This window comes from Lactuca saligna, chromosome 8 (genome assembly GCF_052625555.1).
Source record: "Lactuca saligna cultivar CGN05327 chromosome 8, ASM5262555v1, whole genome shotgun sequence".
In the NCBI taxonomy this organism is placed as follows: Eukaryota; Viridiplantae; Streptophyta; class Magnoliopsida; order Asterales; family Asteraceae; genus Lactuca; species Lactuca saligna.
Window position 1 is genome coordinate 110,934,708 of NC_136424.1, and position 72,089 is coordinate 111,006,796.

Here is a 72,089-nt window from a genome sequence, read left to right on the forward strand (position 1 = left end):
AGGGGCTGTTAAAGGAGTAGAAGTAGCAACCGCTTTACCCTTAAGGCCATTTTCAGTTGTCCTTAAGAGTCCTTGAAGTTTGCTAAGTGTGACTTCCTCCTTGTTCATATGATAAGTCATACGAAACTGATCATAATTTGGAGGTAAGGAATGGAGAATGATGTCAACCGCCAATTCCTCAGGGAAGTCAACATTGAGCTTTAGCAACCGGTCAACGAACCTCTGCATCTTCTGCAAGTGACCGGTGATGGGTTCACCATCCTTCATCCTTGCGGTTATCATGGAGGAAATGATTTCATACCTCTCTTGACGCGCGCTCTGATGGTACCTTTCCATCAGATCTAGGTGTATCTCATAGGGGTAGAAATCTTCATAAGATTTTTGGAGTTCCGGAGTCATTATGGCCATCATGATGCAGGACACCTTGGTGGCATTCTTTTCATGTGCAATGAACTCCGCAAGCTCTTATGGAGTAGCAGTGGCTTCATTAATAACCTTAAGCTCCCTTTGTCCTCATAGCGGGTAATCATCCTGATGTTTCTGTCCACTCATTAAAGTTGGATCCATCAAAGATGACCTTACCACACAAGTTCATTAGGGAAAAGGAGCCTGTCGGGTTTAAGCCAACAGTGTTATTGGAAGAAATCTGGAATAAAAGGAAGATAAGTTTCATTAGATTAAGAGTCCTTAATAAGTCACCCAAATGAAATATTAAGGCTAGGATCCAACAAACTATTTATAGGTGGAAGAGGGATGCCGTAATCCACACTATAAAATATTTGAAGGTAGGTAAATGACGATTTACCAATTTCCACCATAAGAACGAAATATTTTATTATTAGGTTTTATTGGTTTTGAAACTCCTAGATCTTTTGAGATACATTGAACTTTTCAATGGCATGTTTGAATCTCGAATGTGCCCTCTCAAGTTTGTGACTAGGATGCCGAGGATCACAAACAAGGTGTGAATAACCATACAAATTGACTTGGTATCCTTAACAATATTACCTAATCGATGTGTTGGTTAACCACACAAGCTCCACCGATCTATAATAAAGTCAAGTTACCCTTTTCCACTCTTACTAGTCCATGTTAGTGTGTCGGTTAACCACACACGCTCCACTAACGACTTGGTAAGGTACAAAGTGTAATTTTATGGGCTAGCACCAATTTCACATTTTCCTAAAGTAACTAAGATTGGGAATTTATAATGTATAGTTACTTTATAATTCATTATACTTTTAATGACAATTTAAAGTCGTATCCTACCCGTTCGGCTAACGACCCTCCATCGATCAAGGAAGCGGTGGGTGAGAGTGGACACCCATTAAGTCACCATTTTATAGGCAACAACCTTATACCCCCCTTATAGACCGGCTTCGTGAATGAGGCCTACTAATGGTAAGAATGACATATTCTTATACATATCTATATAATAAAATTATAATAATAGTATAAGTGTTGATTTTTTAAACTTTTTAAAAATCTAAGGTTTAATTTGAAATTAAAGTGTAAGACTTTTCAAATTCCAAAACTTGAGGGCACGATTTGAAACTATTCCAAGTCTCTTCAATTTGTAACTTATGAGTTTTAATGGTTCATAAAAATGAAGACTCTTCATTTTGTGAAACCCCTTTAGTTCTTTAATCACAATTTAAAGAAGTGACTTTTGGTTATCCATAACTTGATGACAAGTTATGGATACCATTATTGCCATTAAGATCATGAATTAAACACACATGGAGGTTACACATAATTCCTATGATCTTCTAAAAACTCATAAGAACACAAATTCATGTCAAGCAATTTTCAAGAAATCATATAAACATATATAATACTTGAAAATTAATAAAAGTCATGTAAAACGGGTTAACATAATCATTATCATTTTGAAAAACAGATTTTACAAGTCCAAAACAGATTAGGATAATGATTTTAATCCATTTCCAGCAACAAAAAACAAAAAGACTGCCCAACACGCACCTACTCGTCGAGTACATTATCCTACTCGACGAGTAGGATGAATTTGTTCATGGACTCATCGAGTCCTCCCCATGAACTCGGCGAGTCCAGTCGACAGTGAGCAGAATTTTCGATTTTTCAAGCAGTTTTGCATCAAGTATACAGAAAACAATCCTAGGCTCTGATACCACTGATGGGTTTTGATCATTGTAACACTTCCTAAGTGTACATGCAACCCTAATAACCTTGAATCTATGTTTTCTCTATATACATGCAAATTTCTTTTTCAAGGTTATCTCCTAACTACCATGGCATGGGGAATAAATAAAATATAAAACTAGTAGAAATACATACCTTGATGTTGCTTGGATTCCTTCAAGACTTTGTGAGCCTAGCACCCCAAATGTTGTGCCTCAAATGCTTCACACAACACCACAAAACTTGGAATAACTTGAGAGAATACTTCTAGCACTCAAAATCATTTATGCCCTCTCTAGTAACACTAGGTCGCGATTTTGCTAGCCAAAGGGTTCCTTTTATAGTGGTGTCACAATTAGGGTTTCATTAAGAAGACCCATAATTGTCATGACTCTTCATTTCTCATGACCCATGGATTTGTAACTCCCATGGACTATCCATGGAGCACCAAATGGTTACATTCATAACCCATAAACCATGGATCATTAATCCACCATAAAAGAATTGATGATTGTCATAATCAACCCTATATATTTAATTAGTCTCACTTTGATCACCAAATTAATACTAGATTAATACTTGATCAATACTAATTAAATAACACTATTATTAATATATTAGAACTTATAATATATTAATAATCATAAGTGCCATATTCTCTCATTTAGTCTATCCAAGTATTGCAATGCCATGCAACCCAAATGGACCATGCCGGGTCGGGTCAAGTACGTACCAAATATAGTTATGGACTTAGACACTATATCCAACAGTTTTGGCCCGGGTGGGCCAGATTGCTTAGCGTTTGGATCTTCTAGCAGAGCTCATCTAGATCCACAACACTTTTCATGTATCTCAGTTTCGAAAGTGTTCAGTGGACGAGTCAGTAGTTGTACCATTGGAGGATATTCAGGTTGATAGTAGCCTGAATTACATCGAGAGACCCATTGCGATCTTGGATCGGAAGACGAATGCCATGAGGAACAAGGTAGTTCAGCTAGTAAAGGTGCAGTGGCAGCACCTGAAGGGTTCAGAGTGGACGTGGGAGTCTGAGGAGGAGATACGGAGCATTATCCATAGTTGCTTTCAAATTAGGTAGCAGCAAACTTCGAGGACAAAGTTTGATTCAAGTGGGGGTGAATTGTAATGTCCGTCTCTCGAGGTATTAATTATTTAATTTTTCTTAAATTATAGTTGGGCCTAGTAGGAAGAAAAAGAGTATTGGATTTGGATTTATGTACATGGTCCAAGTCTTGGGCCGCCCATAAGACGTACGCGGGGCGTAGCCTGAGAGTACGCGAGGCATAGCGGACTACGGTTGGAATCGGGGATGCGCACACTTACACGCAACGTAAGTGAGTAGATAAGAAAACCCTAATTTAAGGGTTTGAGACACATATAAACCCATTATAGCCTCCCTCTGGGTTATTACAAGTCTCCTCACCCCCAAGAAAAACCTAGCACATCCTTACACTCTCTTTTGTGTGATTTTTCTCTTTTTGAGAGTTTTTAATGAGGAAGAAGTTGTAAAGAAGGAAAGCAAAGGTTAGAGAAGAAGCTTGAGCTTAGAGATCTGGACTAGACTCACTCTTTGTCACCAAAAGAAGGTATAAAGCACTGAAACTTTCTTCCTTATATGCTAGATCTAGAGTTATGGAAGTTTTGGACATCTTTAGGTCCAAAGGTTGGACCTTGATCATGAAGATTCGTTTTTGAGCTTGGGATTGCCATCATTTAGACTCAAAACACCTTATTAGCAATAAAGTTTTGATCTTTGAGGTTTGTATGAGGCCATGCATGCGATCTAGCCATTTTTATGAAGTTAGGATATTTCTTCTTGAAGTTTGAGCCTCTTTGAGCCATCCAAACCATCAAGTAAGCAACTTTATGGCTTAGGACATAGAATGAGACGTGGATATGGAATTGTAGCTTCTAAATCGATGGATTAAGCACTTAATAGGAAGTTGGCTTAACAAGACTATATGCTTGGCATACAAGGAGGTACGCACGACATACAAGCCAGCAGCTGGTACGCTCAGCGTCCCTAGAGGTACGCCCAGCGTACGCTGCCAGATTGGGCTTTGAGCAATTGGGCCTTGGTGTGGGCTGTGCATTGTACTTAGAGTCTCTAGGCCTTAAGGGCTATTAGGGTCTATGAATATGGGCCAAGTATAGGTGTTAAGCCTATGGTAAGGGCCAATAAAGGGATTTAGGCCCAATATAGAAATTGGGTCATTGATGGACATAGAAGAAATTAAGGGTTTGGGGCTATGTTGCAACCCACACCATAGCAGCGGTAAAATAGTCATTTTACCCTGAGATTAGTTATCAGTATATGATTTAGTGTTTATGGAATTTGTAGTCGGGGAGTTCCAGAGCAGCAGTCAGACAGTTTCAGATTTAGCATCTCAGCAGCCAGCGTGACGAGGTGAGTTTTCCTTCTAGTAGGAACGGGTCTACGGCCTCAATGTCGGCCCGTTTAGTCAGCAGTAGTTCTGGACTTCTGTCTGATGCAGTAGTTCACTATGCTTGATGTATTTATGATTCAAGCATGTCTTTGTGTTATGTGTTCCGGACTTCGGTCCGATGCAGTATGCAATATATGTGTTTATACCAGTAGTTATGATTATGCTATATTATGTTTAGTCAGTTCCCGGACTTCGGTCCGATGCAGAGGGCAAGGCCCTGACTAGTTTCCAAACTTCGGTCCGATGTAGTTTCCGGACTTCGGTCCGATGCTGTTTCCAGACTTTTGTCTGATGCAGTTTTCGAACTTCGGTCCGATGCAGAGGGCAAGGCCCTGGTTAGTTTCCGGACTTCGGTCCGATGCAGTTTCCAGACTTCGATCCGATGCAGTTTCCGGATTTCGGTCTGATGCACTGGACAAGGCCCAGTATGTGCTTTATATGTTATTGTATGGTATGTGATAGATTGGGGGAGCTCACTAAGCTTCGTTCTTACAGTTTTCTGTTTTGGTTTCAGGTACTTCCGCTAGTAAGGGAAAGGGCTCAGGCTGATGGCATGGCCCACACCACAGTTATAGTTTAATCCTAGGAGCTTTTTTTAGATGTTTTGATATGATATTAACTTGAGTTTTGATTTGATACATTTGTTATGGCATTTTGAAACATAAGATGCATGCTTTTGTTATATAACATTCGATGTTATGGGTTTTTAATAATGTTAAAACAAAATTTTTTGGGTTGTATTTTTGGGATGTTTCACCGAAGGTGACTAAGAAATGCCCCAAAATGACAAGATTCAATCCCTAAAGAGGATCTAACAACTGGTAAGTCAAGGTTGAAGCTTTTTACCTTGAATGGGCTAGAAATGAAGCAAAACCTGTGGATCTACTTGCTTCTTCTGGAACCCTCAAGCTTCCATTTCTTTCTTCAAACTTCAAACAACCAAAAACACACAAAAACAGCTCACGTACACTCCAAATCCTTTAGGGTTTCGAGTTAGGGCTTTTCCTGGATTGTGAGAGACGATGGAAGATGAAATGGGACAAGTTAGGGCGTTTAATTTGGGTGTAAACACCAAATATTAGGGTTTCATCCAGGTACTCCTACTTGTTGAGTAGGTTACTTAAAACATGCATCCAGAATCCAGTCTACTCAACGATTTGGGCCTCCAACTCGTCAAGTGTCAGTTTAAAACATGCAATTACTTAAATTTAAAATACGTGCCGAGAACCGGGTGTTACATTTGTGCTGCCCGAGATGCATGAGCTATCCTTGCAGCTCCAAGAGTTATTGGGGAAGGGTTTTATTAGACCAAGTAGCTCACCGTGGGGAGCGTCGATCATTTTTGTCAAGAATAAGGATGGTTCACACCAGATGTGTATCGATTACTTGGAGTTGAACAAGTTGACAGTCAAGAACCGTTATCCACTACCAAGGATCGAAAACTTATTCAATCAGTTTCAGGGGGAATTTTGGTTTTCCAAGATTGATTTGAGATCTAGGTATCATCAGATGAGATTTTGCGAGGAAGACATCCAGAAGATGACCTTTAGGACTCGTTATGGGCACTACGAGTTTGTGGTGATGCCCTTCGGACTCACCAATGCACTGGTAGTGTTCTGGTATACTCGAGGTCCGGAGAGCAACACGAGGAACATCTTCGAGAGACTCTTGGAGTATTGAGGATGGAGAGGCTTTATGCCAAATTCTCCAAGTGTGATTTCTGGTTACGAGAGATCCAATTCCTAGGATACCTCATAAATCGGAATGGGATTTTGGTTGTCTCGACCAAGATTGAGGCCTTTATGCGATGGGAGGTGTCGAGGTCCCCATCCGAGATTAGGAGTTTTCTTGGCCAGGCAGGCTACTACCGGAGATTTATCATAAATTTCTCCAATATTGTGGTTCCTCTTACCAGATTGACCTGGAAGGATGTTACTTTATCCTGCGGGTCCGGGCAACAGGCCTCATTCGAGACTCTTTGCCAGAGATTATGCGAAGCTCTAGTGTTAGCCCTCCCCGAGGGAATGGAGGACTTCGTAGTTTACTGTGATGCATCTATATCAAGGATGGGTGTGGTGTTGATGCAGAGGGGGCACGTGATAGCATATGCATCGAGGCAGTTGAAGCCTCATGAGACGAGGTATCCCACCCACGATTTGGAGTTGGGGGCGGTGGTATTATCCCTCAAGATCTGGTGCCACTATCTTTATGGTGTCTAGTGTATTTAGAAGATAGATGTAATGGAGCTTTATAGATTTCTAATTATGATCGGTTGTAATTCTTAGCCTAACGTTATCATAAAGAGGACATCGGCGGTATCCGACGTGGCCCCCTTTCACCGTCGGTAAACACCATGCCGTGAACGGGATTTCACCACCGGTGGTCCTTTACCGTTAGTGAAAGTTTGATTTTTGTGGGGATTTTAAGTTTGAAACGTTGCCAAACGGTCGACAACGACTAGTTTGGCACATTTCATTTTTTTTCTTTTCTAATCTACTATATATATATATATATATATATATATATATATATATATATATATATATATATATATCAATTTTCCAAAAAATCATCACACTATACACTCTCAACAACAATTATTTATTTGAAAATATCTTCTTCCAACAATCCAAACTCTTCAAAACAAAATGCTCGAAACTAAAATGTTAACAACCCTTTCACACTTTTCGGCTATAATCCGTCATCACTACCACCCTACCGACTACAAAATGGATGGTGTTCCTAGTTATTATTCACAATTCCAAATGCCGCCAACAATTCCATTTCCAATCTCAACCTCAAACCCAACCATCTCAAACCCAATTTCTATCCCAACTGTCATTCACACCTTTAACCAAACACGAAGCACAAGAAGAACAACAACAACAACCTCAACAACAAAAGAAAGAGAAGGTTGATCTGAGAAGATGGATACAAAAAGAAGAAGTTAAGTTAGCAAGGGCATGGGTCGACATATCTGAAGATGGTGGCATGGAAAGGGTCAAAATCGTGATCGGTTTTAGTTACGTATCACAGAGCGATTTTGTAGGGGAATGGGTCAAAATACAGATTATCGGACCTCCAACCAATGTAACTTCAAATGGAATCTTATGAACAAATTCATCACACATTGGAACTGAATTTACACAAACTTTGAAATGCAATGGGCTATCGAAGAAAGTGAAGCGAGTTTGTTGAAAAAAACACACGCTACATTCCAAGATGATATGCAAAAGTCTTTTAAGTTTATTCATGTGTAGGAAGTTGTCAAAAGAAGCATTAGATGGAGGAAACTTGCAACACATGAAGAAATTACAAATCCGCCAAAAAGAAGTCGGGCATCTTCATATTCGAATTCGCAACAAGTCTCATTGGATGGTCATGTAGGCGTTAATCTTAATGATGATAAAGATGACATTGTAGAAATACGCCCGCCTTCTCCTCCAGTGAGAAGGGGCAAAACAAAAGCTTTAGCAAAAGGAAAAGGAAAAAGGAAAGCGACATCTTCAAATTCTTCATTCGGAACCGAGAGGTCAGCCAGATTAGAAGAAATGATGACACAAATTGCACAATTGAATTCAACTTTGGAGAGGCATATGACTGAAACCATTCGACTCACTGAGTACTCCCTGTTAATGCAAGACGTGAGGCACCTCGACCCCGAAGATCAAGAAGCGGCAAGAATTATGAAAGCATCGATTCAGGGAAAATATAATCTAACGAAACGCAATTGAAAATTCGATGCTTTGTTTTTTTTTTCTAGGTTTTCAAATTTGAATGTTATGTTTTATTTTTATTTTTTAGGTTTTCAATGTAATTTTAATTTTCATGTTTTTTTTTAATTTTTGGGATTTTTAAAATGTAATTTTTAAGTTTATGTTATTTTAAATTTTAGTATGATATATATATATATATATATATATATATATATATATATATATATATATATATATATATATATATATATATATATATTATTTTTCGACAATAAAATTAAAAAAAAAAAAAAAAAACTACACAACACTTTGTAGGAAGATATTTGAAATTTATAAAAATCTATATGGTGCCATGGTGACATGCTTTTACCGCAAAAAAAAAACATGACACTTCTTTGCCTTATTTGCATGTCATAGTTTAGTGTGAATTTAATAACACTCATAATGTAAACACTTTAATAATAGCTTTTGTTGAATTACTTTTTGATAAAACAGATAAAACGTGGCTTAATGTCATTAAATGTTCTAAAACCATAGCACTAAAAACTTTGTAAATTGGGGTATTAAAAGGGAGTAGTGGGTATCAATCTTGTTAAAACAATCACTCTAAAAAGCAGTATTTTTATGTAAATTTTCATTAATGGGTTATTGACTATGTAGTTAACTAATTTATTTGTGTTTGCCCTTTAAAATAATGTCACTGTTTGAATATGAGATATTTGATCATCACTGACTGTCTCAACATCTAAAAGGCCTCATTCATTAGATGAGTTACTATATGTATCGTACTTTATCCATAAGATGCTATATATATTTTGATTAAAACAGAAACGTCTTTATATATTATATATACATTTACTATTAAGTGTTGTTTCAATTAAATATATTAAAATATATAAAAGAAAACAGCACCTTAATAAATAATCCGACTTACTAATACATTGTAGCATTTCAATTTGAGAATAATAAGAATTAAGTCTTTGTACAAGTTGTATTTTATAATGGTGGTATTTTATAATGTGGACCATATTATTTTATCAATTAAAACATATATATATATATATATATATATATATATATATATATATATATATATATATATATATATATATATATATATATATATATATATATATATATATATAAAAGTCCTTGCCTTAATTTTATTGTATTGTGACTTTGTCACTATAAAGATTTTTTGTTCGTTTATGTTCTTAAGTTTTTTTAATTTTTTGTTTGTTCTTTTTAGGAATAACTAAAATAAAGTCCTTATATTTTGGTAAAATTTTCAAAAAAGTCCGAAAAAACAAATTGATTTAAAAAACCTAGAAAACCAGGAAATTTATTAAATTTAGTCCCTTTTTATCTATTAAGCAGGGCATTTGCCAATTACATTGAAACCTGTTTATGTTTATTATCCTAAATTGTCACATATAATGCTATTATCGTTCCCTTACTAAATTGTCATATATAATGCTATTATCGTTCCCTTGCATAATCGATATATTTCTATAGATTTAAATGCAATAACAATAATAATAATAATAATAATAATAATAATAATAATAATAATAATAATTATTATTATTATTATTATTATTATTATTATTATTATTATTATTATTATTATTATTATATAAAAAACATGTTTATATGTTTTATACCTTGAAAACGTTTAATTTTTTTAATTGATATGTATTTTTTCATTTTCTTATTATATTTAAAAAAAAAAAGTATTTATACGTTTAAAAAGCCAAAAAAGACATAAAGTAAAAGAAAATTTTAAAATTGTTTTTTAGGTATAAAAATATTAAAAAAAATTTATATGTAATTTTTTAGATAAATATGTTTTTATTTTTATAAATATGTATTTTAAAATCATTTATACATGTGTTCATTTTATAATAATACTAAAATTGAATTTTAAAATTATTTATTTAATTTCGTTTTTAATAGTAACAATATTATCCAAGGTTGTCAAGATCATGATCCTACTTAAGATCGTTTTTGGATTTGCAAAACCGGGATCGTAAGATCGGAATCGGGATTCTAAGATCCCACAAAATAAAATATAATTTTAAATTATAGTTTTTAATCATGAAAAATATTTCAAACATTTAATTTTTGTTCAAAAGTTATAAAAAATTCAAAATATTAGTAATAAGCTACAATACAAAATGATAATTGGTAAATGATAAAAGACATACGGTGGTAAAAAAAAATCATTTTAAAAAAAAATCAAGGGAAGGTAGGGTCGGATCGGATCTCGATCCTACGATCCTACTTATGATCTTACGATCCTACCTGCGATCCTACCCCAAATACGATCTTTTTACGCTTCGGATCGTATTTCATACCTAGGATCGTACAATCTTACGATCAGTATCGCGATTTTGACAACTATAATTTTATCAATAAAAATAATAATAATAATACTAATTATATTTAAATCTACAACATTAAATAGATTAAATATAAGTGTGAAGGAAAAAGAAATCAAATGTCATTTAGATCAAGTGGTAAGTTGCTTTGATAGGGAAGTAGCGAAGGTTCGATCCTCATTTTTTCTTTATTTTTATAAGTAAAATTTAATAGACATTATATATGGCCATTAAGGCTTTATAGCATTGAGTAAAAACTAGTGTAGCCGGCTAAGACCAATGTTTGCACAAAAGTGTCCGAGTTCGAAACATGTTGGCCTCATCATTTAGTCCACAAAACGCAAAACACAATTTTTAAAGGTATAATTAGAGATAGCAAAAAAAAATTTATACATGATGGGTACCCGAAACGCTAACTCGAGTTAGCCGGGGATGGAGATGGAGATGGTTCTATCTGTCGGGTATTATGTTTTTATTTTTAATAATACATAAGCAAATCTTCAGTAGATAAAATAAAGTTTTTCAACAATCAAACGTATAATTTTTGGAAAACTTTTTATGTCTTTTTTTGCAAAAATAAAAATAAAAATAAAAAAATTTATTTATAACCTTGAATGTTATTGTTCGTGTTTGAAAACATTCAGTGATTATAATGTTTTATATTAGTTTTTGTGTTGTTTGTTAATATATAATTATAAGTTATTTTTCATAAAAGTTTAAAATTTTGTAACGGGGAAAAATTTCAGATTACCCATTGGAGATCCCCGACCCCGATACCCATTGGGGATGAGGATGAGGATAGATTTTTAATCTCCTTTTACCTATTGGCATGCCAACTTGGACAATTAATTGGCATGCCACATCAACACATTTTATTATACCGTATAATAAAATATGTTGACGTGGCATGTCAACTTAAGTTGACATATCAATAAGTAAAAAGGGACTTAACTTTTTAAAAAAAAAAAAATTGGTTTTCTAGGCTTTTTTTTTCAAAAAATAAAAATTTAGAACTTTTTTGATATTTTTATCAAAATAAAAGGATTTTACTGTAGTTATCCATTCTTTTTACTTGTAATAATAGGTCTCCAGCTACAATAATTTTTTATTTGCAAAATAGTCCTTAAGTTTATAAATATTTTATACTTTTTACTTTAAGTATGTTTTTTTTTCATATTATACGAATTAAATTTTCTTGAACGACTAAATGTGTTAAAAAAAACGCACTCTAACAATGAGCTAGACCAAAAACAAACCAAATACATCAAGTTTAAAAGAGGATTTTAGAGTCAATCGTTTCATTTAACTTGAAACTTATATTTCTTATGAATTATCCAACTAAAATACGCATCTATTTCTAAAATTCCAAACATCTATGTAATTAGATATTTTATCCTTTCTAAAAGATAGTATTTCATCAAATATTATGTCATTTTTCTTGATGTATTTGATTCGTTTTTGATCTAGCTTCTTGTTAGATTATGTTTTTCTATTGTATTCACCCGTTGATAAAAAGCCTTTTTAATTCATATAATATGAAAAATAAATACATACAATAAAAACATAAAATATTTATAAACTTAATATTTTTTTTCAAAAGATGTATAAACTTCAAAAAAAAAATTCCAATAATAATTCATACTAATCTGAAAACCTAATATTATAGGTAAAAATAACAAACAAAAATACTTAATAATATAAACGAACAAAAAATTTTCATAAATACAAAACCGACAAAACTTGATGACCTTAAAGACTTTTATATCAATAACATATTAAAAAATCCAACTTTACAAAATTTATGTATATTTTACAAAGAATTAAAATTTATATTATTTGATGTATGAAACGTAACTTCTCATTTTAATACTATTATGGTTTTACTTTTTAATCATTTTAACTTGCTTGATGACTAATCCATCTATATTTTGACAAATATTTAATTTTCAAGTAATTAACACTTAAAAAGTAAAACAAAGTAATTATCATAATTGACCAACCCAGATTACCAGCTTCACAAATTCAAGCACCGTTTGATACGGTAGATATGACAGCTCATCAAAATATCTAATAGTAGAATGATAATAATAAAGGTATGCCAAACATTCAAACATATTTTTTTATTTAAGAACAATACAATAAAAACATTAATGGTGACGGTATTTGTTGTTGCCTTCGGATTGGTATGCATTCAATCTAGATAAGTAGGTAGGGGACCATTCTAACAGTTCGCAGAAGTTGGTATATATATAGTAGGATAAAATGAGAACACCTAAAAGGTTGAGAACGCGAGAACAGATCTGGACCATCTAAATATTCAAATCTAAGCCTATTATTAGACGGACCATTTATGTAAATTCTGAAAATTATTGGTATTAAAGTGTAACTTTAAATGGTGAAAAGGGTATTATAGTAATTGAATGTTTATTTAATTTCTATAACTTCTCACACACTGATATCTTTCCTTTTAATTTGCCGTCTCTCTCTCTCTCCCTCTCTCTCTCTCTCTCTCCATATATATATATATATATATATATATATATATATATATATATATATATATATATATATATATATATATATATATATATATACCTAGGGCACACTTCCTTGCCTCCCTCATCTATACACCACCAGAGCATCTAAAAATGTGAAACAGATGATAGAGTACATGTGTAACACCCAAAGTTTTGAAGGCCAAGAAAGGAAAGAAAAGTCTTAATTTTAAGGGTAGACTCGGCGAGTCCAAGGAGGGACTCGGCGAGTCCGAGCGGGATCTGGGTCGAGGAGTAAGCGACCGACTCAGCGAGTCGGCCAAGGTGACTCGGTGAGTCTGGTCTAAACGAGGAAAACCCTAATCCCGGGAGTTGTACCCTATTTAAAGGGTGTTATGTCCCTCCCTCAGCCCCCATATCACCCTAGAGAACCAATACACCCTTGATTTCGTGAGAGCTTCCATCATTTGATAGATATAGCTTGGAGGAAGGAACTTTGGGAAAGGAACTTGAAGATCAAGAAGGTTGCTTCAAAGGAGGAGGTGTAGATTCGAGATCTACTTCAGTGGTGTTCATCTTGGAGGTAACAAGCTGCTATTTTTCCCTTCTTTGCACCTAGATCTATGTGTGTATTTGGGCATTCATGGCATAAGAGTGACCATTCGAGCTAGGGGTTCAGATCTGAGGTTGTTACCTCAGATCCATGCTTATTTTGATCTAAAACCCCGTAAAGTATCATCCCTTGAATTGATTTTAAAGCCCCTTGGCCTTAAACCCTAGTTTATGGCATATTTTGCCTAGATCTCCTTCTCTACACGTAAAGTTTGCAACTTTACGTGAGGAATAGGCTTGGGAAGGGTAGATCTACAGTTTGGAGTCCATGCATGACTCAAAAGTCCTCTGCATGTAAGGAGAACTGAAGGGACTCGGCGAGTCCTTTGAGTGGACTCGGCGAGTAGCATGAAGTTGTGGAGAAACTTGACGAGTGGGATGAACAACTCGTCGAGTCGTATGAAGATTGCCTTGTACTCGGCGAGTCTGTTCTTGGACTTGACGAGTCAGGTTGCGAAACCCCAAACCCTTCAAGTTGAGACTTGAATCAGTGAGTCGGGTGGAGACTCATTGAGTTGGATAGGTCAGGACTCAGAAATCGGTAGACTCGGCAAGTCATGGACTGACTCGGCGAATCGAGTCGCGAATGGAAGGAATCTGATCATTTTGAACTCGGCGAGTCAATAGGGTGACTCGACGAGTAGTGTTGACCTGGAAGGTTGACTTTGACCAGGACTTTGACCTTGACCAGGGTTAACTTGGTTGTCTTTCGGGGGTTAGTTAGACTCAGTATTGCATTGATATTGGTAGTTCGGGGAGCAAGGGGAGCAGGAGTTCCGTGAGTTGTCGGGCAGCAGCTAGTGAGATCATCAGCAAGTTCAGCCAGTGCAGGTGAGTTTCCTTTTGTGTGAATGGGTCTAAGGCCACAATACCGGCCCATGTAGTTATGAGTAGAAGACCCGGGGGTTAGCCCTAGGCACGATATGCTAGTATGATATTCAAGACGAGGTCCAGTAATAGCGGGCGGGTGCCCAAGGATTCGTTTATATGCTAGATTATACTTGTTGTCTGTGTGATACATGTATGTGCTTGGTAGGGAGGTGAGTGTGGGCGAGGTCCTGTATCTCACCAATAGCAGAGTGTGGATGGGGTTCCATATCTCATTAGTAGCAGAACAGGGGCGAGGCCCAAAACTAGAACATGAGTGAGAGTGGGCTAGGCCCGTACCTCACTACCATTGGGAGCGTGGATGGGGTTCCATGACTCATCAGTAGCAGGACATGGGCGAGGCCCAGGATAGGCGAGGCCTTAGGACAGAACCAGTTGCATGTGTTTAGTTATGTGTTGTGAAATGTTTATGTGTTATTATTTGTTGGTGGGCGAGGCCCTGTGACAGGCAAGGCCTAAGTAAAACAGATCTGTATCCGAGCGGGGCTCGAAGCCAGGTGGGGCCTGGAGCGGCGGGGCCGTTGTAGCGGGCGAGGCCCAAGACAGCGGGCGTGGCCCAGTATGTGCAATATGTGGTTATGCATGGTATGTGGTAGGGTGGGGAACTCACTAAGCTTCGTGCTTACGGTTTTCAGTTTTGGTTTCAGGTACTTCCGGTAGCGGAGGGAAGAGCTCGGGGTGATCGCATGGCACACACCATAGATTAGATAGCATGGGAATGTTTACTCTGATAATGAATATGTGTTTTGAAAACTTATACTCATATTATGTTTTGGAATGATGACTTTACTTTAAGTAATGATTTATTAAAAGAAATTTTTGGTCTTAAATTTTGGGTCGTTACAAGTTGGTATCAGAGCCTTGGTTTGAGGGATTTGGACATGCTCTCGGGTGTGTTTGAACTCAAACTGAGGATTTGGTATGGGAGTTTTCAAAACAAAAAGACAGTTTTGTTAAAAGAGAGTTTCGAGAAAGAAAATGGTTTTAGAAAAGTAAAAAGAATTCAGAAAGAAAAGAACTTTGAAAAGAGAAAAGAGGTGTGGTGCATGCAATCAACCGAGCTCAAGTAAGTACCCCAAAATACCCATACAAGTCTATGTTTTGATTACCAGTTAATACAACAGCATGCTAGATTAGGACTAAGGATCTAGGGATGATGCCTTATGTGCCTATTATATGTGCTTTTGATCTGCATGATAGTGCTGAATAGATAGTAGTAGGATAGCCTGTTTAGGTTATGCCTGAATTTATGAGTTGTGTTGCATGCTAGTTCGGATTCTTGCTATGGGGATATGATTGCTTGAGTATGTTATGGTTAGATTTTCCCTTTGTCTGAATGCTGCTTGCTTTGTGCATGGTGGGATTCTGAGTGATGGGAGTTAGCCATTAGGTGGATACGGTACGTCACATGTGATCTGGGTTGGATAATCTCAGAGTGTTGGATTTGGTCCTATTGCACAGCTCTTGTTTGAGTCCAACCGTTGTAGGAACAAGTCCTCTACTTGAAGGATTATCTGAGCCTCATCACATGTGACGGTATCCATGTGATGGCTAATTGGCATCACAAGGGGACCTTCAGCAACTGAGGGCTGGTTTGAGTTGAGTCAGAGGTTTCCCTAGGGTAAGCCTAGGATGAGGTAGTGCTGGGAGCAGTAGAAGTAGAAAAGGGACCTGGTGGAGTCAAAGCAGTTCTTGAGGAAAGTATGGATAGATGTGGAAGGTAGTATGGGCCCGTACTACTGAAAGCAGAGGATCCGTACTCGATTCAGGAAAGGCCAAGACAAGACCGGGAACCTGGTAGTGAGTATGTTTGGTCTCGCAGCAGTGAGGAGTATTCTGATAATGGTTATGTTATATGTTTCAGTATGGTGACATTGCAAGAGGGACCAGCGGGCGGATCAGGCGCCAGAGAGGGATTGGGCTCGGGTTTAGGGGCCGAGCAGCTCGAGGAGCGGATGAGAGAGTTGATATCAGCCGAGGTTACACACATCATTCTAGCTCAGACTCCTGTGATCTTTGGCACGGTCAAGGAGGGTATATTGGAGATTTTGGATGAGAGGTTGGGAACCTTCCGTACTGAGATGATGGCTTTGTTGGGAGCGCGTACCTTGACATTTAGGGAGTTCAGGGCTTTCGGGGCACCAGATTATCATGGGGCTAGGGACCCCATCGCTAGCAGCAGATGGTTGGCTGATGTTGCCAACGCATTCCGTACGAGCCGGTGTCCTGAGGAGAACAAGGTCAGACTCACTTCCTGTCTTCTGAAGGACAGAGCGAGGGATTGGTGGGAAGAGATTGGTCATGCTTTGGGTGATGATTCCGCGTTGGACGCGATGACTTGGAGTAATTTCTCAGCTAGGTTCAGAGCGGAGTTTTCGCCGATTATTGAGGTGCAGCAGCTGGCCCGGGAGTTTCAGGATTTGACGCAGACTACTGAGACTGTGGCGGAGATCACCGCCAATTTCAGGGAGAGAGCCCTTCTTATTCCGCAGTATGTCACGGATGATGAGATAAAGAAGGCACGATATCATGAGATGCTGAGGGATGGCATCAGGGAGTTCGTGAGCAGGTCTGGTTGTAAGACACTGGAAGATATGATTTCTTGGGCCAGGGAGAGGGAAATTAATTTGGAGCAGATCCGGAAGAGGAAGTTGGATGAGGTTCAGGTAGCCGCGAGTTCGGGCAAAAGGCCCAAGGGATCGGATTCAAGATCGAGGGATCATCAGGACCACAGTCGATGCGGAAAGTGTGGTAGGACGCACGGGGGTGCGTGCAGGAGTGGTAGTGGTGGTGAGTCTGGCTGCTTCAGGTGCAGTCGGACTGGTCATTTTAGCAGAGATTGTACTGTTACCATCACCCAGGGATCAGACTTGATATGTTTTCACTGCAATCAGCGGGGCCACAAGAAGGCCCAGTGCCCCAGTTTGCTTTCAGCAGGATGGGTGATGGCACCTACCTCTGCAACTTTGAGGATCACAGACGGCCGTCAGGGCCGTGCGGAGGCGCCTGCGGTAGGAGGCAGGGCTTTTCAGATGGCTACCTTGGAGACGCGAGCAGCGCCGGACGTTGCAGGTATGCGGTTTCCGTTTTCAGTTCTTCTGTTTGTGCATGATGTTATATTGTTATGGTTCTGCATCATTATTTGTATGAACATTTCATTTGAGTGGTTTGATTGTGATAGAGTTATATGCCATCTGCATACCTTGGATATTGGTTAGTAGTTAAGGGATGGGTTGTATCAAAGAAGGTTACTTAGGGTGCAGTATCTGTAGCATGCCTTGGAGGGACTCAGTATGTCTCGCTAGTTCGGAGCCGTATAAGTTTTAGAATGGACAGGTTAGATCCTTAGTTATGGTAAGCTTGGGATTCCTCAGCGGATTGATTATGGTAGCAAGGATTGGGATTTCTCTTCATTGAGCATCGAGGCGTAAGCAGGATCGAAGTAGGGGAGAATCCTCCGAGTGTATAAGGGTAAGAGCACGCAAATCCAGATCGAGTATGTGATCTCTGAGAAGGAAAAGAGGTAGTTCAGTGTTTGATGGATTGAGTAGTTCAGGGTTGGGAGTTTGAGAAACTCCCCATCAGTCCGTGCGTGCAAAGGGTAATGGTGAGTATGTGGTTCAGATTCAGGTTGAAGGGTCGCCTGTAGGACTCGTGTGAGTCAGAATGGAGATCTTGAGGTCAAATAGCAGGAGATGTTTTCGTATTAGCAGTCAGTGGCAGAAGCAGCATGTAGAGCATGGAAGAGTGGCGGGAGAGCCTCGGCTTTCTTCAGCAGCAGTCAGTGGTGGAAAGTGATGTAAGAATACGGGGCGGTCGTAGCATTCACTAGCAATCAGTGGTGGGAAGTGATGTCAGACTACAGGGCAGTCGTAGCATTCCGTAGTAGCTTCGTTGGCGGAGTCGGGGGTGAGACCCTTATCTCCTAGCATTCAGATAGGGATCGGGAATGGGGAATGGATGAGAATGGTAAGGAGTTGCCTGTATAGCCCTTCAGAGATGAGACCTTGGGAGAGGCCGCTCTAGGATATAGTCGGGTGAGACCCGTAGGCGAGGACCGTATGAAAATAGCAGTATAGGTGAGACCTGAGAGCAGGGTTGCTCAGTAGTAGGGTTGGGTGAGACCCGTGGGTGAGGCCTGTGAGTTTTAGCAGCACAGGTGGGACCTGGTAAGGATCTGAGTGTCTAGATAAGGGGATCGTGGATCCCAGGAAATTGTATTCCCAGCATAGTAGAATAGATTGAGCAGTATAGGTGGCGGAAGTTTCTTCGAATGTCGCTGGGAGCGACTAGTGGTTGTGCTGGGTCAGCAATCGGTGAGAGTCGGTAATCCAGATATTGATAGGTTGGTAGGGACCAGGATGGTCTTAGTGATGGGTTTTGGTCATAAGACATCCTATGTGCTCATACAAACCCTAATGCTTGGATCTAGGTTTCTCTATTGTACATGCTTTGAATCCAAGACTATAAACCCTAATTCTAGTATATGAAATCGATATTAACATATGAATGGGTTTAAGAACATACCTTGATTGTTATAGAGTAATAACAATCCTAATTCCTCCTTGAATTGACTTTGGAATGCTTAGAGTCACAAGTGTCACTCCTCTAATGGCTTACAAACACCAAGAGCAAATGGAGAAGATATAAAGAGAGAGCAGAGAGGTTAGAATTCGTCCTTAGGACTTCTTGGGAACAAGTACACGAATTCTAAGGCCTTAGGGTCTTTATATAGGTGTAGAGATAGGGTTTCAGTCATTATCCTTATCTAGTTGCTTATCCACAAAGCAACCATAAGATAAGCCTTGAAAACCCTTATCCTTTATCCTTTGGACGATTTCAAGGATCCTTATCTCCATGAATTCGTTCAACCCATATTTAGGATAACCATTACCATATTTTGTAACTATCACATAATTACAATTCAGCCCCTCTAGTTTAATTAATTACACTTGATCACAAAATTAATTCCTAATTAATTATTGACCAATATTAATTAAGCAAATATGATTTCTTCTTTAATATATTATTCTTATAACATATTAATAAATCATAATAACCCCTCTCTCTTTATTTATTTCTCCAATCAAGTTGCTCTGGTGAAGGCAACCCAAAAGGACCATGCACCATCGGGTCAAGTACATACCAAAATAGTTATGGACTTAGACACTAATCCAACAGTCTCCCACTTGGATAAGTCTAATAACTATTCTGCATATGACTTCAGATCCTGGTCTGCAATCGTAGCTTTCCAAAACTGCTGTCAACTTTGATCCTATCAGATACGCGTGTCCTCAGATAAGGGATCATATATTCCTCCATTCTAGATATCGTCTGAGATATGATTTCTAATCATTCTCTTTGTACTATATCCCGATTTCCGATTTATGAAGACTGACTAATTGAACAAATCAAATTAGCCCTAGCCCGGCCGAGCATTTACGTTTGTCATAACTAAACCATCGAGGGGCCCAAAAGATATCGCTTTTATCGTACCTTGGATAAAAGGAACGGATAAACTTTGATACAATGCTTGCTTGGACTCACTAACCAAATCACACACAACAATATGTTTTATAACACCAAGTTACTAGTGCGTTTACATATTATCAATGTGCAACCGATTAGCAAGATACAACTCACACATCTTGGTTTCAAGAATATAAGATGTTATCGTCTCACCAATCACTCGTGATACAATTCATGGTGTGATCAAAGTGAGCGTGGGTTTAATCCAATGCTCAAATCATATTCATAAGCACTCATGAACGTTGCAGCAAACATTTGCTTATGTCAAATACTCTTCTAGACAATCCACACACCAATTCACGACAGTCTTCATTCATATCTACTTCCAACATATGAACGACTGTATTCCGTTCGAATAATTCGATTATTCTTAATAAACTCAATTATCCTGGAAGTTAAAACATGCAAGGTGAAACACAAGAATAATACTAATCCCATATGGCCTCAAATAAAACACGTTTTATTTATCACCATATCGATTACTCATTATTTGTCGTTTCGGGTAATCAACTTCTTACTTGAATTATTACACTTGTCCCATGCTCCTAGCATGCACACAATGTTTACCTATGGTTCTTACTTTTGTGAAATAGACAAATTGAACACATTTCCAATCATTCTCATTTTACAACTCAAAATCCATTTTCTTAAGTGTAAGAATATCAAATTCTTTTTACTTATAGAATATACTAGATTCTAAAACTTTATGCAACGATCCTTTTGTAATGTCACTGCACCAAAGTCTCAAAGACTATTGCCAATGATATTACAAAGTCCTCTAACGTAGATTGTTACAAGACAATTCCTTAGATATGATGTCTCTCACTCAAAGTACATTCCTTTGAACATCCTTTTGCATAAAAGTTTCTAATCTAGACATAGATTTTCAATATTTACTTCCCAATATGGACACGCTTCCATATGTTCCATATGACAACTTATTCTTAATAGAATCTTTTCTATTCATCATAATGTCAATATGGTCCATTAATACCATGCTTCCAACTACTCACAAGCAACCAATCCTCGTCGAACTTTGGATTGTTCTTTGATAGTTGTTTAATTATTTTAGTCAAAACCGATTCTAGTCCCTTTTCCCTCTAAATGCGCTAGACATTTGGAAAATTTTAGAATGGTCAAACATTAAAGCATTTGCAATCGATCCTATACCCGAAGCGTATGGGACACGACGCATAATGTTTTATTTGCTATGTTCTCAAAATTCGAATTGTGAAGAGGAATGCCGTAATCATAATCGAAATTTTAAGAACACACAATGTACCTTTGACTAAATTTATTAACATTCCACAACCTAATCCTTTAGATATGAAATGAAGCATAATATTCTCTCCCTTAATTATAGCAAAACAACTTTATAACCCTTACTACTTTGCAAGGTTTAACTCTTGTTTTCTATAATTAATATTTCCGACTTTGCAATACGTGCCTTAATAATCATACAATCATAACATTTATGCTCCCACTATCATGATGATTATTGTAAAACATAACACTTATGCTCCCACTAGCTTTGACATGTATTCATAAACATCTTAACTTTCAGAAAAACAATACCTATTGAATTTCTTAAGTCCATGTTTCTAATACTTAGTGCTTTGATAATCTTTTATCAAGGCTTCTTGAACTTATACACTTTTGCCTTAGATAGTGCATATGCGTGTCTTATCAATTAAGACTAATTGTCAAACTTCACAACTCAAATCATGGAAAGGGATACCATAACCATAATTGAATTCGAGAATGCAACTTTACAATCACTATCTTCTTAAAATCTTTCTTAGTGAAAGCATTTCCTCACAATCATTTTCATGAAGGAGGAAATCTTATGACACTTAGATTTAAATGGTGTATTTGTTCCTATCCATGTGAATTTGTTAAAACCAAAGTTTACGACAAATTCAAACTCATATGGACCGAGCCTTTTTTAATCTTGATTTCTTGCCTTATGGTAGCACAGCTGCCCACCACGTCTTCCAAGTAGTTAAGCAGCTCACCCTTTCCTATCAATGTACCTTTCATTGATTAAGGTGCTTTGCCTTTTATGTGTTCAAAATGAGAACTCATAGGACTAGCATGCATAATTGACTCAATTGGAACCAACGCAGAAACAAAATAATGTCCACACGATAGGCTGTAAACCTCAACTCGTGTGCTAGTGATGATCGATAAGGTTTATTTGATTTGTTCTTGAAACTTTTCAAGATCATTAAGGCTCCCACTAACTCCTTGACATATAAGATTCTCTTGTCAATAAACATTTGTTGACAACCAAATATTGAAGAGTTAGTGTAGCTTTTATCAAAACACTTCATAAATTGGTCCTAGTCGGTCTTTGTCTTATTCAAGACATCAAAACTTTCCACATTTGATGAATGTTATAAACCTTTAATACTTTTCACTCATTGTCACAATCTTAACTTTAAGACTTGTTATTGCAACGAAGTATGATAAACTTCTTGATTTAACCATTTCTTTAATCCTTGATTCCTCTTCTTAAACATACAATTGTACTAAGACTCACTTAGAGGATCAATTGAGATATGGTTCTTAATCATTAAGATCTATCATAAAGCATAAAAGCTACTCTCCCTTCTTCTTAGAATGGAGAAACTTTTATCTTTCTGCCTACTTGATTCTTCTTATTCGTTCTACTATTGATCTAAACCCTTTAATCAATCCAGAATTGCACTTAATCTTGTAAGTGTAATCACATTTACTAAGCCTTTAGTAAATCATGACGAATATCTTTGTTACTCTTATGGTGAACTTGATCAACACACAACTTTATGTACTCGATCTCCTAGTCCTTCACTTGACACTTTGTCAACGAATTTGTCTAATTTCCAAATATGAAATTTCTCATTCATCATGCAACCAAGTTGCGTGATTCCAAATTTCAGTCCAATTGAAATTTGGGCGATGAGAAACTCTCCCTATTTGGTAAATTCTCGACATTTCCATAACATAACAAAGAATCATATCCATTCGTTGTAGAAATATATATGCAAACATCAATTTTCATAACGATTTCATTGCAAGGAAGTAAACAAATAAATAAATAAGTCAAACAAAATTTATTTTATTTATAAAAGCTACGGAAAACATTTGTCCTTACAATGCAAAATCTATTGAAAACTATGTAAAAGGAAAATTTCTAACAACTCTATCATAACTATCTAAGCTCAAAATCCAATCTTCAAGTCCATGCGATCAAGATCCATCTCTTGTGACTAGATTCATCTTGCTCTCTTATCAAGCTTCCTTTCTTTTCACCGATCCTGCAAAACATTCAAATGCAATCTTATCACATCATGTATTTGAATCAATGAATAGGAACTTAACGAAGTTAGATAGTGGATTTTACCTGAAGCGCAGTCATACTCTTTGACTCTCCCATCTTTGGAATTTTCAGGCTCTTGGGGCAGACTTCTATCCAACGCCCTTTCTCTTGTCAATAAAAGCAAATTGACTCTTTTGGAACAACACATGGAACTACTTCAGACATCGCCTTTCTCTTATGATCAAACTTTTCGATCATTGCATGTATTTCATTGCCATTGTCTATATCCATAGAGATCTTGAAGGCATATTCACCAATCAACTTTGCTTTTCTATTGCGCCAAACCATTGCTGATTCAGCAGCAATAAGCATATAGGTGAGATCAATAAGGGTCACGTCGCGGTTCATCATATAGTACTCTCTTACGAACTCACTATACGAGTTAGGAGGTGACTGAAGAACCCAATCAACAGCCATCGCTTCACCAACAACGGATCCCATCATTCTTAACCTATCAATGTGTGACTTCATCCCTAAGACGTGTGCACACACCGACTTTCCTTCTTTATGTTTACTTGCTAAAAGGGCTTGAGTGATATTGAACCTTTTGATTTTACAATCTTGTGGGTTAGGGAGAATGATTGGAGGAGGAGGAGGAAGTGAAGCATGATTTCTTGTTCCTCGATCGAATCGTGGAATATCATCTTCATGTGGAATGCTTGTTCCATGGGATTTGGGAAGACCATAGTTGTCGAACTTTGACATCTACAAAACAGGAGAAAAACAAATTCAAGTTAGTTGATAGATTGAGTCCTTAGTAAATCACCCAAATGAAATACTAAGGCTAGGACCCAACACAATATTCTACAACTCGGGAGAGGGATGCCGTAACCCTAATTGCAGAATATTTGAAGGTAAGTGAATGACGATTCACTAATTTCCACCACGAAAAACGAAAAAGAAATTTAAGTTTTAAATCTATGAAAACTCCTAGATCCTTTGAGATTCATTGAACTTTCAATGGCATGTTTAAATCTCGATATGCCCCTCTTGTTTGTGACTGGGATGCCGAGGATCACAAAGCGGGTGTGAATAACCATGCAAACTTACACGGTGCCCTCACATGTTACAGTCACCTATTCGATGTGCCGGTAAACCACACACGCTCCACCGAACTATGAAAAACATTGAGTCACCCTTTGCAACCTTTGCTTAGAACCATTTAGTGTGCCGGTAAACCACACACGCTCCACTAACGTCTTCGCAAGGGCACAAAGTGTAATTTCATGGAATTGCATCAATTCACTTTTGCCTAAGTAACTAAGATTGGGAATTAGAAAAACATTTAGTTACTTGTATTTCATTATACTTATAATGGAAGGTTTCGTCCTATCCTACCCGTTCGGCTAACGACCCTCCACTAGTCAAGAGTGCGGTGGGTAAGAGTGGATACCCATTCAATCGCCATTTTATAGGCAATTTCCTTAAACACCCCTTATAGACCAACTTCGTGAATGAGGCCTACTAACGGTAAGACTGACTTTTACTCATACATATATATATAATGTTAGACTTTTAATGTTATATATAGTATAGGGTGCATTTTACACTTTTAAAATACTATGTGGTTAACTTTAACAATTACAGTTTTAATTCAATTAAATGGTTAACCTAAAATTTTATGGATTTATTAAATCTCTTTTAATTATACTCCTTAATTAATTAATAAAACCATAAGGGTGTAATTGAACTTTTCAAAACATTACTAGGGTTTTAGAATTTAACATTCCTAATTAACTCTTAATCAACTTTTAAATTCCAAAACTTGAGGGCAAGTTTTGAAACCTTTTTCAAAACATTAGGGTTTTAAGTATTTAAGTTTCAAAACTTCAAGACCTTTGGGTTCAAATTTAAACTATAAAACCTAAAGGGGAAAATATGACACTTTTCATAACAACAAGGATCAAATAACAAATAATTTTAAATTAACATTTAATCACATAATTATCCATATTTGATTTATTTAATGATTTCTTGCAAAACAATTTATCAATTTACTCAAAATAATTAATCAATTATCTTATAAGGAAACAATTATCTTATTAATTGATAAATATCTTCATTTAGATCAAAAATATAGTCAAATATATCATATAATCGGATTAATATTGATCTAACATGATAAGGTAACTATCCATATGCAAAAACAGCAAGAAATCCCGAGATAAGCATTATCTGACGAGTTGACTCGTCGAGTCAAGCCTGGACTCATCGAGTCACCCTGGACTCGGCGAGTTCAGCTACGGACTCGGCGAGTCCAGCCTCTAAAACATCAAAAATCGAATTTTTTTTAGGTATACATGCATCAATACAATTGAAACCATCCTAGTCTCTGATACCACTGATGGGTTTTGGTCATAAGACATCCTATGTGCTCATACAAACCCTAATGCTTGGATCTAGGTTTCTCTATTGTACATGCTTTGAATCCAAGACTATAAACCCTAATTCTAGTATATGAAATCGATATTAACATATGAATGGGTTTAAGAACATACCTTGATTGTTATAGAGTAATAACAATCCTAATTCCTCCTTGAATTGACTTTGGAATGCTTAGAGTCACAAGTGTCACTCCTCTAATGGCTTACAAACACCAAGAGCAAATGGAGAAGGTATAAAGAGAGATCAGAGAGGTTAGAATTCATCCTTAGGACTTCTTGGGAACAAGTACACGAATTCTAAGGCCTTAGGGTCTTTATATAGGTGTAGAGATAGGGTTTCAGTCATTATCCTTATCTAGTTGCTTATCCACAAAGCAACCATAAGATAAGCCTTGAAAACCCTTATCCTTTATCCTTTGGACGATTTCAAGGATCCTTATCTCCTTGAATTCGTTCAACCCATATTTAGGATAACCATTACCATATTTTGTAACTATCACATAATTACAATTCAGCCCCTCTAGTTTAATTAATTACACTTGATCACAAAATTAATTCCTAATTAATTATTGACCAATATTAATTAAGCAAATATGATTTCTTCTTTAATATATTATTCTTATAACATATTAATAAATCATAATAACCTCTCTCTCTTTATTTATTTCTCCAATCAAGTTGCTTTGGTGAAGGCAACCCAAAAGGACCATGCACCATCGGGTCAAGTACATACCAAAATAGTTATGGACTTAGACACTAATCCAACACTCAGTTCATCCGGAAGCCAGATAAGGAATAGCAGGATTTCTAGTCAGTAGCAGTGCGGGGATGCAGAGTATGGTGGAATTCAGTTAGTCGATCGTGGGTTGCTCGACACCGAATGATACTAGAAAGAATGCCAAGTGGATACTGGCAATGATGACCTGTACAGAGTAGCGGGAGTAATAGATTGGGTGAAGACAGGGTCTTCACAGTGGCAGAGGAGATAAATGGTTATGGAGCGTTGCCTTGGGAAGGCAAGGAAAGACGGGGTGAACCCCTATGTTGCAGTACTCCAAGAATACCAGAAAGATTATTGGTTGAGTAAGTTGTGTTTCCAGGATGTTCAGGGTCAGGATGCACCCGAGATTATTATCGGTAAGGATTGATGTTAGTTTGAATGACTGAGCGGAAGGCCAGCAAAGTTAGTCAGCTGGTGTTAGAATGGATGGTAGGGTATTGGAGGCAGATCACAGGCAGTAGAGTATAGTAAACTTCGAGGATGAAGTTTAGTTTAAGTGAGGGGGAGTTGTAACGCCCAAAGTTTTGAAGGCCAAGAAAGGAAAGAAAAGCCCTAATTTTAAGGGTAGACTCAGTGAGTCCAAGGAGGGACTCGGCGAGTCCGAGCGGGATCCGGGTCGAGGAGTAAGCAACCGAATCGGCGAGTCGGCCAAGGTGACTCGGCGAGTCTGGTCTGAACAAGGAAAACCCTAATTCCGGGAGTTGTACCCTATTTAAAGGGTGTTATGTCCCTCCCTCAGCCCCCATATCACCCTAGAGAACCAATACACCCTTGATTTCGTGAGAGTTTCCATCATTTGAGAGATATAGCTTGGAGGAAGGAACTTTGGGAAAGGAACTTGAAGATCAAGAAGGTTGCTTCAAAGGAGGAGGTGTAGATCCGAGATCTACTTCAGTGGTGTTCATATTGGAGGTAACAAGCTGCTATTTTTCCCTTCTTTGCACCTAGATCTATGTGTGTATTTGGGCATTCATGGCATAAGAGTGACCTTTCGAGCTAGGGGTTCAGATCTGAGGTTGTTACCTCATGTCCATGCTTATTTTGATCTAAAACCCCGTAAAGTATCAGCCCTTGAATTGATTTTGAAGCCCCTTGGTCTTAAACCTTATTTTATGGCATATTTTGCCTAGATCTCCTTCTCTACACGTAAAGTTTGCAACTTTACGTGAGGAATAGGCTTGGGAAGGGTAGATCTACAGTTTGGAGTCCATGCATGACTCAAAAGTCCTCTACATGTAAGGAGAACTGAAGGGACTTGGCGAGTCCTTTGAGTGGACTCGGCGAGTAGCATGAAGTTGTGGAGAAACTTGACGAGTGGGATGAACAACTCGTCGAGTCGTATGAAGATTGCCTTGTACTCGGCGAGTCTGTTCTTGGACTCGACGAGTCAAGTTGCGAAACCCCAAACCCTTCAAGTTGAGACTCGAATCAGTGAGTTGGACAGGTTAGGACTCAGAAATCGGTAGACTCGGCAAGTCATGGACTGACTCGGCGAGTCGAGTCGCGAATGGAAGGAATCTGATCATTTTGAACTCGGCGAGTCAGTAGGGTGACTCGACGAGTAGTGTTGACCTGGAAGGTTGACTTTGACCAGGACTTTGACCTTGACCAGGGTTGACTTGGTTGTCTTTCGGGGGTTAGTTAGACTCAGTGTTGCATTGATATTGGTAGTTCGGGGAGCAAGGGGAGCAGGAGTTCCGTGAGTTGTCGGGCAGCAGCTAGTGAGATCATCAACAAGTTCAGCCAGTGCAGGTGAGTTTCCTTTTGTGTGAATGGGTCTAAGGCCACAATGCCGGCCCATGTAGTTATGAGTAGAAGACCCGAGGGTTAGCCCTAGGCACGATATGCTAGTATGATATTCAGGACGAGGTCCAGTAATAGCGAGCGGGTGCCCAAGGATTCGTTTATATGCTAGATTATACTTGTTATCTGTGTCATACATGTATGTGCTTGGTAGGGAGGTGAGTGTGGGCGAGGTCCTGTATCTCACCAATATCAGAGTGTGGATGGGGTTCCATATCTCATTAGTAGCAGAACAGGGGCGAGGCCCAAAACTATAACAGGAGTGAGAGTGGGCTAGGCCCGTACCTCACTACCATTGGGAGCGTGGACGGGGTTCCATGACTCATCAGTAGCAGGACATGGGCGAGGCCCAGGATAGGCGAGGCCTTAGGACAGAACCAGTTGCATGTGTTTAGTTATGTGTTGTGAAATGTTTATGTGTTATTATTTGTTGGTGGGCGAGGCCCTGTGACAGGCGAGGCCTAAGTAAAAAAGATTTGTATCCGAGCGGGGCTCGAAGCCAGGTGGGGCCTGGAGCGGCGAGGCCGTTGTAGCGGGCGAGGCCCAAGATAGCGGGCGTGGCCCAGTATGTGCAATATGTGGTTATGCATGGTATGTGGTAGGGTGGGGAACTCACTAAGCTTCGTGCTTACGGTTTTCAGTTTTGGTTTCAAGTACTTCCGGTAGCGGAGGGAAGAGCTCGGGGTGATCGCATGGCACACACCATAGATTAGACAGTCTGGGAATGTTTACTCTGATAATGAATATGTGTTTTGAAAACTTATACTCATATTATGTTTTGGAATGATGACTTTACTTTAAGTAATGATTTATTAAAAGAAATTTTTGGTCTTAAATTTTGGGTCGTTACAACACGAGGATTCAGAGTGAGATCGAGTAGGAGGAGGGGGAAGCAGCGGTGATGGAGTTATGTTGGCGGCGAACAATGGCAAGCCCCAGCGATGACTTTCGTTCTTCATTCGATCTCGTCGACCTCTCCCTGCACCACTTCGTTGAACCGTCATCACCATCGCTGGCTGTCACTGTGAGTATTTGACCATCGCCACCTTGAAAAATTCCATTCCCGTTCCTTTGTTAATTATCAGTCGAACATGAGACATCGAAGTGGGTCTCGATGTTCCTCTTTACGATCTGGAAAATTAAACACCCGATCTGGAATTTGAACAGGCAACCAAACTTGTACTTATTTTAATTAAAACACACCCCTATCTTTAAATGTTGTCTATTTTATTGTATGCACCAAATCTTCGCAATTCTTTTGCTTGAAAATGTTTCTTAGGTATGGTACTTTACTCATTTAAATTGGCTAATAGGGGAAGAAGATAAATTATGCACATAAGGTGCTCGATGAAATGCCCGAATTCAGAAAAATGGAACTTGAATGCTTGTAGTTCGAATCTTATATGAACATAATGTTAGATGTCTCATTTTGCAGTTAATTATCAATGAATACTCCGTGAGGCGGGTCCAAAAGGAGCAAGGCAAGCAACCACAACGAGTATATTTATGTGTGAATTTATGTTTGAATGACTATATTTATTTATGAATAACAGGATATTCATTTGTGAATATCAATGTATTTATGTGTGAATGGCTATATAATTATACATAATTGTTTCATTAACATTTTTGCAGATACAATGAATAAACATGCATATAGTGGGAGGTAGAAGATTTACCAAATAAAACACCGACACCAATACCTCTTTTGGAAGGAGAAAAAATATGATTTATTCATTTATGATTGTAATTGTAGTTCTAGTTTCGGTGTCATATATATATATATATATATATATATATATATATATATATATATATATATATATATATATATACTGTAACTTATTCATTTACTAATATAATTATATTATTATATGAATAGATATATGTTTTATTTATTTATATATGAGTACCATTTTAGTTGATTTTATAATCTTTTTTTTCAGGTTTGAGTTAATTCATTTATAATTTACAATTTTATTCATTTTTAAATGTAATGTATAAATCATTATTTATGAAGATATTTTTTTTAAATAAATGAGGTAAACTCATAAATTATTCATTGTCAAATGTTGCTAGTAAAAATAAAAATATAAAACAATTTTTTTTTTAATTCATGTTAAATGATATTTTTATTAATTTATTAAATAAAAGGAAGATTTTAAGTATTTTTAATAAGTGGGGAAAAAATTCCCATGATTTTCGGAATTGATTAATTACTTTTCATTTATCCATATTTAATTAAATTGTAAAATGCCTCTAATGCCCTTATAAAATAATTGGTCCACAACTGTTCTCGCGTTCTCAACCTTTTAGCTGTTCTCATTTGATCATTTCCTTATATATATATATATATATATATATATATATATATATATATATATATATATATATATATATATATATATATATATATATATATATATATATTCTAATAAAAGAATAAGTTTAATCTCATATTGACAAATGTCATGCAATTAGAACCCTTCATTAATGTTATATATAATTTATCATGCCACATATCAACCTATTAATTAATCATTTTAAATTTCTCACTCTAATTTTATTAAATTAATAATTGATTCTTCATTTTAAATTTCAAAATTTAAAATTTCTCCCTTTAATTATATTAAATTAATAATATTAGATTAAAAACTAAAATAAAATTAATATAAATTATAAAAGCATATAACACCACCTATTTATTTAAATCAACTATTATAATTTTATATAACGAAAAAAATATCTCTTAAGTAATAATTTATTTAAAATAATTTATTAATGATTTTGATTTTTTAATACGAAAGTTTTATTAATTTTATAACCATGGTTATCACGGGTTATAAACTAGTATATATATATATATATATATATATATATATATATATATATATATATATATATATATATATATATATATATATATATATATATATATATATATATATATATATATAGGTTCAGGTTCATTTGAGACCATTTTAATTTTGTGAGACCGTGAATCCAAATCTAAAAATAATTTTAAAATGCAAAATAAATGGAAAAATCCAGAAATTCTTTTTTTAAATATTATTTTCGGAACTTGAATTAACTAAAAAAAATAAAAATAAAAAATAAAAAAAATAAAAAAATAAAAAAAAATCCCGTTTTTTTTTTTTTTTTTAAAGTAACTGAAATATTCTAAATAGAATATTACACTGACATATTCTAAAAAATAATTTTAAAATGCAAAATAAATGGAAAAATCAAAAAATTCTTTTTTTCAAAATTATTTTCAGAACTTGAATTAACTAAAAAAATAAAAATAAAATAAAAAAATATATATATTTTTTTAAAAGACGTGAAATATTCTAAATAGAATATTACACTGTACATATTCTAAAAATAATTTTCAAATGCAAAATAAATGGAAAAATCAAAAAATTGTTTTTTTTAAATATTATTTTCGGAACTTGAATTAACTAAAAAAATTAAAAAAAAAATTAAAAATAAAAAAAATAAAAAAATACGTCTCACGGTCTCACAAAATTAGGTCGTCTCATATGAACCTAACCCTATATATATATATATATATATATATATATATATATATATATATATATATATATATATATATATATATATATATTAGTTTATAACCCGTGATAACCATGGTTATAAAATTTATTAAACTTTCGTATTAAAAAATCAAAATCATATATATATATATATATATATATATATATATATATATATATATATATATATATATATATATATATATATATATATATATATATATATATATATAGAGGGTTAGGTTCAAGTGAGACGGCCTAATTTTGTGAGACCGTGAGACGCATTTTTTTATTTTTTTATTATTTTTTATTTTTTTAGTTAATTCAAGTTCCGAAAATAATATTTAAAAAAAGAATTTTTTGATTTTTCCATTTATTTTGCATTTTAAAATTATTTTTAGAATATGTACAGTGTAATATTCTATTCAGAATATTTCATGTATTTTAAAAAAAAATAGATTTTTTTTATTTTATTTTATTTATTTTTAGTTAATTCAAGATCCGAAAATAATATTAATTTTTTTTTAGATTTTTCCATTTATTTTGCATTTTAAAATTATTTTTTAGAATATGTCAGTGTAATATTTTATTTAGAATATTTCACGTATTTAAAAAAAAAAACGGGATTTTATTTATTTATTTTTATTTTTATTTTATTTTATTTTTATTTTTTTTAATTAATTCAAGTTCCGAAAATAATATTTAAAAAAACAATTTTTGGATTTTTCCATTTATTTTGCATTTTAAAATTATTTTTATATTTTAGTCTCACGGTCTTACAAAATTAGAATGATCTCAAATGAACCTGAACATATATATATATATATATATATATATATATATATATATATATATATATATATATATATATATATATATATATATATATATATAATAAAAAATTAGTGGGACATCGGCTCATCAGACGTGAAACGGTGGGACCCTACAAGAAGAAAAGAGTTACGGTGGACCATAGACAGACGCGTGAATTGCAGCCGCCGGCGTTTTCAGAATAACAGAGGGTACAACAAAAAATTGTGGCCGATGACTTTCGGACCAGACAATTCACTTATTCACCAACGTTGGGCTATTCTACTTCAAAAGTGTTCATTCGTTATCTCATTTTGTTTATAACCCAAAAAACTTAAAAATGTAATATATTATAATGATAACTAGAGTCACTCTTATATAGTGTAGTGTTAGTGCCATTGCTTGCAACTAAAACCTTCTTGATCTAGTTCGTTACTAATCATGAATGTGAATTCTATCTTAAGTATTTATGGTAAGAAATTTTACCGTTTTTTTAGATCATCTGCAACTTATTTTTCATTTTTTTTCTTAAAAATTAAGTAAAAAGTTAGATAAATAGTATTTGATCTCAAACTCCACTCCATTTTGACCTAATTTTTACCCTAAAAAAACATATTCCTAATATATTTAATTTATTCAACTTATATTGATTGTCAATGATTCACCTTCTACTAATTTTATTTTAACAAATATATAATATATATTTGTTTTCATTACAATACTACTAAATAAATTAGATTATATTTATAACACATAATTATAAGTTTTTGTAAAATACGTTATCCTATTTGATAAACAAAAAATAAACTTTATATTTATAATTAATTAATATAATTTAATACACAATACAATATTATAAGTATTAAACAATACATTTAAATTATAATTAATAGATAAAATAAACTAATAATGTATAAATATATAAAAAGTAAGATTAAAACTAACAACTCAAAGTTTATCCCTATATTAAAAGGAATAAATAGGATATGGTTGGAGAGAAATTGAAGAAGAAATGCGAGAAAAAATGAAAAATGGAAGTGAGTTTGTGATGCGCTTATGGTGAGAGTACTAATCACCACCTCCAATCATATTTTTCTTTTTCTTTATTTATATTTATCTTTACATATATTTATCTTTACATTTTATAGTGGATCATATAGAAACTTAAAAATTAGTAGGAATCATGATAATTAATCCAAACCTTCAATTTTGAAAATTCAATGGCTACGATTAATCGAACATTTTTTTTTTTTTTTTTAAATTTGGTAATTACGGTCTATATAATTACCAACAACACCCATACCCACCCACAACGCAGATACACAGAAACGCAACCATACTCAACCACAAAAATTTTTGTCGTACCCTCTGTTATTCTGAAAACGCCGGCGGCTGCAATTCACGCGTCTGTCTATGGTCCACCGTAACTCTTTTCTTCTTATAGGGTCCCACCGTTTCACGTCTGATGAGCCGATGTCCCACTAATTTTTTATTATCTATATATATATATATATATATATATATATATATATATATATATATATATATATATATATATATATATATATATATATATATATATATATATATATATAGGTTCAGGTTTATTTGAGATGGTGTTTTCATTTTATACCTTGTTAAGGTGAAAAAAAAACAGAGGAAGAAAGAAGAAGAAGATGTCGTTGCTGTAGGTGGTTGTTACCACGAGCAAAAACAAAACAAGTAAGCGAGGCAGTGTGTCCCATATTAAGACGGCGTTATGGGCCATCAACGTAGGCAATAATAACGTAGAAGATACCTATAGCGTATACTCTTATACGCGAGCCTCCCCCATCTTGTGCATCTCCATTGGTTGCTATTTTTTATTCACCTATTTAATAATTTGGCTATAAATTTTTTTTCTTTGAAAATAAAATCTAAAAAATTTAAAGTTTTTATACTTTAATCATCTACAAAATGAACATATATATATATATATATATATATATATATATATATATATATATATATATATATATATATATATATATATATATATAAAATTCTCCAAAAATTATAAAATTTTAAGAAAGACTTCTACTCACTATTCTAATTACTTGGTGAAAATATTTTTTTTTTGAAAATAAGGTGTTTTAGCTACCAAACTTGATTTAAAAAAATTAAAAGTTTTTAAAACAATGTTAAACATAATGCAAATGGAGATTAAAAATTTTATAATTAAAAAATATTATGATTCAATATGTTTATGATTCTTAACTTGTTATGATTTAAAATATTTTGATTCAAATATTTAGTGATCCTTAATTATTATATTTTAAATAATTCAAAATTAAACGATTAAAAATAATAATTTAAATGTTGTATTGAACAAAAACTTTGTTTAGTTCAATTTATTATGATCCAAATTAATATGATCCAAAATAATATAATGTCTAATATTGTTATGATTCAAAATACTATAATTCAAAATTTTATGATTTAAAAATAATATAATTAAAAAAATAGTATGAACGGAAAATATTATGATCCTTAATATTCATCCTATTTAAAATTTTATAATTATTAAACATTAAAAATTCAAACTGATATTTTTTTTAAAAAATCAAAAAATTTGAAAAAAAGAAAAAACAAAAAAAAAAGAAATCCATACTTTCTTCAAGTGTGTAGTAAGATATTAAAAAGAACAAAAAAAAAATGAATAAAAGATTTAAAAAAAACAAAATAAAAAAACGATAAAAAATAAAAAACATTAAAAACCGAGCATATATCTATCTAAAAAATGAATGTATTTTTAACGAAAAACAAAAAAATGTAATTAAAAAACGAAAAAAACTAAAATAAATGAAAAAGAAAAGAAAAACTCATTTAAATGATGTTCCATGAACGTTCGTTGCATTTGATTATTTTCTCGAGTTCGTATTACGTTCCATGCACGTGTGCCGCGTGAGAACGCGTCACGACCAAGTAAATGAGTTTGACGTTTGTTCCCTTTACTAAATGATTGGTGGAGAATAGTCATCGCGGTTCCTACTAGATCTGGACCTTATATATATATATATATATATATATATATATATATATATATATATATATATATATATATATATAGAGAGAGAGAGAGAGAGAGAGAGAGAGGAAGTATCATTTGAGAACTCATAGTTTCCTGAGAACCCGAGAACTTAAAGTGGAACATTGGATCGAAAAAAAGGATGGCCAAGATGCATTGTAGCATTTTTGTAAATAAATAGAAACTTGTAGGGGCGGGGGTATCTTAACTTAAAAGTGCAACGATATTATAAGGAACACAAATGTTGCTCTATCCCGATGAAAATGTTTGTACGTATCGACTTCCATCATCTTTGTAACATCTGTGTATCGCACCGTCATGCCAACTGCGTCCATCTCATCGTATCGCCTCCATCTATAAATGTAACAGTCCAAGAACCAAAGAAAGTTTTTCGTTTTAATTTAATGTCACAACAACAAGTTTAATACGAAAATCCAATACATGATCATATAAGTCATCAGAGTATCAATAACTATAAATGTGGAAAGTAGTGGAGAGTGTATGTTGCACCATCAAGCCAGGCCTTTCCCCTTAGAAACGGAAGTATCTGAAAATACAAATTAAACTGTACGCTAACGCTTAGTGAGTTTTCCCAAAATAACACCTACTAACCATGCAAATGGGCCCCGCCTTAGGGTTCATTCCATCCCAATACAAATATGGGCCCGCTGTAATATCTGTTCCATGTATCATTTAATTTTTCAAGTTTTTAGGGTTTTATGCTAAGACTCGACGAGTTGGGGAGCTCCAAATCGTCCAGTAGAGATAATTTATGTGGACACGGGAATTAGATCCTACTCGACGATTCGGAAGGCCACAACTCGATGGGTAGGCGCTGTAAAGGAAAACCCTAATCATTAGGGTTTTCACCCTATATAAAGGACTTGATCCACCTCTTGTGGCCTCCTTTACCACTTCATCACCCAGAGAAGAGACCATAATCCGTTCTTTGTTTTTCCTTGTTCATGAGACGCTAGGAGAGGTTTTTTGGTGCATTTTGTTAATGGAGTTTGAAGGTTGAGAAGCTTGGAACGGGAAGGAGATTGTAGATCTAACAGCTACAACATTTGGGCACTCATTTGAAGGTAAAAAGTTGTTACCTAGATCATTATAGCATTAGATCCTCTTTTTATCTTGGATTTTAGGCCATTTTTAGTAAATTTGTGAAGCATTTCGGGGGTTGGGTATGATTTGGAGTTGCAACTTCAGATCTAGAATCCTCTAAGTCCTTAGAGTTATAAAGTCACAGAATTTATCAAGAATTGGCCCTTTTCTTTGTCTAAAACCCCTCCCTTAGCTTGGTTTGGGCACTTAAGAGCTTGGATGCATGTAAAGTTTGCAACTTTACGTGGAAACCATGCGTTAGGAAGCTAGATCTTCAATCTGGAGCTTTGGGGTAGCTTGTAAAGGTTCGAACACAAAAAGGACTGAAGGAACTCGTCGAGTCCCTTAGCCAATTTGACGAGTCGGCTACGGTTTACCCATTTTCGAGATTCCGAGTGATTTCTATAAAGGATTGGAGTTTCTGGTCTACATGGGTTTTCGGTCTTCTAGACATGGAGGAACTCGATAAGTTACATAGGTAACTATACAAGATGACGAGTTACTCGAGTAACTTGATGAGTTAACAAGTTACTCGGGTAACTCGACGAGTTCCTGGATGCACTCGACGAGTTGAGGTCAACATGGACTGTTGACCTTGATTATTGACATTGACTTTGACCAGGGTTGACTTTGAGGACAACTATGGTATTCTGGGATTGCATCAGGTTAATCACATGATGATTATAGGCACTTGTGTTGAAGCAAGAAAGTGACCCTCTTTAACTTGTCAATCTGAAGTCTTCTCCACAACCGCAATGAACTTCCCAACCGTAATCAAGCTCTGCCATCCGTAGTGTCATCAGCAACAAAGACTTAGCTTTTTCTATTTCTTAACTTATCTGTTTGCATTGTATTATCCAGTGTGCCTTGCATGGACACTTTTTCAGAAATTTAGTCTTTGTTTGTTCTCCATGTAATTTCCTGAGTCTTTATAAATAAAGATTTATGGTTCTGAATGAAATCACCTCTTACATCTCAATTGCTTCTCTATTATCTCTAAATTCATATTTTCTCATTCTCTAAGATCTTACTGAACTTACTCTCAAACATATTAATATCTAACTCTCATTCAGTGCAAGTCCTTGTGACTTCAATAACTTTAAACCGATCGCATTTACTAACTTGTGATTGATTGCAAACCTTGTTAAGAATCATTTTGGTGTTTACTTGATATATAACTTGCTGTCATTTATATTTCCTTACTTTAATATTCCACAACTAACTTTCTAACATCTCCAACTAATTATTATTGTTGAGCTTTATGATACTTTGAGATTAACTTTATTCCACAATATATAACTTGTTCTAACGTTTGTTCAAGTGTGTTTCTCACGTTTTTCTCTCAACAATTGGTGTCAGAGCCAAAGTGGTTGCTTTTTAAACAAAAATCTTATTTTGAAAAACCTTCTACACCACTGAAGCTCATTTTCTCAAAAAATCAAAACAAGGAAATATGGCACAAGCATTATCTCTTAACTTTTCCAACGGTGTTGGTGGTTCTAATCGAGCCCCAATACTTGTTGCAAGCGAGTATCACCACTGGTATCAAAGGATGGAGAGGTATCTAAAAATACTTGCAAGAGATGTGTGGAGATTCATAGAAGAAGGACCTCATGTCCCTATTCTCACTCCAGTTCAAGATGATAGTGCTCAAGCCATACTAGGTGGAGGTCAAGCTGCAACGAACTGTCCCACTAAAGATGATCTGGATAAAATGGAAAGTGATGCTATTGCTTTCCATGAAATCTCATGACATCATAATCAACTACAAATCAGCCGAAGAAATCTGGTATGTCCTCAAAAATCTATACGAAGCCTCTAAGAAAGCTCAAGACAAGATACTCACCACCACACTCAACGAGTTTAACAACTTCAAAGCTTATCCTAGTGAGAGTCTTGAAGACTCCTTCAAAAGATTCAACCTCATTGTCACCAAGCTATCAAATGAGGGCACTGTCCGAAGCAACCATGTAACCAACCTTTAGTTTCTCAATGGTTTGGGGAAACACTGGACTATGGTGAATATGATAGTCGAAGGTGATAGGAAGATTCACTCACTCTCTCTTTTCAAGTTGTATGGAGAACTCCAGGCACAAGAATCAACCATGCTCAAAGATTGTGCAGACTACGGAGGTCCACTTGCCTCATAGCTCAAAAAAATCATCCAACCATATGAATCTGACCCTTCTTCATATGATAACCCAACGCAGCCTTACGAAGCCGATACAGAGTATGATGATGAAGAATTCCAAAATGCAATTTCTTTTGTCAGCCAACAGTTCCACAGGCTACCACCAACCTCCTTTCGCAAAAATCAGTAGTTCATCAAGCCTCCCTTCAACCGAAACTTCAATCCGCAAAACAATCACAAAAGATATCCCAAAAACCCTCACCAATCTCCGCAACCTCTGAACACTCATCAATCCATGGAGGCACCGAAACTTCAATCCAGAAAACAATCAAAAAAGAGTTGGTGGGTATTTTGAATTCTTGAAGGTGGAAGTCAGTCCATCAAGGAGTTGGAGAAGAAGTTTGGATTGTAGATCTGAAGTTGTGTTGTAACCTAGAAGCTCCAGAAGGTAAAAAGCTTGAATATTTATGTTTGTATAACATAGATCTAGCCATTCTAACATTTTTGGAATAATTTCTTGTCCCAAAATGTAACACCCCCCTCTGGCACGTATCACAATATTGTCCGCTTTGGGCCACTCGGCACGAGGACTTCCCAGGGGGTCACCCATCCCGGTACTACTCCCGCCCGAGCACGCTTAACTACAGAGTTCTTATGGGATCTGCTGCCCTCACGGCTTTAAAACGCGTTGTGACAAGGAAGGTATCCACACCCCTTTATAAGGAAATGTTTCGTTCTCCTTCCAAGCCGATGTGGGATCAGATCTAACCCACCTTCACCCCCCATTATAGGGTTCGACGTCCCTGTCGAACACATCGACTCGTGCGCTAGCTCTGATACCATTTGTAACACCCCCCTCTGGCACGTATCACAATATTGTCCGCTTTGGGCCACTCGGCACGAGGACTTCCCAGGGGGTCACCCATCCCGGTACTACTCCCGCCCGAGCACGCTTAACTGCAGAGTTCTTATGGGATCTGCTGCACTCACGGCTTTAAAACGCGTTGTGACAAGGAAGGTATCCACACCCCTTTATAAGGAAATGTTTCGTTCTCCTTCCAAGCCGATGTGGGATCAGATCTAGTTGTAACAGCCCGAAATTTCAGGTATTTCTTTAAATTATTTTGGGGCACATTTAGGAGGGGACTCGGCGAGTTGGTGCATGACTCGCCGAGTAGGGCCATGGTCTTGGTCGCAGTCGCAGATACGCGACTGGACTCGACGAGTCCAAATAGGGACTCGGCGAGTCGACGCTGATTCAGCTGAACCCTAGCCGTTTCATTTCTGAATCGTATATAATGATCTTATGGCCGTCATGTCGCGTCTTTTGGCCGATTGAAGATACCTTGGGAGTTTGTGGGCATCTGGAGCAAGAGTGAAGGCTAGAGATAGCTTGAAGAGATTGTTAAACAAGGAGGGGCAAGGTGGTGATCAAAGGAATCGAGTACTGGAAGTTTGGGGCACAGGGAACACGTTTCCAGGTAATCTTCGGATCAAAATCTGTAGCTTTTACGTTGTATGTGAATTTAAGGTTTAGGAAACCCATTTAAGGAATTGTTAGATTATCCTGTTGTTATAAGTGTTTAAAAACCCCTGTAATAGTATATGTGAAAGTCCAGGAAGCCCCATATCTATATACTTCGAAATCATGCGAAATACAGGAGGCAGCGGATTGACTGCATGGCTAGGACTCGCCGAGTTGTTCTTCAGACTCGGCGAGTAGCTTGAAGATTCACTAGGACTCGCCGAGTTGTTCTTCAGACTCGGCGAGTAGCTTGAAGATCTACTAGAACTCGTCGAGTCGTTCTTTAGACTCGGCGAGTGGAGTCGGGGTGCCTATACTCGCCGAGTTGCCCTTTGCACTCGACGAGTCTGGTCAAGATTGACCGTTGACCTGCATGTAACTTAGTAGGGTCAGTTGTCTTGTTTGATAAGATCATTAATAAAGGTATGTGGTATTATAGGGAACCTGCGGATTAGCGGATCGAGTGCGAGTAGCTCGAAGGGTTTATAGCTTGCATACTACGAGGTGAGTCTTCTCACTATACTTCACCCGGAAGGGTTTGACTGCGAGACCGGAAGGTCGTATGTGTTATATTTATGCTATGTCTAGGGAGGTAGATGCTTTATATGTGATGAATGCTTATATGTGATGTATGCTTATACGGGCCGGAAGGCGAGGCTTAATGTGATAGAAAGAACGGTATGATGTATGACTTATGTGTTATGTGCGTTATGTTACATGTGATATGTTTTATACTACTATGGGCCGGAAGGCAAAATACTATGGGCCGGAAGGCAAATTAATAAGGGCCGGAAGGCGATATGTAACGGGCCGGAAGGCGATTATGTTACGGGCCGGAAGGCAATGTTATGTGGACCGAAAGGTCCGGGCCGGAAGGCGTATGTGGGTAAGTCGTATACTGGGGAACTCACTAAGCATTTATGCTTACTAGTTGTTTTCATGTTTTTCAGGTACTAGTGATGACCGTGGGAAGGCGCCGGCGTGACACGTACACACTGCCACTGTTGAAGATCCTGGAGATTTATTATTTATACTTTTGAAATAAACTCGGAATAAACCCTTTTGTCGAATAATGATGTTTTGTTTTAAATGAAAAATTTATTTGAAAATTTGAGCTGTTACAATTGGTATCAGAGCCTTGGTCTGAGGGATTCGGGTGTACTTTTGGGTGCAACTGAACTCAGACCGGGGATTTGAGGAAAAACCTTTTTAAATAATAAGGACAACACTTTATAAATGGTAATGCGGTAAAACAAGGATGGAGCAGTGTGTACGAGCAGCCAGCGCCCGAACGGTAAAGATCCCCAGAATACCTTACAATGTTATGTTATGCACTGAATTACGAATTGTTATGCATGCTAGAAGACTAGGTATACATGATAGGACTAAAATTGCCTGTTTTGTGATGCCTTAGTCTAGGGAGATGTTTTTATGAGATACTTGGTAGCGTGCAAGTAGATAGTGCATACTAGAGGTAGAGTACTCATTATTCGGGATTTGGGGAGGAAGATTTGGGACTAATACTGATGCGGTGTGGTCGGTAGTATTGGGCCCGTACTACCGAAGACACTGGATCGGTGGAAGACCCAAGTAAGAATCCCTGGAAATCGGAGACTGAGTAGGGCGCGTATCGAGTACAATTGTACTTGGTGGAGTCTCTGATGAATTTATGTTATATTTCAGAGACATCATGGTCATCACACGCAATGGGGCGAGTTCGAGCGGTGCGAGTGACGAGGAGATTCGGCAGATTATTCAGGAAGAGGTAGCTGCGGCGGTCCGGGCTGAGATCCCGGAGATGTTTGGGTCTATTAAGACCACACTGATGGAGGAGTTTGAGGAGCGGTACGCCGCACTTACTGAAGCTGCAGTTGCTGCCGCTACCGCAGCTGTGGCTGCTGCCAGGCCGCAAGGGGGTGATTCATTACTATTCAGGGAATTCAGCAACACGAAACCCCCTGAATTTGATGGGACTCAGGATCCGATTGCAGCTATGAGGTGGATCGCCGACATCGAGGGGTGCTTCTATACTTGCTCATGCCCGGAGCACTTGAGGGTACGGTTCGCCTTGAACCAGCTCCGTCTGGGAGCGAAGGATTGGTGGAAGTTCGTGACGGCGAACTTCACTCAGGCAGAGATTACGGCAGTGACATGGGAGAGGTTTACGGAGATGTTCAGGGACGAGTACGTTCCCCCGGTAGAGAGGGAGCGATTGATTCAGGAGTTCTTGACCCTTAAGCAGGGTACTGATTCCGTGGCAGTGATCACACGGAAGTTTCATGAGAGGGCAATGTTCTGCCCCGAGCTGGTATCTACGGAGCAGTCGCGGATGAGCCGCTATTTGGGTGTTTTGAAGAGGGAGATCAGGGAGTTTGTGTCAAACTCCACCTATCGTACTTTCACTGAGCTTCAGGCGAATGCCAGGAAGCGCGAGATCGAGTTGGAGACTCAAGCGAGGGAGGAGGCTGAGTCTCGACAGGTGGATCGACGACCGGCCCAGCCTCAGCCAGTAGCCAAGCGGACTAAGTTCGCTGATACGAGGATGGGAGGTTCGAAGGGTCGCACTTGCGCGAAGTGTGGCAAGAGTCACGAGGGGGCGTGTCGAGCTGGTGGTTGCTACAAGTGTGGCAAGGAGGGACATATTGCCAGGGATTGCCCTAAGGGGTTTATGGTTTGCTTTCACTGCAACCAGACAGGCCATCGGAAGGCCGAGTGTCCGCAACTTCGTCAGGGAGCTACACCTACTACCCGGACTACTGAGACCCGACCGGCGAAGGTCGAGGCCCCGAGGGCTCGCGGGAGAGCCTTTCAGCTGACTGCGGAGGAAGTCCGCGCTGCGCCCGATGTTGTGGCAGGTATGTTATCATTCACGTATTTACTTAAAGGTCGAAATGCTATGCTTATGTTAATGTATGTGTAGGTACTTTCCTTGTGAACTCTATGCCTGCTCTAGTGTTATTTGATTCGGGTGCGAGTAGATCGTTTGTATCGTTAGCTTCTAGTCAGCACATCGGCATTAGTCGTGAGCCGTTAAGTCGGCCTTTGAGCGTTTCTATTGCGGCTGAGAGGGTGATTTGTGCTACGGAGGTTCTTCGGGGATGTGTACTAGAGATCTTCGGGGTCGCGTTTCCGATTGACCTAATTACTATTGCGATGGGGGATGTCTGTGTCATCGTAGGCATGGACTGGTTGAGCCGATTCAGCACTGTCATCGACTGCGAGCGTCAGCTGGTGACTATACGAGACCCTAGTGGGGGAGTTCTTACGGTATACGGCGAGGGTACCCGTTCGAGATCAGCTTTTTGTTCGGCCGCTAGGGCGAGGCAATGCCTATAGCGGGGATGTAACGGTTTTGTGGCGCATGTGATGGATACGCGGGAGAGTTCCGAGAGACCGAAGACACTGAAGGAGGTTCCAGTGGTGTGCGAGTTCTCAGATGTTTTTCCCGAGGATTTGCCGGGAGTACCTCCTGCGAGGCAAGTAGAGTTTGGTATCGATCTAGTTCCAGGGGCTGCGCCTATTGCGAAGGTGCCTTATCGTCTTGCACCTCCAGAGATGCAAGAACTGTACTCGCAACTTCAAGAGTTGTTGGGGAAGGGATTTATTCGGCCGAGTAGCTCGCCGTGGGGAGCACCGATTCTGTTCGTCAAGAAGAAGGATGGTTCACACCGGATGTGTATCGACTACCGGGAGCTGAACAAGGTGACGGTCAAGAACCGATATCCGTTACCGAGGATCGATGATCTATTCGATCAGTTGCAAGGGGCATCTTGGTTTTCCAAGATCGATCTGAGATCAGGGTACCATCAGGTAAGAGTGCGGGATGAGGACGTCCAGAAGACAGCCTTTAGGACGCGGTATGGGCATTACGAGTTCGTGGTGATGCCTTTTGGGCTCACCAATGCCCCAGCAGTGTTCATGGATCTCATGAACAGGGTATGCAGGCCGATGCTGGATCGGTCTGTGATTGTGTTCATCGACGACATTCTGGTGTATTCGCGGTCTAGGGAGCAACATGAGGGACATTTGAGGGAGGTCCTTGAGGTACTGAGGTCGGAGAAGCTATATGCAAAATTCTCCAAATGTGACTTCTGGTTACGGGAGGTTCAATTTCTGGGGCACGTTGTAAATCAGGCAGGGATATTGGTCGATCCGGCCAAGGTGGAAGCGGTGATGAGTTGGGAGGCACCGAAGTCACCTTCGGAGATCAGGAGTTTCCTTGGGTTGGCAGGGTACTATCGGAGGTTCATTAGGGACTTCTCCAAGATCGCGGTGCCACTCACCAGATTGACCCAGAAGGGTGTTACATTTTCATGGGGACCCGAGCAGCAGACTTCCTTCGAGACACTTCGTCAGAGACTGTGCGAAGCCCCAGTATTAGCTCTTCCGGAAGGGATGGAGGACTTTGTCGTATATTGCGACGCATCGATTTCGGGACTGGGTGCGGTGTTGATGCAGAGGGGCCATGTGATAGCCTATGCATCGAGGCAGCTGAAGCCTCACGAAGCGAGATATCCCACGCATGACTTAGAGTTGGGGGCAGTAGTGTTCGCCCTCAAAATTTGGCGTCACTACCTGTACGGGGTTCGTTGTACCATATACACGGACCATAAGAGTTTGAAGTATTTGATGGATCAACCCAACCTAAACATGCGTCAGAGGAGATGGTTAGACGTGGTTAAGGATTATGACTGTGAGATCCTATACCACCCAGGCAAGGCTAATGTGGTAGCTGATGCATTGAGTCGTAGGGCGGAGAGTACTCCGTTGCGGGACGTATGTTTGAGATTGACGGTGATGACTCCGGTATTAGATGCTATTCGTGGGGCACAGGCCGAGGTTGTGAAGTCTGAGATGCAGAAACAGGAGCGGGTCGTCGGGTTGATTTTAGAGTTCGTTACGGATGGGCGGGGACTTCTGACATTTCAGGGTCGGATCTGGGTGCCATTCGTGGGCGGTACGCGTGTTACTTTGATGGAGGAGGCACACATATCGAAATTCTCGATCCATCCCGGTGCTACGAAAATGTATCTGGATTTGAAAAAGGAGTACTGGTGGCCTTGTATGAAGAGAGACGTTGCCTGGTTCGTTGAGAGGTGTTTGACCTGCCGTAGGGTTAAGGCCGAGCACCAGAGACCGCACGGTAAGTTGCAACCCTTGGAGATTCCTGAGTGGAAGTGGGATCAGATCACGATGGATTTCATCACCAAATTGCCGAAAACTGCCAGGGGAGTCGATGCGATTTGGGTGATTGTGGATAGGCTAACAAAGAGTGCACACTTCCTTGCCATTAGCGAAAGTTCATCAGCAGAGAAGTTGGCAGAGTTATACGTGAGAGAGATAGTATCTCGGCATGGAGTGCCGACCTCGATTGTTTCGGACCGCGATGTACGTTTCACTTCCAGGTTCTGGAAGAAATTCCATGAGGAGTTGGGTACTAAGCTGCATTTTAGTACCGCATACCATCCCCAGACCGACGGTCAGAGCGAGCGGACGATTCAGACATTGGAAGACATGCTTAGAGCGTGTGTGTTAGACTTCGGGGGTAGCTGGGATGCGCATCTGCCGTTGGCTGAGTTTTCCTACAACAACAGCCATCATTCGAGCATTGGTATGCCACCTTTTGAGTTGTTGTATGGTAGGAGGTGTCGAACTCCCATTTGCTGGGGAGAAGTGGGACAGAGAGTGATGGGCAGTACAGAGATTGTACTTCAGACGACCGAACAGATTCAACGAGTGAGGCAGAGGTTATTGACCGCCCAGAGCTGACAGAAGAGTTATGCGGACAGACGCCGGTCCGAGCTCGAATTCCAGGTCGGCGACTTCGTTCTCCTAAAGGTTTCTCCTTGGAAAGGGGTAATTCGGTTCAGGAAGAGGGGCAAATTGGGGCCCCGGTTCATAGGTCCATTTCGGGTAATTGCAAGGGTAGGGCGGGTAGCTTATCGGTTGGAGTTGCCAGTGGAGCTGAGTCAGATTCACAATACCTTCCACGTATCACAGTTGAGGAAGTGTATAACCGAGGAGGCAGCAGTGGTTCTGTTAGAAGATATTCAGGTGGATGCGAGCCTGAATTACGCCGAAAGACCAGTAGCTATCAGGGATCGGAAGATCAAGGTTCTACGGAACAAGGAGATACCTTTGGTGTTGGTTCAGTGGCAACATCGGAAGGGATCGGAGATGACTTGGGAGCCGGAAAGAGAAATGCGGGAGCAACATCTGGAGTTGTTCGTAGAATGAGACTTCGAGGGCGAAGTCTAGTTCTAGTGGGGGAGAGTTGTAACAGCCCGAAATTTCAGGTATTTCTTTAAATTATTTTGGGGCACATTTAGGAGGGGACTCGGCGAGTTGGTGCATGACTCGCCGAGTAGGGCCATGGTCTTGGTCGCAGTCGCAGATACGCGACTGGACTCGACGAGTCCAAATAGGGACTCGGCGAGTCGACGCTGATTCAGCTGAACCCTAGCCGTTTCATTTCTGAATCGTATATAATGATCTTATGGCCGTCATGTCGCGTCTTTTGGCCGATTGAAGATACCTTGGGAGTTTGTGGGCATCTGGAGCAAGAGTGAAGGCTAGAGATAGCTTGAAGAGATTGTTAAACAAGGAGGGGCAAGGTGGTGATCAAAGGAATCGAGTACTGGAAGTTTGGGGCACAGGGAACACGTTTCCAGGTAATCTTCGGATCAAAATCTGTAACTTTTACGTTGTATGTGAATTTAAGGTTTAGGAAACCCATTTAAGGAATTGTTAGATTATCCTGTTGTTATAAGTGTTTAAAAACCCCTGTAATAGTATATGTGAAAGTCCAGGAAGCCCCATATCTATATACTTCGAAATCATGCGAAATACAGGAGGCAGCGGATTGACTGCATGGCTAGGACTCGCCGAGTTGTTCTTCAGACTCGGCGAGTAGCTTGAAGATTCACTAGGACTCGCCGAGTTGTTCTTCAGACTCGGCGAGTAGCTTGAAGATCTACTAGAACTCGTCGAGTCGTTCTTTAGACTCGGCGAGTGGAGTCGGGGTGCCTATACTCGCCGAGTTGCCCTTTGCACTCGACGAGTCTGGTCAAGATTGACCGTTGACCTGCATGTAACTTAGTAGGGTCAGTTGTCTTGTTTGATAAGATCATTAATAAAGGTATGTGGTATTATAGGGAACCTGCGGATTAGCGGATCGAGTGCGAGTAGCTCGAAGGGTTTATAGCTTGCATACTACGAGGTGAGTCTTCTCACTATACTTCACCCGGAAGGGTTTGACTGCGAGACCGGAAGGTCGTATGTGTTATATTTATGCTATGTCTAGGGAGGTAGATGCTTTATATGTGATGAATGCTTATATGTGATGTATGCTTATACGGGCCGGAAGGCGAGGCTTAATGTGATAGAAAGAACGGTATGATGTATGACTTATGTGTTATGTGCGTTATGTTACATGTGATATGTTTTATACTACTATGGGCCGGAAGGCAAAATACTATGGGCCGGAAGGCAAATTAATAAGGGCCGGAAGGCGATATGTAACGGGCCGGAAGGCGATTATGTTACGGGCCGGAAGGCAATGTTATGTGGACCGAAAGGTCCGGGCCGGAAGGCGTATGTGGGTAAGTCGTATACTGGGGAACTCACTAAGAATTTATGCTTACTAGTTGTTTTCATGTTTTTCAGGTACTAGTGATGACCGTGGGAAGACGCCGGCGTGACACGTACACACTGCCACTGTTGAAGATCCTGGAGATTTATTATTTATACTTTTGAAATAAACTCGGAATAAACCCTTTTGTCGAATAATGATGTTTTGTTTTAAATGAAAAATTTATTTGAAAATTTGAGCTGTTACAATTGGTATCAGAGCCTTGGTCTGAGGGATTCGGGTGTACTTTTGGGTGCAACTGAACTCAGACCGGGGATTTGAGGAAAAACCTTTTTAAATAATAAGGACAACACTTTATAAATGGTAATGCGGTAAAACAAGGATGGAGCAGTGTGTACGAGCAGCCAGCGCCCGAACGGTAAAGATCCCCAGAATACCTTACAATGTTATGTTATGCACTGAATTACGAATTGTTATGCATGCTAGAAGACTAGGTATACATGATAGGACTAAAATTGCCTGTTTTGTGATGCCTTAGTCTAGGGAGATGTTTTTATGAGATACTTGGTAGCGTGCAAGTAGATAGTGCATACTAGAGGTAGAGTACTCATTATTCGGGATTTGGGGAGGAAGATTTGGGACTAATACTGATGCGGTGTGGTCGGTAGTATTGGGCCCGTACTACCGAAGACACTGGATCGGTGGAAGACCCAAGTAAGAATCCCTGGAAATCGGAGACTGAGTAGGGCGCGTATCGAGTACAATTGTACTTGGTGGAGTCTCTGATGAATTTATGTTATATTTCAGAGACATCATGGTCATCACACGCAATGGGGCGAGTTCGAGCGGTGCGAGTGACGAGGAGATTCGGCAGATTATTCAGGAAGAGGTAGCTGCGGCGGTCCGGGCTGAGATCCCGGAGATGTTTGGGTCTATTAAGACCACACTGATGGAGGAGTTTGAGGAGCGGTACGCCGCACTTACTGAAGCTGCAGTTGCTGCCGCTACCGCAGCTGTGGCTGCTGCCAGGCCGCAAGGGGGTGATTCATTACTATTCAGGGAATTCAGCAACACGAAACCCCCTGAATTTGATGGGACTCAGGATCCGATTGCAGCTATGAGGTGGATCGCCGACATCGAGGGGTGCTTCTATACTTGCTCATGCCCGGAGCACTTGAGGGTACGGTTCGCCTTGAACCAGCTCCGTCTGGGAGCGAAGGATTGGTGGAAGTTCGTGACGGCGAACTTCACTCAGGCAGAGATTACGGCAGTGACATGGGAGAGGTTTACGGAGATGTTCAGGGACGAGTACGTTCCCCCGGTAGAGAGGGAGCGATTGATTCAGGAGTTCTTGACCCTTAAGCAGGGTACTGATTCCGTGGCAGTGATCACACGGAAGTTTCATGAGAGGGCAATGTTCTGCCCCGAGCTGGTATCTACGGAGCAGTCGCGGATGAGCCGCTATTTGGGTGTTTTGAAGAGGGAGATCAGGGAGTTTGTGTCAAACTCCACCTATCGTACTTTCACTGAGCTTCAGGCGAATGCCAGGAAGCGCGAGATCGAGTTGGAGACTCAAGCGAGGGAGGAGGCTGAGTCTCGACAGGTGGATCGACGACCGGCCCAGCCTCAGCCAGTAGCCAAGCGGACTAAGTTCGCTGATACGAGGATGGGAGGTTCGAAGGGTCGCACTTGCGCGAAGTGTGGCAAGAGTCACGAGGGGGCGTGTCGAGCTGGTGGTTGCTACAAGTGTGGCAAGGAGGGACATATTGCCAGGGATTGCCCTAAGGGGTTTATGGTTTGCTTTCACTGCAACCAGACAGGCCATCGGAAGGCCGAGTGTCCGCAACTTCGTCAGGGAGCTACACCTACTACCCGGACTACTGAGACCCGACCGGCGAAGGTCGAGGCCCCGAGGGCTCGCGGGAGAGCCTTTCAGCTGACTGCGGAGGAAGTCCGCGCTGCGCCCGATGTTGTGGCAGGTATGTTATCATTCACGTATTTACTTAAAGGTCGAAATGCTATGCTTATGTTAATGTATGTGTAGGTACTTTCCTTGTGAACTCTATGCCTGCTCTAGTGTTATTTGATTCGGGTGCGAGTAGATCGTTTGTATCGTTAGCTTCTAGTCAGCACATCGGCATTAGTCGTGAGCCGTTAAGTCGGCCTTTGAGCGTTTCTATTGCGGCTGAGAGGGTGATTTGTGCTACGGAGGTTCTTCGGGGATGTGTACTAGAGATCTTCGGGGTCGCGTTTCCGATTGACCTAATTACTATTGCGATGGGGGATGTCTGTGTCATCGTAGGCATGGACTGGTTGAGCCGATTCAGCGCTGTCATCGACTGCGAGCGTCAGCTGGTGACTATACGAGACCCTAGTGGGGGAGTTCTTACGGTATACGGCGAGGGTACCCGTTCGAGATCAGCTTTTTGTTCGGCCGCTAGGGCGAGGCAATGCCTATAGCGGGGATGTAACGGTTTTGTGGCGCATGTGATGGATACGCGGGAGAGTTCCGAGAGACCGAAGACACTGAAGGAGGTTCCAGTGGTGTGCGAGTTCTCAGATGTTTTTCCCGAGGATTTGCCGGGAGTACCTCCTGCGAGGCAAGTAGAGTTTGGTATCGATCTAGTTCCAGGGGCTGCGCCTATTGCGAAGGTGCCTTATCGTCTTGCACCTCCAGAGATGCAAGAACTGTACTCGCAACTTCAAGAGTTGTTGGGGAAGGGATTTATTCGGCCGAGTAGCTCGCCGTGGGGAGCACCGATTCTGTTCGTCAAGAAGAAGGATGGTTCACACCGGATGTGTATCGACTACCGGGAGCTGAACAAGGTGACGGTCAAGAACCGATATCCGTTACCGAGGATCGATGATCTATTCGATCAGTTGCAAGGGGCATCTTGGTTTTCCAAGATCGATCTGAGATCAGGGTACCATCAGGTAAGAGTGCGGGATGAGGACGTCCAGAAGACAGCCTTTAGGACGCGGTATGGGCATTACGAGTTCGTGGTGATGCCTTTTGGGCTCACCAATGCCCCAGCAGTGTTCATGGATCTCATGAACAGGGTATGCAGGCCGATGCTGGATCGGTCTGTGATTGTGTTCATCGACGACATTCTGGTGTATTCGCGGTCTAGGGAGCAGCATGAGGGACATTTGAGGGAGGTCCTTGAGGTACTGAGGTCGGAGAAGCTATATGCAAAATTCTCCAAATGTGACTTCTGGTTACGGGAGGTTCAATTTCTGGGGCACGTTGTAAATCAGGCAGGGATATTGGTCGATCCGGCCAAGGTGGAAGCGGTGATGAGTTGGGAGGCACCGAAGTCACCTTCGGAGATCAGGAGTTTCCTTGGGTTGGCAGGGTACTATCGGAGGTTCATTAGGGACTTCTCCAAGATCGCGGTGCCACTCACCAGATTGACCCAGAAGGGTGTTACATTTTCATGGGGACCCGAGCAGCAGACTTCCTTCGAGACACTTCGTCAGAGACTGTGCGAAGCCCCAGTATTAGCTCTTCCGGAAGGGATGGAGGACTTTGTCGTATATTGCGATGCATCGATTTCGGGACTGGGTGCGGTGTTGATGCAGAGGGGCCATGTGATAGCCTATGCATCGAGGCAGCTGAAGCCTCACGAAGCGAGATATCCCACGCATGACTTAGAGTTGGGGGCAGTAGTGTTCGCCCTCAAAATTTGGCGTCACTACCTGTACGGGGTTCGTTGTACCATATACACGGACCATAAGAGTTTGAAGTATTTGATGGATCAACCCAACCTAAACATGCGTCAGAGGAGATGGTTAGACGTGGTTAAGGATTATGACTGTGAGATCCTATACCACCCAGGCAAGGCTAATGTGGTAGCTGATGCATTGAGTCGTAGGGCGGAGAGTACTCCGTTGCGGGACGTATGTTTGAGATTGACGGTGATGACTCCGGTATTAGATGCTATTCGTGGGGCACAGGCCGAGGTTGTGAAGTCTGAGATGCAGAAACAGGAGCGGGTCGTCGGGTTGATTTTAGAGTTCGTTACGGATGGGCGGGGACTTCTGACATTTCAGGGTCGGATCTGGGTGCCATTCGTGGGCGGTACGCGTGTTACTTTGATGGAGGAGGCACACATATCGAAATTCTCGATCCATCCCGGTGCTACGAAAATGTATCTGGATTTGAAAAAGGAGTACTGGTGGCCTTGTATGAAGAGAGACGTTGCCTGGTTCGTTGAGAGGTGTTTGACCTGCCGTAGGGTTAAGGCCGAGCACCAGAGACCGCACGGTAAGTTGCAACCCTTGGAGATTCCTGAGTGGAAGTGGGATCAGATCACGATGGATTTCATCACCAAATTGCCGAAAACTGCCAGGGGAGTCGATGCGATTTGGGTGATTGTGGATAGGCTAACAAAGAGTGCACACTTCCTTGCCATTAGCGAAAGTTCATCAGCAGAGAAGTTGGCAGAGTTATACGTGAGAGAGATAGTATCTCGGCATGGAGTGCCGACCTCGATTGTTTCGGACCGCGATGTACGTTTCACTTCCAGGTTCTGGAAGAAATTCCATGAGGAGTTGGGTACTAAGCTGCATTTTAGTACCGCATACCATCCCCAGACCGACGGTCAGAGCGAGCGGACGATTCAGACATTGGAAGACATGCTTAGAGCGTGTGTGTTAGACTTCGGGGGTAGCTGGGATGCGCATCTGCCGTTGGCTGAGTTTTCCTACAACAACAGCCATCATTCGAGCATTGGTATGCCACCTTTTGAGTTGTTGTATGGTAGGAGGTGTCGAACTCCCATTTGCTGGGGAGAAGTGGGACAGAGAGTGATGGGCAGTACAGAGATTGTACTTCAGACGACCGAACAGATTCAACGAGTGAGGCAGAGGTTATTGACCGCCCAGAGCTGACAGAAGAGTTATGCGGACAGACGCCGGTCCGAGCTCGAATTCCAGGTCGGCGACTTCGTTCTCCTAAAGGTTTCTCCTTGGAAAGGGGTAATTCGGTTCAGGAAGAGGGGCAAATTGGGGCCCCGGTTCATAGGTCCATTTCGGGTAATTGCAAGGGTAGGGCGGGTAGCTTATCGGTTGGAGTTGCCAGTGGAGCTGAGTCAGATTCACAATACCTTCCACGTATCACAGTTGAGGAAGTGTATAACCGAGGAGGCAGCAGTGGTTCTGTTAGAAGATATTCAGGTGGATGCGAGCCTGAATTACGCCGAAAGACCAGTAGCTATCAGGGATCGGAAGATCAAGGTTCTACGGAACAAGGAGATACCTTTGGTGTTGGTTCAGTGGCAACATCGGAAGGGATCGGAGATGACTTGGGAGCCGGAAAGAGAAATGCGGGAGCAACATCTGGAGTTGTTCGTAGAATGAGACTTCGAGGGCGAAGTCTAGTTCTAGTGGGGGAGAGTTGTAACAGCCCGAAATTTCAGGTATTTCTTTAAATTATTTTGGGGCACATTTAGGAGGGGACTCGGCGAGTTGGTGCATGACTCGCCGAGTAGGGCCATGGTCTTGGTCGCAGTCGCAGATACGCGACTGGACTCGACGAGTCCAAATAGGGACTCGGCGAGTCGACGCTGATTCAGCTGAACCCTAGCCGTTTCATTTCTGAATCGTATATAATGATCTTATGGCCGTCATGTCGCGTCTTTTGGCCGATTGAAGATACCTTGGGAGTTTGTGGGCATCTGGAGCAAGAGTGAAGGCTAGAGATAGCTTGAAGAGATTGTTAAACAAGGAGGGGCAAGGTGGTGATCAAAGGAATCGAGTACTGGAAGTTTGGGGCACAGGGAACACGTTTCCAGGTAATCTTCGGATCAAAATCTGTAACTTTTACGTTGTATGTGAATTTAAGGTTTAGGAAACCCATTTAAGGAATTGTTAGATTATCCTGTTGTTATAAGTGTTTAAAAACCCCTGTAATAGTATATGTGAAAGTCCAGGAAGCCCCATATCTATATACTTCGAAATCATGCGAAATACAGGAGGCAGCGGATTGACTGCATGGCTAGGACTCGCCGAGTTGTTCTTCAGACTCGGCGAGTAGCTTGAAGATTCACTAGGACTCGCCGAGTTGTTCTTCAGACTCGGCGAGTAGCTTGAAGATCTACTAGAACTCGTCGAGTCGTTCTTTAGACTCGGCGAGTGGAGTCGGGGTGCCTATACTCGCCGAGTTGCCCTTTGCACTCGACGAGTCTGGTCAAGATTGACCGTTGACCTGCATGTAACTTAGTAGGGTCAGTTGTCTTGTTTGATAAGATCATTAATAAAGGTATGTGGTATTATAGGGAACCTGCGGATTAGCGGATCGAGTGCGAGTAGCTCGAAGGGTTTATAGCTTGCATACTACGAGGTGAGTCTTCTCACTATACTTCACCCGGAAGGGTTTGACTGCGAGACCGGAAGGTCGTATGTGTTATATTTATGCTATGTCTAGGGAGGTAGATGCTTTATATGTGATGAATGCTTATATGTGATGTATGCTTATACGGGCCGGAAGGCGAGGCTTAATGTGATAGAAAGAACGGTATGATGTATGACTTATGTGTTATGTGCGTTATGTTACATGTGATATGTTTTATACTACTATGGGCCGGAAGGCAAAATACTATGGGCCGGAAGGCAAATTAATAAGGGCCGGAAGGCGATATGTAACGGGCCGGAAGGCGATTATGTTACGGGCCGGAAGGCAATGTTATGTGGACCGAAAGGTCCGGGCCGGAAGGCGTATGTGGGTAAGTCGTATACTGGGGAACTCACTAAGAATTTATGCTTACTAGTTGTTTTCATGTTTTTCAGGTACTAGTGATGACCGTGGGAAGGCGCCGGCGTGACACGTACACACTGCCACTGTTGAAGATCCTGGAGATTTATTATTTATACTTTTGAAATAAACTCGGAATAAACCCTTTTGTCGAATAATGATGTTTTGTTTTAAATGAAAAATTTATTTGAAAATTTGAGCTGTTACACAAAAGTTCCAAGATTATGTATGTTGTGTTTTGGACGAAATAATCTGGCATTTTAGACTCTTGGAGGGGTGTCGATGGATCTGAAGTTTAGGCTTAAGTGCTTAAGCCATTAAGTACTTATGAAGGTTTTTGTCCAGTTCGTATATTCCCCACATAGGAAGCTGTATGCCGAGTGTACAGGGTTAATGGCCCCCGTTTTCTAGTCAACATGAGTCGAGGTACACCCTGCGTACTATAGGAGTACGCCTGGCGTGCGTCCTCTGTTGAGCTTTTGACTTGAGGCTTTGAGTTTTGGACTGTTTAAGGGCTAGCTGGACTTAGGCCTTGGCTGGACATTATGGATATGGTGTTTTGGGCCATGTCTTGGTAATGGATCTTGGATTTAGGCCCAATTAGGTAGTGGGCCCAATTTGGAAAGTTGGGCCAATGATGGGCCTTGTTATATAGACTTATGGATCATGGGTTTGGTACTGGGCCATGATCAAAATTAGAGGGGAGGAAAATGGGGCTATTGTTATAAGGGATTCTTGGTCAACACTTATATTCCCGTTTATTGACTCGTTATTCACTATTTTGGATAGTTCGGGATTATCGGTGAGTTGATGGTTCGGGAATCTGCTTCTTCGGTTCAGATCAACATTTCTAGGTGAGTTATCCTCACTATATCAACAGGGTCCAAGGCACCAAGGCCGACCCTTTCTCGGATTGTACATGGGTTTCTTTTCATATGCATATTGATCTGTTAAATCTACATCCTGGTAGTTAGGATGGAATATTGTTAGTGACCGGTTAGGTCAGTATCTTGGTTAGGAGGTTGCTATGTTGTATGATCTGTTAGATCAGTTTTTTTTGTATATGGACTGTTATGTGATTCTTTTGTTATATGTGCACATGGTTTTTTGTTTGGGCTAGGTTGAGGCGGTTCCTGCTTTGTGCTGTAGGCCAACATACCCAGGGCGGACCGGATAGAATACAGACCTGGAAGGGCACATAGTCAGGCCGAAGGCCCAGCGAGTGGTCTGGATAGGCTAAAGGCCCGAAAGGACGGTCCAAATGTGCTGAGGCTTCGAGAGTGGACCAGACAGACTGAAGGCCCGGTGTGGACAGTCCAGTCATACTATAGACTCAGGGAGTGGACTAGGTGGACTGAAGGCCCGTTGCGGGCGGACCAGCCACACTATAGACTCGAGATGCATGGTTGTTATGTATTTCTTGATACGATATGATTATGTTTATATGAGGTTGGTGTTTTGGGTGATGCACTAAAGCTCGGACTTACAGTTTCGGTTTATTGTTTCAGGTACATCAGGGGATTGCGGCAAGGTGAAGGCGTGATCGTACAACTCCTCATAATTTGTTTATGTTTCTGGGAAAACTCTAATGTTTAAACTATTTTGAAAACCAATTGTAATAACTGAATGGTTTTATATGAATTAAAAAGTTTTAAATTGGCTCGAATTTTATAGATGTTACATCATCCATGTGATCAAGTACCAATCACTAGCACAATTTATCCTAACTCTCAGGCTTCTTTAGTTGTTGATGAAGAAATCCTTAAAGAAGGACCCGAAGTTATTAAGAACTATCCACCTTTATCCTCAGACTACAGTCCCACTCACTGCAGTCTCGGACAATAGTCTGCTCAGCTACCTTCCATAAAGTGTCCCACTAAGGAACCATCTTTGACTTACTCAGCAGTAGTCTAGTCTTCCTTACCGCAGATCGCAGTCAAGAACACAATGACCATTCAACTCATTCTCCATGAGTTACCCATATAAAATTTAGAATGCGGTCAACACTCTCAGAATCCCGAATCTTCTAGTTCAGATGACCCAAATCCATGTTTTCAAAAACAATCAAAGCTTTCCAAGAAACTGTAGTTGAACGCTTCTGATTGCGTTTCTCCAAAAACTCAAGCAAAAATGGCTTTAAAAGAGGAACATAGATCCCATGGTAAAAAGCGGGAGAATGATTTCAAAAAACAAAACTCTCAAACAAACTAATGTTTCAAAACAAAAAAATCTTGAAAAATCAGTGTCCTTCAATCGATTTTCAAAAGGCATTGTAGTCAAGGCATTAGACAAAAGGGATTGCACAATACAAAAAGCATTTTTTTTAACTCTTCTAACAAATCCCAAAGGAAATTCAAATCTTTTCAAAGATATCGTTTTCAAAATTATTCATCAGACAATCCAAAATGGAAAGGAATTTTACCGACTCCTACACCTATTAAGTCACGCCAGTTCGTCAAAAGGACAAAACCTAGGAGGAAATCAAATGTCCAAACTTTTCAAATCCCAAGGGAAACTCAGTCAAGTTTCACTATCGGACTGGTCACAAGCCTCACACCACATCCTCTGGACTGCTGACTAGGTACTATATCTGGCTAAATGAGAAAAATCTTACCTTTAGATTTTATCATCAGAAAAGGCCATACCAAGTCTAACCCCGTAATCCTCTAAAACCTCATAATAATACAAAACCTCGTAATCCTCCAAAACCTCGTAACACTCGTATTCATGCATCCTGTCAGAAAAGTTCTGTTTTGTCCTCGGGCTCCAAAATCTTTTGGGTGCCCAAACTAACCCATTAATTTTGTAGGTATTGTGTAAGGAGGAAGAAGAAGAGGAGTGGCCAATCGATAGTGCCTGCTCCTTGCACATGACCAGAAGGTTAGAGTACCTTCGGGATTTCAGGCCTATATGTAATGGAGAACATATCACCTTTGGTAATAACGTAAATGGTATCATTCGAGGTTACAGTTTATTAACAACATGGAACTTCTCAATACAAAAGGTTTCTTACGTAGATGGCCTCAAGCATAATCTCATAAGTGTAGGACAATTATGCAAAGTAGGCCATCGGGTTGTGTTTGATAATGAATACCGCTACATCATGACATGCGATAGAAGCACCTATTTGATCAAATAAAAGTCCAAAAGGACCATGTACCCTTTAGATGTCTCATTGATCATTGGGAAACCATAGTTATGTTTTTTGTCCAAAGAAGTATCCGAAGTTAGCTGGTTATTGTAACATCCATAAAATTCAAACCATTTTAAAACTTTTTAATTCATATAAAACCATTCAATTATTACAATTTGTTTTCAAAATAGTTTAAACATCAGAGTTTTCCCAAAAACATAAACAAATCATGAGGAGCTATACGATCACACCTTCGCCATGCTGCGATCCCCTGATGTACCGGTAACAATAAACTGAAATTGTAAGCTCAAGGCTTAGTGAGTTCCCCAAAATACAACCCTCATATAACCATAATCATATCGTATCAAAAAATACAAAGCAACCATGCATATCGAGTCTACATTGTGGCTGGTGCGCCTGTATCGGGCCTTCAGTCCACCTGTTCCACTCCCAGAGTCTATAGTATAACTGGACCACTCGCACTGAGCCTTCAATATGTCTAGTCCACTCTCCGAGCCTCGACATGTCTGAACCACCCTCCTGGGCCTTCAACCTATCTGGACCGCTCGCTGGGCCTTCAGCCTGACTATGTGCCCTTCCAGGTCTGTAGTCTATCCGGTCCGCCGTCGGTATGTTGGCCTACAGCACAAAGCAGGACCTGCCTCAATCCAAACCCAAACAAAAAACCACATGCACATATAAAAACATAATCACATAAAAGTCCATATCCAAAAAACTGATCTAGCAGATCATACAACATAACAATTTCCTAACCAGGATACTGACCTAACCGATCACTAACAACATTCCATCCTAACTACCAGGATGTAGATCTAACAGATCAATAAGCATATCAAAAGAAACCCATGTATAATCTGAGAAAGGGCCGACCTTGGTGCCTTAGACCCTGTTGATATAGTAAGGATAACTCACCTCGAAATGCCGATCTGAACTGAAGAAGCAGATTCCTGAACCATCGTCTCACCGATAATCCCGAACTATCCAAAATAGCGAATAACAAGTCAATAAATGGGAATATAAGTTTTGACCAAGAATCCCTTATAAAAATAGCCCCATTTGCCTCCCCTCTAATTTGGGTCATGGCCCAGTACCAAACCCATGATCCATAAGTCCATATAACAAGGCCCATCATTGGCCTAACTTTCCAAATTGGGCCCACTACCTAATTGGGCCTAAATCCAAGATCTATTACCAAGACATGGCCCAAAACACCATATCCATAATGTCCAGCCAAGGCCCAAGTCTAGCTAGCCCATAAACAGTCCAAAACTCAAAGCCCGAAGTCAAAAGTGTAACATCTGGAATCCCAGGTATATTATTTAATATTTATTTTTTTGAATTATGAGAAGGAACTCGGCGAGTTGATGCATAGACTCGCCGAGTAGGGTCGTGATTTTTCATCCAGGTTCGCTTTGGACTCAGCGAGTCCATGAGTGGACTCGGCGAGTCCACGTTGTTTAATCAAACCCTAAATCCTCCGTGGTTGGAGCCTATTTAAGGGTACTCTTAGCCTCCCATTGCGGCTACCAGTCCCTTGAGAACACCCTTAGTGATCTATATCGTTTGGAAGGAAGGAGAAGCCTTTATAGATCTTTCTTTCCTTGGTTTGGGAAAAAGGAGGTGATCAAGAGCAAGAGGAGGCTGAAGCAGGTGTGGTTCAAGTGGTTTTAGAGTCTAGAGATTCCAACTTGAGGTATTCATTCGACCTTTCTTCAGTTTTGGTATTGAACCTAGAGGTTAGGGTTTTCTAACCTCTTGTGAGGATGTTTATGTGGAGCAATTGGTCCCTTATCGAGTCTATGCTTTGGATTTGGACTCAAAGAGGTTCAGAGACTTCAATCCTGTATGCTTTATGGGTCCTTGAGGGGTGATTGGACTTAGGTTACCATTTTTGGGACTAAATCACCATTTGATACCATTATGTATGTATATAAGCATCAAGTTTCGAGCTTTACGTGATTATATTGATTGAAAAGGGTCAGATCTATGGAATGGAGGAACAGATTTGACCTTAGGAGGTCAAAAGAATCTGTGCATGGCACGTACTCGCCGAGTTGTTCTTGGGACTCGGCGAGTTGAGTAAAGGTGGCCCCGTGATTCATGCCTGGGGACTCATCGAGTAGAGGGAGGGACTTGACGTGTTAATTGGGACTAAGAAGTTAAGTGGAGACAGGTGGACTCGCCGAGTTGCCCAAGTTCACGCGCCGAGTCGGGTCAAAGTTGACCGTTGACTTTGGTTGACTTTTAGGGTTTGGTCAGCAGCGATGCCTTTGAGTCAGAAGATGGGTAAAATGGTCTTTTACCCTTCTGAGGATGTTAAGAAAGGTCAGAGTACAGTCATATTTATGGGAATATATGCCTTAGGTGTTTAGGCGGAGGCTAGATCGCATTCCTACTAACTCAGTGAGTTACCGAGATATCAGAGGTGAGTCTTCTCACTATACTCTACCCGGAAGGGTATTTATGTGTGACCGGACGGTCGGATATGTTATGAGAAGTATGCATTGTATGTGATTAAGTTAAATGTTTGTATGTGCTATGTAGGCTATGCTTGATATGAGCCGGAAAGTGTTATTTTATGGGCCGAAAGGCATTGTGATGTGGACCGGAAGGTCGACGCTGGTAGGACCGGAAGGTTTACCGGGTTGGAACGGAAGTCCCCTAAGACACATGGACTGGAAGGTCATGGCCTGGAAGGGCGTATGTGCGTGTAAGTAGTATTTTGGGGAACTCACTAAGCATTTATGCTTACAGTTGTTGTGTTATGTGTTTCAGGTACTAGCAAGGACCGTGGGAAGGCGCTAGCGTGATCTGTACACACTGACGGAGGATTTATTTTATGATCTTGGGATTTTATATGTTTTGTATTATGATATGATACATTGGATTTTTATGGCTTGATTTGGTTGAAAACATGTTTTAAGAAATTAAAATTTTGTTTTGAAAATTTATGTTGTTACAAGTTGGTATCAGAGCCTTGGTTTGAGGGATTCGGGTGCACCTTCGGGCATAACTGAACTCAAACTGAGGATTTGAGAAAAAAAATTCAATAATTAAAGCATAAAATTTTATAAGAGATTTTGTGATAACCAGAGAAGAAGCAGTGTGTACGGTCAGCCAGCGCCCGAATGGTAAAATCCCCAAAATACCCTTACAATATGTGCTATGAGATATGTTATGATACGTTATGCATGCTAGAGTAGACTAGGTATTCATATTAGGACTAGAGGGGTCTGATTTGTGATACCTTAGTCTAGGGAATCCCACTGCTATGAGATGTCTTGAGAGCGAGTAGGTAGCCAATGCATAGCAAGAATAGAGTACTCGTGATCCGGGGTCCAAGGAGGAGAACTTGGGGTGAATGCTGATGTGGTGTAGTCAGTAGTATAGGGCCCGTACTACTGAAGACACCAGATCAGTGGGAAACCCAAGTAAGAATCCTTTGGGTGTCGGAGGTCGAGTAGGGTTGTGTTATCGAGTGCGAGTATGCTCGATGGAGTCTATGATATTTTTGTGTTGTATTTCAGAGAGGCATTATGGTTGGAACACGCCACAGACCTGGGACGAGCAGTGTGAGTGATGAGGAGCTTCGTCAGATGATCCACGATGAGGTGGCTGCGGCGATTCGGGCCCAGATTTCGGAGTTGTTTGGGTCTATCAAGACCACGCTGTTGGAGACTTTCGATGAGCGGTACGCCGCGGTGACTGAGGCTACATCCGCTGCAGCTACGGCAGCTGTGGCTGCTACCAGACCTCAGGGAGGTGACTCGTTGCTATTCCGAGATTTCAGCAACACGAAGCCAGCCGAGTTTGATGGGACGCAGGACCCGATCGCTGCGATGAGATGGATTGCTGACGTTGAGGGATGCTTCTATACGTGTTCATGCCCGGAGCATCTGAGGGTACGGTTCGCTTTGAACCAGCTCTGCCTAGGAGCGAAGGATTGGTGGAAGTTTGTGACGGCGAACTTCACTCTTGTAGAGATTTCAGCAGTGACTTGGGAAGGATTCAATACCATGTTCAGAGACAAGTATGTTCCCCCGGTGGAGAGGGAATGGTTGATTCAGGAGTTCTTGACCCTCAAGCAGGGTAATGATTCAGTTGTTGTGGTCACCCGGAAGTTTCATGAGAGGGCGATGTTCTACCCTGAGTAGGTGTCTACTGAGCAGGCATGGATGAGCCGATATTTGGGTATTCTAAGGAGGGACATTCGGGAGTTCGTATCGAACTCGACATACCGGACATTTGCTGAGCTCGAGGAAAATGCCCGGAAGAGGGAGAACGAGTTGGAGACTCAGACCAAGGAGGAGGCCGAGTCTCAGCGGGTGGATCAGCGACCGGCTCAGTCTCAGCCGGCAGCCAAGTGGACCAAGTCTTCCGATTCGAGGATGGGAGGTCAGAAGGGACGTACTTGCGGAAAGGGCGGTAAGGGTCATGAGGGGTCCTATGGATCAGGTGCTTGCTACAAATGTGGCAAGGAGGGGCACATCGCCAGGGATTTCCCTAAAGGATTTATGGTTTGCTTCCATTGCAACCAGACCGGACATCGAAAGGACGAGTGTCCTCAGCTTCACCAGGGATCAACACATGGATCTGCGCCTACTGCTAGGGTTACCGAGATTCGACCGGCGAAGGCTGAGGCTCCGAATGCTCATGGGAGAGCTTTTCAGTTGACTGCGGAGGAGGTCCGCACAGTGCCCGATGTTGTGCCTGGTATGTATTCTTTCGTGTATTTACTTTTATGCTGAGATATTGTGCTTATATTATGATATGGGTAAGTACTTTTCTTGTGAATTTTGTACCTGCCTTGGTATTATTTGACTCGGGTGTGAGTCAATCTTTTGTATCTTTGGCTTTTAGTCAGCACATCGGTATTGATCGGGAGGTGATGAGTCGACCCTTGAGGGTTTCCATAGCTGATGAGAAAGCAGTTTATGCCACCGAGGTGATTCGAGGATGCGTACTCGAAATTTTTGGTGTCAAGTTCCCTATAGATCTTGTTCCTATCGCGATGGGAGATGTCCGTGTCATCGTGGGCATGGACTGGTTGAGTAAGTTTGGAGCAGTCATTGACTGCGAGAGACAGTTGGTGACCATACGAGACCCTAGTGGGGGAGAGCTTACTGTGTATGGCGACGGGACCCAATGTGGGTCAGTGTTTTGTTCGGCTGCCAAAGCGAGACAGAGTTTGCAGCAGGGCTGCAGTGGATTCATAGCCTATGTGATGGACACACGAGTGGCCACGGGGAGGCCAAGTTCGGTTGACGAGGTTCCGGTAGTGTGCGAGTTTCCAAATGTTTTTCCCGAGGAACTGCCGGGCGTGCCTCCGGAAAGACAAGTGGAGTTCCGTATCGATTTGGTTCTGGAAGCAGCACCTATCGCCAAGGCGCCTTATCGCCTCGCTCCACCAGTGATGCAGGAGTTATCCTTGCAACTTCAGGAGCTGTTGGGAAAGGGGTTTATTCGATAGAGTAGCTCACCTTGGCGAGCGTCGATCCTGTTTGTCAAAAAGAAGGATGGTTCACACCGGATGTGTATTAATTACCGGTAGTTGAACAAGTTGACGGTCAAGAACCGGTATTCGTTACCTAGGATCGATGATCTGTTCGATCAATTGCAGGGGGAATCTTGGTTCTCCAAGATAGACTTGAGGTTGGGTTATCATCAGATGAGGGTTCGGGATGAAGATATCCAGAAGACTGCATTCAGAACTCGTTATGGACATTACGAGTTTGTGGTGATGCCTTTTAGGCTCACCAATGCCCCAGCTGCGTTCATGGATCTCATGAACAGGGTGTGCAGGCTGATGTTGGATCGGTCGGTATTCGTATTCATTGATGATATTTTGGTATATTCGAGGTCTAGAGAGCAACATGAGGAGCAGGGAGATCCTTGGAGTTCTGAGATCAGAGAGGCTGTATGCCAAATTCTCCAAGTACGATTTCTGGTTACGAGAGGTCCAATTCTTAGGGCATCTTGTTAACCAGAAGGGGATATTGGTCGACCCGGCCAAGATCGAGGCGGTGATGAAATGGGAGGTGCCGAGATTGCCTACTGAGATCAGGTGCTTTCTGGGATTGGCCGGCTATTATCGGAGGTTTATTATGGATTTCTCATAGATTACCATGCCACTTACCAAGATGACCTGGAAGGGTGTTGCATTTTCATGGGGCCCGAAGCAGCAGTCCTCGTTTGAGACACTTCGCCAGAAGTTGTGCGAAGCCCCGATGCTCGCACTCCCAGAAGGGATGGAGGATTTTGTAGTATATTGTGATGCATCAATATCTGGGTTAGGGGTAGTGCTTATGCAGAGGGAGCACGTTATAGCAAATGTGTCGAGGCAGCTGAAGCCTCATGAGTCGAGATATCCCACCCACGATCTGGAACTGGGGGTTGTGGTGTTTGCCCGTAAGATCTGGCGACACTATCTGTATGGGGTCCGGTGTACCATATACACGGACTATAAGAGTCTGAAGTACTTGATGGATCAGCCAAACCTGAATATGCGCCAGAGGAGATGGTTGGATGTGGTGAAGGATTATGATTGCGAGATCATGTACCACCCGGGTAAGGCTAATGTCGTAGCCGATGCTTTGAGCTGTAGGGCGGAGAGCGCCACGATTCGAGACATTTGTATGAGGTTAATAGTGATGACTCTGGTATTGGACACCATCCGAGGGGCCCAGGCTGAGGCTGTGAGACCAGAAAACCGAAAGAGGGAGCGGGTTGTCCGGCAGATATCGGAGTTCATTACCGATAGTCGGGGACTTATGATATTTCAGGGATGGATTTGGGTACCGTTTGTGGGTGGGATGCGTACCATTTTGATGGAAGAAGCACATCGATCGAAGTTCTCAATCCATCCCGGGGCTACTAAGATGTATTTGGACCTAAAGAATGAGTATTGGTGGCCATGTATGAAGTGGGATGTTGCATGGTTCGTCGAAAGGTGCCTGACTTGTCGCCAGGTTAAGGCCGACCACCAGCATCCGCATGGTAAGCTGCAACCACTGGAGATTCCCTAGTGGAAGTGGGAACAGATTACCATGGATTTTATCACCAAATTTCCAAGGACCTCGAGAGGAGTCGATGCAATTTGGGTGATTGTGGATAGGTTGACAAAGAGCACTCATTTTCTTGCTATCAGTGAGAGCTCTTCTGCTGAGAGGTTGGCAGAGTTGTATGTGAGGGAGGTGGTACCGTGGCATGGGGTTCCGATGTTGATTATTTCAGATCGAGACGTACGATTTACTTCCAGATTTTGGAAGAAGTTTCACGAGGAGATGGATACGAGGCTGCATTTCAGTACCGCATACCACCCACAAACGGACGGACAGAGTGAGCGGACGATTCAGACGCTCGAGGATATGCTCCGAGCGTGTGTTTTGGATTTTGGAGGGAGTTGGGACACCTATTTACCCTTAGCAGAGTTTTCGTACAACAACAGCCATCATTCGAGCATTGGTATGCCACCCTTTGAGCTGTTGTATGGGAGGAGGTGTTGAAACCCCATCTGCTGGGGAGAGGTGGGGAAACGGGTAATGGGTAGTACAGAGATTGTGCTCCAAACAACAGAGCAAATACAATAGGTCAGGCAGAGATTGTTGACCGCTCAGAGTCGCCAAAAGAGTTATGCGGACAGGCGCCGGTCCGAGCTTGAGTTTCAGGTTGGCGACCTTGTACTCTTAAAGGTCTCTCCTAGGAAAGGAGTGATTCGATTAAGGAAGAGGGGCAAGTTGGGGCCTCGATATATTGGACCTTTCAGGGTAATCGCGAGAGTAGGCAGGGTAGCCTACCGTTTGGATCTACCTGCGAAGCTGAGTCAGATTCACGACAGTTTTCATGTGTTGCAGTTGAGAAAGTGTATTGCCGACGAGTCGGCAGTAGTACCATTCGAGGACATTCAGGTGGATGCAGGCCTGAACTATGTGGAGAGACCGGTGGCAATTATGGATCGGAAGATCAAGGTTCTGAGGAACAAGGAAGTGCCTTTGGTGCAAGGGTAGTGGCAACACAGGAAGGGGTCCGAGCTGACTTGGGAGCTGGAGCGCGAGATGCAGGAGCAGCATCCGGAACTGTTTGTAGAATGAGACTTCGAGGGTGAAGTCTGATTCTAGTGGGGGAGAATTGTAACATCCAGAATCCTAGCTATATTATTTAATATTTATTTTTTTGAATTATGAGAAGGAACTCGGCGAGTTGATGCGTACACTCGTCGAGTAGGGTCGTGATTTTTCATCTGGGTTCGCTTTGGACTCAGTGAGTCCATGAGTGGACTCGGCGAGTCCACGTTGTTTAATGAAACCATAAATCCTCCGGGGTTGGAGCCTATTTAAGGGTACTCTTAGCCTCCCATTGCGGCTACCAGTCCCTTGAGATCACCCTTAGTGATCTATATCGTTTGGAAGGAAGGAGAAGCCTTTATTGATCTTTCTTTCCTTGGTTTGGCAAAAAGGAGGTGATCAAGAGCAAGAGGAGGCTGAAGGAGGTGTGGGTCAAGTGGTTTCAGAGTCCAGAGATTCCAACTTGAGTTATTCATTCGACCTTTCTTCAGTTTTGGTATTGAACCTAGAGATTAGGGTTTTCTAACCTCTTGTGAGGATGTTTATGTGGAGCAATTGGTCCCTTATCGAGTCTATGCTTTGGATCTGGACTCAAATAGGTTTAGAGACTTCCATCCTGTATGCTTTATGGGTCCTTGAGGGGTGATTGGACTTAGGTTGCCATTACTAAATCACCATTTGATACCATTATGTATGTATATAAGAATCAAGTTTTGAGCTTTACGTGATTATATTGATTGAAAAGGGTCAGATCTATGGAATGGAGGAACAGATCTGACCTTAGGAGGTCAAAAGAATCTGTGCATGGCATGTACTCGCCGAGTTGTTCTTGGGACTCGGCGAGTTGAGTCAAGGTAGCCCCACAATTCATGCCTGAGGACTCGTCGAGTAGAGGGAGGGACTCGACGTGTTAATTGGGACTAAGGAGTTAAGTGGAGACAAGTGGACTCGTCGAGTTGCCCAAGTGCACTCGCCGAGTCGGGTCAAAGTTGACCGTTGACTTTGGTTGACTTTTAGGGTTTGGTCAACAGCGATGCCTTTGAGTCAGAAGATGGGTAAAATGGTCTTTTACCCTTCTGAGGATGTTAAGAAAGGTTAGAGTACAATCATTTTTATGGGAATATTTGCCTTATGTGTTTAGGCGGAGGCTAGATCGCATTCCTACTAAGTGAGTGAGTTACCGAGATATCAGAGGTGAGTCTTCTCACTATACTGTACCCGGAAGGGTATTTATGTGTGACCGGAAGGTCGGATATGTTATGAGAAGTATGCATTGTATGTGATTAAGTTAACTGTTTGTATGTGCTCTGTATGCTATGCTTGATATGGGTCGGAAGGCGTTATGTTATGGGCCGGAAGGCATTGTGATGTGGACCGGAAGGTCGACGCTGGTAGGACCGGAAGGTTTACCGGGTTGGAACGGAAGTCCCTTGAGACACATGGACCGGAAGGTCATGGCCTAGAATGGCGTATGTGCGTTTAAGTAGTATTTTGGGGAACTCACTAAGCATTTATGCTTACAGTTGTTGTGTTATGTGTTTCAGGTACTAGCAAGGACCGTGGGAAGGCGCCGGCGTGATCTGTACCCACTGACGGAGGATTTATTTTATGATCTTGGGAGTTGATATGTTTTGTATTATGATATGATACATTGGATTTTTATGGTTTGATTTGGTTGAAAACATGTTTTTAGAAATGAAAATTTCGTTTTGAAAATTTACATTGTTACAAAAAGCCCAACAGAGGACGTACGTTGGGCGTACTCCTCTGGTACGCGGGGCGTACCTCAACTCATGTTGACTGAAAAATTGGGCCGTTGACCCTGTTAGACGGGCGTACAGCTTCCTACGTGGGGCGTACGCGAACTGGACAAAAACCTTCAGAAGTGCTTAATGGCTTAAGCACTTAAGCCCAAACTTCAGATCCATTGACCAAATCTGTCTAGGATTCATAAAGTCTCAAACTTTATCACTTTGGATGTCCATAATGTTCTTAATCCAAGGTATTAATCCATTAAGACCTTTTTACTACTTGCATGGGACATCATAAGCAATTGGGATCTTATTTTTAACACTCAACACGCCTCGAAGAGTCTAGAAGGACAGATAATTTCGTCCAAAACACAACATACGTCATCTTGGAACTTTTGGGACAAGAAATGATTCCAAAAATGCTAGAATGGCTAGATCTCTATTATACAAACTTAAAGATTGAAGCTTCTTACCTTATGGAGCTTCTAGGGTACAACATAACTTTAGATCTACAGGCCAAACTTCTTCTCCAACTCCTTGATGCATTCCTCCTTCAAGAACTCAAAATACCCCTCAACTCACACTCTCTCACAAGGACTATGGCTTTGGAACATTTTCTGAAAGATGGAGGCTAAGAGTGATGCGAGGGAATGGTCCATAAGGATGTTTATGTATCCCCCAACTCCAATGATTAGGGTTTCCATCTTTTATGAGTACGCCCAACATACATAAGATTACGCCCAGCGTAGTAGGTCGCGCCCTGGTACACGCAACATACCCTTATGTACGTGCAACGTACTCCTCCTGGCCCCAAAATAACAATCTAGCCCTTAGTTTCTTCATGACTCTACTCTTCCATTCAGAGGAACTACAAATGAAAAAACTTGGGATGTTACAACTCTCCCCCACTTAAACTCGATTTCGTCCTCGAAATCATTCCTTACCATTCCTGGAACCCTGACATCCTGAGGGGCACCCCCACAACCATAACATCCGATGACTTTCAAAGGAGACTAAACCTAGTCAAAGTCCTTCCCAATACCAACAAGTGTCACGGTACCGAAGCCTCACTTCACAATATCTACTTGTGGAACAAATTGCTACACCATATCACACACACACACACATATATATATATATACATATATATATACATATATATATATATATATATATATATATATATATATATATATATATATATATATATGTATATATATACTCGGAACCTGATCATATAACCATATAAACCCACACAATGATCTACCATGCATACATAGTCTTCAGCATGATAGGACCACCTCACCAAGCCTTCTGTCTATCTGGACCAATCTCAGAACCTTCGGCATGTCTGGACCATCCTTCTAGCCTTCGGCCCGAGTGGTACGCCCCACCGACCTTCAGTCTATCTGGACCGCTCTAAACTGTTAAGCATAAACCTGGGCTACCCCTTCTCGGTGACCCTTCCTATGCAGACTGTTCTCACCCACTCGGGGTTCCGAAATTTGGATTCATTCCACAGACCATAGCCCCGGCCTAACCCTAGGCTTCATGGCGATCATCTACCCACTCGAACAGTCGTGGCCCGATCCCTAACCGGTGCTCCTACCACATGTGCTATGTAATCCGCATACCTGTTGAAAGTACTATCTAACCCATAGCAACTAACAGAACCCTCAATGATTGCTGCTTCATCTGAGAATTTCCAATTCTCCCCCACTTGGGGCACTAGCTACTACCTGCTGATGGTGAAACCAACACAACTTATCCCTCCTTACTGAATATTATCATCCTTATCTATGGATCGATTAACCCTGTAGTGAACAACCTCTGCAGAAAAACCCTTCTATCATGGTGCAACCGAACTTCAAAAGAAAACTAAATCCCAACTGAACACTTATGTATCTCCGATTTACAGCGACTAGCCCTGGAGCAGAGATCCTATATCCTAACTTCTGATCACCAACATTCCTGGATGCTAACCGCCTATAACCCCTCGATACTAAATTCCTCAAACTCTCCTATTTTTCTATGATATATGCATAAAGGGATGGAAGAGAGTTCACAATATCATCATAGTTAATAAGATAAAAAGTAGAAACATACCAGCAGCCGCATCTGTCGCTGTCATGATCTCCTTTACTGTAAGCTGGAAGGCACGTCCCTGAGCCCTCGGAGGCTCTGCTCCACCCTGACCCCCACCAGTAGTCCTCAATGTAGTCAGTGCTGGAGCCTGCACCAGTCTCACAACAAGCTGCGGGCAGTTGGTCTTCACGTGACCAACCCGATGGCAATGATAATAAATCCTCATGTCCTCAACCGGGGCCAACTGGCGACAATCCCTTGCTTAGGGCTCCTCCTTCCCACACTTACGGCATGCACTGTCAGACTTACAAACTCCGGTATGACTCTTCCCACACGTCTCACAAGTGTAGATGCTTTGTCCTCCAATCCTAGAATCTACAGTCGTGGACCGCTTTGGCGCCGGCTGCGACTGCACCGGGGCCTGCCTCTGCTCTCGCAGCCGTAACTCAATCTCAAGCTCACGCCACCAGGTGGCCTCCTGTAACTCCAGCAAGGTATCATTAGTGTTGTAAAACTTGTCGAGTTGGCCGATTACTTCTCTAAGTACTCGCTACTCAGCCCCTTACCGAGGCGAGTTACAGAATCCCGAGTACTCCCCGATCAGCCCCTTTACTGAACTGAGCATGTTGTAAAACAAGGTCAACTCGGTGAAGAATATGTATAATATACTTAATTATTTATTATTTAACACTCACTTGTGAATATTACTATATATATATATATATATATATATATATATATATATATATATATATATATATATATATATCTTAAATTTTCAGTAATTATTCATGAAGTGAGACCATTATGTGTTTTTTAGTTTTCGTGTATTCACATGTATCTAATTTTGTTATATATTTCAATCAACTTATGATTTTAACTTATGATTTTGACATATATATAATTTCCCTAAAAATATTTCTACATGAATTACCGAATCCGAGTACTCCCCGAGTACTCCCGGGTACTCGTTACTCGGTAATCAGCCGAACAGGTACCGAGTAACAAGTTTTGCAACCTTGGGTATCACATCTCTGCGTGGACACGAACTGCCTGATGTCCATCTTGAGCATACTCAGATATCTGGTCATCTGATCCTGCTCTAAAGCAAACTCAGGGCAAAACATCACCGTCTCAGTAAACATGCGAGTGATCTTCGTGACTGACTCTGAATCCTGACGCAAATCCAAGAACTCCTATGCTAGCCTCTCCCACTCAACTTGCAGGACATAACGGGTACAAAACATATCTCAAAATCAATCCCACGTAACCGCACCATGCTACTCCTCCGAATATGATCCAGTAATAAACCTCCACCAATCCTTTTCTCCGGACCTTAACAGGTTCAGAGCACACCTGACCTTCTGGTCCGCATGATAAGAACATGTGAAGAAGCATCCCTCCACGTCAGATAAACACCTCATCACCATGATCAGATCCTAGGTACCATTAAATGTCAGGAGCTTCTTGTTATCGAAATCTCGGTACTGAAAAACTCGGCCAGATCCCAACTCTGCCACTGATACAACTGTTGTGGCTGCTACGGAAACCGCTTCAGTAAGGGCTACCTAACGATCATCGAAATACTCCACCATCGTGGTCTTGATAGTGTTGGATTAGTGTCTAAGTCCATAATTATTTTGGTATGTACTTGACCTGATGGTGCATGGTACTTTTGGGTTCACTTCACCAAAGCAACTTGATAGGATGAATTATGGAGAGAAATGATTAAATATGATTTATTAATATATTATGAGAATAATATATTAAAGGAGAAATCATATTGTTTAATTAATATTAGTGAAGAATTAATAAGAATTAAGTTCGTGGCTAAAAGAGATTAATTAAACTTAAGGGACTTGAATTGTCAATTGTATGATAGTTGAATATTGAGCTAATGGACTTCATATTAAAGGGGTGGA